Source organism: Megascapheus bottae, chromosome 14, assembly GCF_031878675.1.
Source record: "Megascapheus bottae isolate mThoBot1 chromosome 14, mThoBot2.hap1, whole genome shotgun sequence".
Classification (NCBI taxonomy): domain Eukaryota; kingdom Metazoa; phylum Chordata; class Mammalia; order Rodentia; family Geomyidae; genus Megascapheus; species Megascapheus bottae.
In genome coordinates, this window is record NC_143522.1 from 34,596,386 (window position 1) to 34,668,474 (window position 72,089).

General features: G+C 41.8%; 1 protein-coding gene across 1 annotated transcript; it reads left to right on the forward strand.

Annotated features, from left to right (window-relative positions):
* Positions 1–10,571: 10,571 nt before the first annotated feature.
* On the forward strand, positions 10,572–46,349 carry Gch1 (GTP cyclohydrolase 1). The gene is made up of 6 exons (XM_090345009.1): positions 10,572–10,930; positions 28,751–28,860; positions 33,351–33,406; positions 43,604–43,635; positions 44,093–44,177; positions 46,031–46,349. Exons 1-6 carry the CDS (start codon positions 10,585–10,587, stop codon positions 46,155–46,157), a joined length of 756 nt encoding a protein of 251 aa, XP_090201135.1. The 5' UTR covers positions 10,572–10,584; the 3' UTR covers positions 46,158–46,349.
* Positions 46,350–72,089: the final 25,740 nt, after the last annotated feature.

Genomic DNA, 72,089 nt, shown 5'->3' on the forward strand with positions numbered 1-72,089 from the left:
AATAAAAATTTTTAAAGATTAGTTTGACTTGAGACAAAAAGTTTGATGGGAGACAATTAGTATGTGAAGATCAGCGTGCAGACTTCCGGCTATCGATGCTCGGCCTTCCAGAGCCAGTCAGTAGTCAGAGGGAGCTCCACATTCTTGTCTTTGTATCAGTGAAGGTAAATCGCAAATACGAGGACTCTATTTTCCTTCAGGAATAGCAGGCTGGATTGCTCTGGCTTAAATTTTGGAGTCCAAACTAATGGCCGACGTTCTGCAAGTGAAAATCAATTTCTACACCTCTGCTCTAGGAAGCTTTAGGTAGCTTCTACTGTTCTAAGGAAGACCACCAGAGAAGACCACAGAGAATACAGCCACTAGACTGTATTAGTGACCAAGACTTCACCGGACAATTGGTGTGTCCAAAAAGTGCAGTGTCCAGTCTGGTCTCCTGGCCCCTTTTAAGGCAGAACCCCCGCCTCCACCACCTTATTTGCTCAGGGGAGGGAAGTAACTCATGGTTCTTTCCTACAGGTGCAAGCCAAGCATGAAGTTACAGAAGCTAAAACAATATTGGTTTTTTTTTTTTTGTTTTTTTTTTTTGCCAGTCCTGGGCTTGAGCTCAGGGCCTGAGCACTGTCCTTGGACTTTCTCAAGGCTAGAGCTCTACCACTTGAGCATCAGCACCACTTCCGGCTTTTTTCTAGGTATGTGGTACCAAGGAATCGAACCCGGGTGTTCGTGCATGGTAGGCAAGCACTTTAACCACTAGGCCAACCTCCCGGCCCCTAAAACAATATTGTAAGCAAGCATGAGTGAGGCAAGCCGACAGCTCCCATGGCATTTCTATAACTACTATGATGCACATTTCTGTAACTCATTACTATGATTGTTTTCACAACCTGTTGCTTTGGTTGTTCTCTAGAAACAGAAAGACATAAAGGCTGGGGGTACAGCCCTCTAAAATGAAATCACAAAAACAAAATGAAGTTATAGAAGCTAAGAAAGTGAAAATTTACAAGGCCTATTACAGTATGACACCACAAATGTGGTGTCATATTTCCTGCTATTTCCTGCTACCTTTCTCTTGTTCATCGCCCCACCAGTCATCCAACTTATTTTTTAAAGCTCAGCAATTTATGCTGATCTGTTCTTTTCAGCTGATAACTGAGACTAGCTCTTATTTTTCCCTCAGATCCTGTTTAAAGTTGTTTTGCTTCTCTGTAAATGATAGTCTTCATTATTATTATTTTGTTAGTCAGGGGGCTTGAACTTAGGGCCTATGCACTGTCTCTGATCTTGTTTGCTTGAGGCTAGCACTCTACCCCTGTGAGCCACAGTGCCACTTCTAGTTTCTGAGTGGTTAATTGGAGATAAGAGCCTCATGGAGACTTTTCTGCCAGTGCTGGCTTCAAACTGCTATCCTCAAATCTCAGCCTTCTGAGCAGTTAGGATTACCGGCTCATGCCTGCAATCTCAGTTTAAAATAATTATTAACTTTATTGATTTTATTAGTGTTCATTGAGTTCCGGGGGTTTCACTGTGCTCATTCCACAGTGGTGTACAGCATGTTTCTGAACACACATATTATCTGTGTGTGTGTGTGTGTGTGTAACTGCCAGTTCTGGGGCTTGAACTCAGGGTCAGCGCCATGGTCCTTAGATTTTGGCCTTTACCACTTGAGCTCTACTTCCACCTTTTTTTTTCTGCTTAATTAGAGATAAGAATCTCTTTTTTTGAACTTCTCTGGCTGGGCTGGCTTTGAGTTGCACTTTAGATCTCAGCCTCCAGAGTAAGAAGCTAGGATTATAGATACTAGCGACTGGTGTCAAGCTTATGCTATCTTAAAAAAATATTTTCAGCAACTTTGCCAAGAGAAATCAGTCCCATTTTCTAGAGATGGAAATGAAGGTCAGAGCAATTAAAGGATGTGCCAAGAATGTATAGCTTCCTAAAAATGGCCGGAAGTTTGGCCTAGTGGTAGAGTGCTTCCCTAAGCAGGCACCAAGACCTGGATTCAATTTCTCAGTACCACCTACATAGAAAAAGCCAGAAGTGGTGCTGTGGCTCAAGTGGTAGAGCACTAGCCTTGAGGAAAGCCCAAGGACAGTGCTCAGCCCTGAGTTCAAGCCCCAGGGCTGGCAAAAAAATTAAAAATTAAAAAAATTCACTAAACCAGACAGATACTACCTAGGTGTATGAGAGCACCATATTCTTTGTACCACTGCTAAATTCTGAGTCAGAACCTATCAAAGACTGTTTACAAAAGACCCTGTTCCCTTGACTCTCTGTTCCTACAGATTCCCATGTAAAGATGAGGTGAGTCTGGCACTTTGCTTGGCTTTCTTCAGAGGCTTGAGAAGTACAGGTAGAGGACTCTAAAGGGAAGATGGTTGAATTTCTCTATCTTCTGGTCAATTTCTTGATTTCCATGTGGTAGCATGTACCATAATCAGACTTACAAAAGGGCCTGTTCTCTTTGGAATTTACTCAAGGTTGGTGATTATAACATATTAAAGGTTGGTTTGTACTTCCCTCCTAGTTTTCAACTGTATGAGGGAGATCCTGGAGCTTCAGAAATACCCTCAGAACAATGGGGGGAGGGGGGAGGAGGCGGGCACTTGTGTGAAGCACATGGTATGCAAGTGACTGGAGTTGGGACTAAACTATCTAAACCCACTCTTACATTAGCATTCTAGAAAAATCTTATCTTACAGTTAGACTATTTCTCCAGTCATGGATTTTGACAACTGCCTTTTCCTATGTAATGCTATGTAGATGTCAATATGATTTGCAATACAACCACAGCATGCATACACATGCGTGCATACACACATACATGCATGCATAAATACATAATACACTCATACATAAATGGACCCTAGAACTTACTACTGTTGCTGAGATTATCCCTTTCCTCAATCTCTGTGGCCTCCCTTATCCTCCAGTACCTCATTTTTGCATGGAAGTCAAAGCCATCTCTCCTCAGAGGCTCTTTATGTTGGAAACTGAGGAACTCTGAGGCTTTTCTCCTCAAAAATATTCCTTACGAGGCTAAAATTCCAAACATTTTTTTTGCCAGTCTTGGGGTTTGGACTCAGGGCCTGCACACTGTCCTTGAGCTTTCTGAAGGCTAGACCTCTACCACTTGAGCCACAGCATCACTTCTGGCTTTTTTCCTGTGTATGTGGTATCAAGGAAGACCTGGGTCTTTGTGCATGCTAGGCAAGGTCTCTTCTCAATTTGATAATTGGTAGGACTCCATATTGATTCAGAGTTTATTCTAGAAGCAAGAATATAAATGAATGAATAAATATAAGTAAATATATAGACAAATTAATATAAACAAAAGGAATATAAACAAATACATAAGTAGTATTATAAATTAGCATATTCTTGAAACTTAGCAAAGCCATGTATATTTTGTAGATGGATATGGAGAATATGTTAGGACTTTGGGTAAACTCAATCCATACATTTTTTGCATTTATGGGTTTTTCCACAGATACTAAATGATAGAACTTCAACAGAAAATAAAAGCTAGTTAGAGAAACTTCAAGATTGTTATTGTTATTATTTTTTGGCCAGCCCTGAGGGTTGAACTGAGGGCCTGGCCACCGTCTCTGAGCTTCTTAAGCTCAAGGCTAATAATCTACCACTTGAGCCACAGCACCACTTCTGGCCTTTTCTGTTTCTCTGGTACTGAGGAATCGAACACAGGGCTTCATGCATGTTAGGCCAGCGCTCTACTGCTAAGCCATATTTTGAGGCATCACAGGTAGCAGAGGAAAAATGTTAGTGTGAGTTAGTATAGCATTCTTCTTAGAAGTCTGTATTTGATAAGTAAAATACTTTCTTGATAATAGAAGCTACATGGTTATAAAGGGGAAGCAGAATGGGGTTTGAGGATTAGCTAATTTACCTAATAAATGGACAGGAATGTGGTGGCTGCCGTGTAGGAAGGACTAGGTAAATAGAGACTTGTGAGAAAACGAATTTGGCCAAGAATAACCCACTATCTTGTGGGAGATGAGTGCCCAGCCCTCCTAAGCCTGTGCCTAGGGCCCCGGCACAAGATGGCTAATGGTAAGCCTCTGAAATCCTAGAAAGAAAAAGGTTGTGAAGGGTATATAGGACTTTTCAGATGAGCAGTATCTGCCCCCTTTAAAGGCGTTTCACAGAAATGCAATCCAGCAACACTGAATATTCTTTGGATAGGAAGAGCTATGTGCGTACATGGCCATTATAGCTGTGCAAATTGAAAAATGTTTTGTCCTTAGCCAACTCCAGGTATATTGCCCCTCTAAATAAATTTTAAGATTTTTTAACAAAGGAAGAAGAGGTTTAAAAAAAGTATTTGAGTAGGCATTTAGCAAGACCTGCCAGAGATCAGCAGTGTATCTAGCACGCAGCCTCATCTCCGTATGGGATGAGATGTCATGGCTGACCACTAAGATGTTACTCTGTAAAGAACTAGTCACGGTCTTAGAAGCATCGGAAACGTTAATACAGAGTCACGTGGATCTTTCTAGAAACTTCTGGTAACACAGGCATTTTCCATTTCTATAAGATTTGTTGTCTGCTTATTTAACAAGTTTGTGGGATTTAAAAAAATACTAAAATTGCTTCAGATCATTCAGTGTCCTGAGTGACGTTGGGAGAAGCCAAACATTTGAACAGTGTTAACCAAGGCATCAGCTAAACTACAATGACATTCAGGAAAGAATGGCTTGATGTGTGACATTAAAATGCAGTTCCCTCGGCAACTGAGAGGGCGATACATTCAATAACGAAAGAGTTTCCATGAATTGCTGAAATCTTCCAGAATCTGCAGCACCTTTTATTTATTTTTCATTGACAGTTAAATTACCGCTTGAAAGCATCTGTTGACTAGAAAACAAATCCTCTATTTTGAGTAAACTAGACATCCTCCTCAAATAGCAACCACCTAATTGAGAGAGCTCAGGGGAAGGGATGTGCAATGGAAATGTGCCAGTGTACATCCCTGCCATCAGACATGGGTGGGTTGGAGATGACTTTGTGGATAGGTATTGATCGATGTCCAGATTGCCTGCCCCGGGTGACAGAGTGCCGTCCAGTGTCCTTAGCAAACATACAGAAGTTAGACCATCTTTCTCAGTGCTTTGTGACATTGAACAATTCTAGCCAGGAATGCAGCATATGGACTTTCAATAATAAATGCTACTAGTGAAGTGCATTTGTACCTTCTGAGAAATAATTCCCTATTTCAACACTTTCACAAAGTGCCTTCAAATCAGCTCATACGGCTTGCAAAACTGTCTTAGCTCACTTCTTATCATCAATTACTGAAGTTCTTGAAGCAAATGTACACTGACTTATGCTGTAACATCAGAACAATTTTAACTTCTGATCTTTAGTTCATGAGACGGAGCATGTTAAACCTCTCTGCCTCATTTTTTTCTAAGAGATTTTTTAAGAATTAAAACCTGGTAGCTGTGAGGGCTTGCTGCCAAGCAGAGCTGAGATTTGGCATGCAGAACCAGAGCCTCAGCCTTCCCACAAGGTGAAAAGATGCTGGACAGGGTCTGAAAGAACTGGGACGTGCAGGTGAGGCACCTGACTCTCTCAAATCTCCACCATGCGTGAGAAACCCAGGGACATTAGGAAAACACCACAAAAGACTTTACGCATGAGTATCAAAGGCGAGGAAGCTAAAATCTCATGTTCATTTTTGATGAAGACGAGGTTTAGGAGTATGTTGGGATAAGTGAGCAAGGTGGTCTGAGGTGAGGGAGACAGTGTTTGGAGATGAGGAAAAGTGAATCCTCCTGTATGGAATCAAACGTGTTAGCACTTTATAAAATGTGTATTTGGCAAATGGTGAACAAGTGCTGTGGTGGTGGAGGTGTGAGTCCTTTGATATCAAATGTCAGACTCATATGGGCTCAGAGGAGGCTGGTTGTTTTTCCAATTCCAGTTACCTCTAAGTACTAACTTTAGGCAACTATTATCATTGTAACTCACACCTTAGAGGATGCATTAGTGCATTGCAGACTTTCCACTGCTGTATACAAAATACCCGAGAGAACAACTTAAAGGAGGAATAGTTTATTTTGCTCATGGTTGCTTGACCCCATGGTCTAGTTAGAATGTTGTGGAGCTTGTGGTAGAGCTTCATCATCTCATGGTGGACAGGAAATAAAAGGCTAGGAAAGGCCTATCACCTTCAATCTGTTTTCCCCAGGTAGGGCCCACCTCCTCAAGTTTCCACCAGCTTTCTGAATAGCTGGGGACCAAATATTCCATACATGAGCCTGTGGAGATGTTGAAATAATAACAGATAGAGATGCTAATGGAAGTATTTTGCTTAGGTACAGCATCTCTAAAATCCATGATAAGAACAAATGACTACTATCTCACTTTGTTATCTGATATATTGAATTTATTTGTATTTGGATATTTGAAATTTGATAGGGAAGGGGGAAAAACCAAGATGGGTGGGGGGGTGTGGGGGGGGGAGGGAAATGGGTACCAAGACATGTGAAAGGGTATCAATGTATGTGAATTAATGCACCTTCTATCTGGCAAATATCATGTAACCCTTTTACTAATTACAATAAAAAAAATTTTTAAAAAAAGAACAAATGACTAAAAAAAGTGAAGCAAAGCATTTATTTAGGTTTCCCTTGGTTTCATTGCCTTCATTTTACAAGTAAATATATATCAAGAACTGGTATTAAAAGTAGTGATGTCTCAGTATTTGAAAAGGAAAGTCCCTTTTCAGAGAAAAAGTTTTATTATGGGGCCAGGAGTTTGGCCTGGTGGTAGAGTGCTTGCCTAGCATGCACAAAGGCCCGGGTTCAATTCCTTGGTATCACATACGTATAAAAAAGCTGGAAGTGGTGCTGAGGCTGAAGTGGTAGAGCTTTAGCCTTGAGAAAGTCCAAGGACAGTGCTCAGGCCCTGAGTTCAAGGCCAGGACTGGCAAAAAAAAAGTTTTATTAGAAACTCTCTTTGGGAAATACATATGTGTGTGTGTATATTAATGAAAACAAAGGATTTCTTTTTGTTGTGGTGGTGGTGGTGGTCATGAAGCTTGAACTCAGGGTCTGAGTGCTGTCCCTGAGCTTTTTCACCCAAGGCTTATGCTCTACCACTTTGAGCCATAACACTACTTCTGGTTTTCTGGTAGTTCACTGGAGACAAGAATCTCTTGGGCTTTCCTACCTGGGGTGACGTTGAACCAGATCCTCAGTTCTCCCTATCCTGAGTAGCTGTGTAGCTGAGTAGCACCTTCCTGTGTGCTGGTCCTGGGGCTTGAACTCAAGGCATGGGCACTGTCCATGAGCTTTTTCATTCGAAGCTAGCACTCTAATTAGAGATAAGAGTCTCACAGATTTTCTTGCCTGGGCTGGCTTTGAATCCTGATCCTTAGATCTCAGCCTCTTGAGTAGCTAGGATTACAGGCATACATTTTTATTTTCAGGGTTTTGTTTTGGTAGTGCTATAGTTGAAACACAAGGCCTCACAGGCACTTTACTGCTGGAGCCACATTTTCAGCTCTTTTTGCTTCCGTTGTTTTCCTGAGAGGGTTATCTGTTTTGCCTGTGTCCAAACCTTGATCCTGATCCTACTAGCTGTACCTTCTATGTAGCTGGGATTATAGGCATGAACCTTCATATCCGGCTTGTTAGCTGAGAGGCCTTAGCGGGTGTCTACCTGAAGTCCTACTGATCTGTTTCCCAAATACCATTATTTACCCCTTGATTTCTTCATTTCTTGGGGCTGGTAGTTTGGCCTAGTGGTAGAGTGCTTGCCTAATATGCATGAAGACCCGGGTTCGATTCCTTGGTACCACATATATAGAAAAAAAAGCTGGAAGTGGTGCTGAGGCTCAAGTGGTAGAGCTGTAACCTTGAGAAAGCCCAAGGACAGTGCTCAGGCAAAAAAAAAAAAAGTATTTCTCTTGGTATCTTTATTTTCACATGTTAAGTGTACAAGGACATCCCTTGAATGTTGTCTCCAAGTATGCTTGTAATCGTTTGAAACCAATGGTTAAATATCATCCGTGAACTAACAGTTCAGAACAATTAGATGCAAGAGTATTGTAGGATCTTGCCAATGAAGAAAAACATCAACTATTAGGAAAGTGGCAAAAAACATTTACAAAGGATATTTATATTAATTTATATAATTTTGTATCTGACAATTAACTTAAAACCCCATTGACATGAGTATACTTCATATACATCGATGTTGAGAATCAGCACCCGGGCTTGGGTTGGGCTCAGGTGGAAGAATGTCAGCCAGTGAGTGAAAGTAAGATCAGATAGCAAGCTGGAGTCCTGGCTTGAGATTTAAAATAAAGAAATGAAAATAAAGAACCCAGGACTGTTAGCATAGGCAGGTACTCTATACTTCTTCTTCTTCTTCTTTTTTTCTTACAAATAATTTGTTTCAGCTGTACTCAGCATTGAACCCAAGGTTCTGCACACAAAACCAAGTGCTGTACCACTCAAGCCATCCCCTGAACTCACCTATACTTCTTTTGTTTTAGACTGACAGGAACTCTGCTGCCAGATAATGTGCATATTTATTTTCTGAATGTTTTAAACAGGGTTTTGTATGAAGCAGATAGCCAATAAATATGAATTGCGAATTGCAATGACAGAGCTGCTTTATTAGTTTAGAATAATTCCAGAAGCTTCTATCCTGGCTTGTTTGATTCTAAGGCTATTAATACTTGTTTCTATGTCAGAACTCTCTGAAATTAATAATATAATATTAGTTTGTATACATTTTAAAACACATTTGGAATTATGGCATGATTGGTCAAGTAAGCAAAAATGCCTATTTGTTTTTAATCTCAGAGAAAACAGAACAGTATCACTAGTTGAGCCTAGTTGATCAATAGCATTTCACAATTTGTACTAACCCCTGGAGAGAGGAATGTCACGTCACTTTAAATTGATTAAATCCTGAATTTCCACAAAACCAAAGCTGGTTCCTTGTGAATCAGCTTTTTCTAGGGTCAAAGTTCCAGCCAGCACAAACATTAGTATGTAAAAGACTCTGCTTGCTTAAGTAGAGAAGCAAGGCAAGGAGTAGCAGAGAAAGGGCTCTGTATTATAATAAACTGGCCCATATAAGGTGTAAAGGGTTATCTCCTTAAAGAGCAAGCTTTCCTGGAAACTGGTTTAAGGGGGGCTTATGTAGTAGCTGAGTGATGGACGTCTGGTGGACTCTTTTGTGCTTTCCTGTGGAGGTTTGTAGCTCAAAGACACACATCTAATCCTAATCCCTCAATCCCTCATCAGGAGACAAGGGATTAGTTTCTCACTTCTCCAAATTTGATGAGCAAAGATCGTTATTTCCTTGACTATTCTTGTCATATTCATTTTCTTGTGTGCAGCTCCTTATGTGAAGGGCATAGCTGTCCTGAGGCCTTCTTGCTGACCACCAATAATGAAATGACACATTCTTTATCCGCTGATTGTTAAAGACAAAGATCACAAGACATTACTAACCAGGGAGGGAGGCCCACGTGTGGAGTCAGGCCTACACGTATTCACAAATACTATTCTCCTCCTACACATTAGGCTGCTTAATGTGACACAGGGAAGACAACGGCCAGATGACTCTCTACTGTATCTGGTTTGTTGGGCACATTTTTTCTTTTTCTTTTTCTTTTGCCAGTCCTGGCTTGAACTCAGGGCCTGAGCACTGTCTCCTCAGGTTTTCTCAAGGCTAGCTCTCTACCACTTGAGCCACAGCACCACTTCTGGCCTTTTCTGTGTATGTAGTACCGAGAAATTGAACCCAGGGCTTCATGCATGCTAGTCAAGCACGCTAGCACTAGGCCATGCTGCCGGCCCTGATTGGACACATTTTAAACTATTCAGCAGTTAAGTCACAGTATTCCCTGGCGTGTGTGTGTGTGCGCGCCTGGGACTTGAACTCGGGGCCTGGGGCTGTCTCTGTTCAAGACTAGAGCCCTACCCCTTTAGTCACAGCTCCACTTCCACCTTTTTGTGGGGGTAGTTTAGTGGTAGTCACGCTGTGGTCTCAGCCTCCTGAGTAGCCAGGATTACAGAAGTGAGCCATTGGCAGCCCCCCTCCTTCTCTTGCTTTTAAACCCCGAATTCAGCTGTAATCCCAGCTCTTCACGGGGCTGAAGTGTGAGACTTGGGGTTCAAAGCCAGCCTGGCTTTGACCGATTATCTTATCATGGGCTTTTCAGGGTTCTCTTCTCCAGCAGCCGAGGCCACAGGACCGGGGTACTTCTCATTTCCCTTGGGAAAAGTGGGGCTCCGGATCCCAGTTGCCTGCCTCTCCATAGCCAAGGCAGAGTTTAGGGGCCACCGCTCAGGGCGGGGCCGGGGGCGGAGCGAGCGCCAGTGACGCACAAGCCTCTGGCCAATAGGAGCACCCGCGGCGCCGGCCGCCCCGCGCCCCTATAAAGAGGCGGCGCCCGGGCTCGCCAGCTGGCGGCTGCTCGGCGCGTCCCGGCGGGCTGGGCTGTCCCCGGGGACTCGGGCCACAGGTCGCTGTCGCTCGCGGTCGCCAGCCAAGTTCAGCCGCAGGCCTTGAAAGTCCCTGGGTGGGAGGTCGGAGTCCATGGAGCAGGGCCCGGTACCGCCGGAGAAGCCGCGGGGCACCAGGTGCACCAATGGGTTCCGGGAGCGGGCGCCGTCACTGCCCGGGTCCAACCGGTCCCCGGCCGAGAGGTCCCCGCGGATCTCCGCTGCCACCAAGACTTCGCAGCCGGCCGACGACTGGAAGAGCGCGCGGCCCCGCAGCGAGGAGGATAACGAGCTGAACCTCCCCACCCTGGCGGCCGCCTACTCGTCCATCCTGCGCTCGCTGGGCGAGGACCCCCAGCGGCAGGGGCTGCTCAAGACGCCCTGGAGGGCGGCCACCGCCATGCAGTTCTTCACCAAGGGCTACCAGGAGACCATCTCAGGTGGGCGCGCGCCCCCGGGGAGGGGCGGCTGAGCCAGCGCGGGGGCGCCGGACCTTTCCCGAGTTGCTTCGTTCTTGACCCAAGGCTGTCACCCTACGAACCTCCGCCCGGGGCGCGCCGACCGCGCTCGCGCCCCGTGGGCTCCCCGGGCCGGGGGCCGCCTCCACCACCGGGACGTCAGCCGTAGCTGATTTGTTTGGTTTTGGTGTGTGTGAGAGGGGGAGGAGGGGCACGTGTGTCTCCTCCAGAGCATGGGGTCGCCTGGTGGAATCGCTGTCCACCCCTCCTGAGCTCCCAGCAGGCCGACACCTGGAGTCCCCCTCGCCTGAGCGCACAGAGCGTGTCCGGGACCCACCTCGGGCACCCAACCCCAGCACCTGCTGCAGTGACAGTTTCTGGGTCTGTCACTTTTTTCCCCTGAGATGCCCCGATTGTTTCCTGGGATGTGATTCCCCCCCCAGGGGATCCTAAGTCACCTTTATACCCTGATTTGCCCTGCCGCCTGGGATCCTGGGGCGAGGTGGGATTCTTTTCTATCCTCCTCGTTAAGTTAACCCTGGTGAAGAACGTTCCTAACATTTGGCACTTTGGGGGCCAGGGCTTTCCTGGAGTTTGAGGTGCAGGACTTCTTGGGCTACTTGGCCTCCTGACAGTCTTCTTCCTCTTCCTTTCTCCAAAGAAATAAAAGCAACTCCCTGCCGCTGCTCCAGGAGTGGAGTCTAGGAGGCATGTTGAGTAGCCCTGGGATTGCTGTCCTTGACCTCTCTCCCCATCCCCTAATCGGCAGGGTGGACCCAGGGCTGGTGGGCTGGCAGTGTGGGTGGTGGCGCCTAGGCCGGGTGAAGGGGAAGTGGGAAAATGCCTGTTTGTCCCTGAGCAGTATAGGTTTTTGTTACTGTTTATTATTCTTGTCATTGGGCTTGAAGTCAGAGTCTAAGTGCTGTCCCTGAGCTTTTATGCTCAAGGCTAGTGCTCTACTACTTTGAGCCACAGTTCTACCTCCAGTTTTCTGGTGACTAATTGGACTTTTCTTGCCTGGGCTGGCTAATCCTCAGATTAGAGGCGTGTGCCATCAGCTCCCATCATCATCATCATCATCATCATCATCATCATCATCATCACCACCACTATTATTATTCTTCTGGCTTCTTATGCTGGGTCCAGAAACATTTCGTTTCACATAATTTGTGTACCTGGGTGACATTTCTTTGTTTAGCTGAAGAAGCCTATGGCTTTCTCCTAGAAAAACAGTGCTACTTTGAAAGGTACCTCCCCCAGCCTGTCCCTGTCATTTCCCTGAAAGAGTGTGGAACAACTCAGAACACATCCTGAAGAGAACAGTCATTTCTTTCCAGTTTCCCCACCCCCAAGGAAGGGGGGGAAAGTAGAGGGAGGGAAGGGCGGAGCCTCCAAAGGAAATACTGCCACACCTAAAGCCAAGATACGGACCTCTTATTTTGTATTGGGTTCTGTTGTTTTTTACTCCTGGATGGCAGAGTTTGGGGAGGGTGGTCTCAAAAAGCAGCTTCAAGATGCAAAGATGAAGAACAAGCATTCAGTTTTCTGGGAGTTCAGCTTTGGGAAAGATAGGTTGCTGTGCAGTTTAAGATGTACTGATGTACTGAAGAAGGACTTCTTTTTTTTACCCCCCTCTTTAGTACAGGTATTGGGGCTTGAATTCAGGGTCAGGGCATTGTCTTTTAGGGTTTTTTTTTTTTCTCAAAGCTCGTGCTCTTCCATTTGAGCCGCAGCTCCATTTCTGGCCTTTTTATAGTTAATTGGAGATAAGAATCTCAGACTTTTCCTGGTTTTGAACCTTGATCCTCAGATCTTAGCTTCCTGAGTAGCTAGGATCCCAGGTGTGAGCCACTAGCACCCAGCATGAAGGCTCTTATTGGGGCCTTGCTCATTCTGCCTCTTGCAGACATAGAAGGTAGCATTGCTCAAGAAAGTGGTCATCTTTCTACAACTTAGCAGGGATCTCACTGGGAGAGATTGGTCTCAGAATTATCTACTGAAGTACCTGTTTACTTGAGAAATGGTGAACAGAAGCTTGTCTCATGAGCCAAGATTCAACTAAAGAGGGCTAGGAATTCAAAGGGACCTCATTCCACCTTAGAAAACATTTTTAATTAATTGTTAATTTATTGTGAATTATGTCCATGGGCACAGAAGATAGAAGATTAGTGACTGCCCACTGGGAAAGAGGGAGGAATGGGGAATGGATAGGAGGTTTCCTTTAGGGTGATATAAATTATCACTAGTGTAAAGATGTTTGTGAATGCTACAGAGTCGCACATTTTAGAATGGTAAAAGTGAAGTCTTTTTATGGATATTTTACCATAGCAAAAAGTTTGCAGATCCTTTAAGATTAAGATTGATAGCAATTAATTGAATTGTTTAATAGACTAAGTGCTTTATGTGAATCATCTTGCTTAATCCTCAACTTTTAGGTATACACAGTTTTCTTATCTCCAGAAAAGGAAATGGAGGCAGCTGGGTGAACAGTTTCAATATCATAGGCAACATACCTGTTCAGCTCTCAGGTACTTCCTTCCTTAGCATGAAACACAGTGAGATGAATCCATGCACCCTGTCTACCAAGTATTCCTGTGAGCCAAATCACTAGAATTAAAAACAAAAAGTGAGGCAGAATGGATTAGATCACTCTATCATAAGGGAAGATATTGTGAGACTGTTTTAAGAAACTTCTATGTAGGAGTGTGTGTGTGTGTGTTCTTGAGTATGTGTGCATTTCTTGTTACGAGTTGTTGTCAAAACTTTAAAAGCCTCCAGAGGAGGGTCATGTTTAAAGATTTATGTTGGTTTTTATTTTTTAGACATATAATTAAAAAGAGAACAATGAGAGGACAGGAAGAATGATGTGAAACCTGAAGAAATGGATCAGAAATGGTGGTGGTCCTTGTGTTAGATGGGAGAGAGAGAGAAGGAAGTCTCCTGGTGGATATGAGAGTCAGTTACACATCTTTAAATCTGTAAAAAATACAGAAGAGTGCTAGAGAAAACAATCCTGAACAATCCCAACTTTCAGTTTGAGACATTAAGTCAATGACTACAATAGCTTATTTCTAAATAGGAATAAACTTTGTGACTTACTGTTTTTTGGCAGTACTAAGACTGAACTCAGGGACTTCAAGCTTGCAACCTCTTTTGCCTTGGTTATTTTCAAGGCAGAGTCTTGATTTACATTTGATCTTCTACTTGTGAGGACCACTGTGCCCAGCCAGCCATTGGTTGAAATGAATCTCATGAACCTTTATGTCCAGGCTGGCCACGAACCATGATCCTCTAATCTCCTCCTCAGTAGCTCACTTTCTTAGGGATAGGGAATATATGGCTTGATGACGGTATAAATCATTTGGTTTGGCCCTGCCAGAGGCGACCACAGGCAGGAGCTTTTTTTTGTTCCCACAGCAATTTCCATACCAGCTAACATCACATACCAAATGGACTTTGCTTGTACTGGGCAGTATTTCTTACTGAGTTACTGCTCCAGTCCCAGTACTCCTTTTTTTTTTAAACAAGTACTGGGGCTTGAACTCAGTGCTTGTGCGATAACATTAGCTTTTCTGCTTAAGGCTGATACTTTACCACTTGAGCCATAGTTCCACTTCTAGCTTTTTGGTGTTTAATTGAAGATAAAAGTCTCATGGACATTTCTACCCAGGCTGACTTTGAACCACTATTCTCTGACAGCCTCCTGAATAGCTACAGGTCTGAGGCGCTAGTCCCCAGTCCACCATTTATTAATTTAATTACATTCACAATATTTTCTAGTAAGATCAAGCTATAACGTACTTGAGTTATAGTAAGTTAATGTAATTGTTTTTGGAGGAGGGATCAATTCAACTCATACAAGTCCTACATACTAAATAAGATAGTGGGAATTAATATATATATATTAAAGTATTGAGTGCTGGGCACTAAATGCTGAGAACAGAATGAACAAAGCTGAATATAGTTTCTGCCTTCAAATGGAATTCTAAGTCTCTTGGAGGAAAGAGTCATTAGAGAATCACAGGAAAGAGAAATATGACAGAAACAAAATTCAGAGCATTTAGCAAAGGAACTTGATCTACTAGGGAGCATGGCTGGGACGGGTGACACTTGAGCTGACTGGGGTTTGAACAACAGCTATGTTGATTATTCACTAGTTATTAGGTCCTGTTTTGATCTTGCTTGATCTTCACAGATGCCTTATAGAGCCTCTCATATTGCAATTGTATAAACAGGAAACTGAGGCACAGAAGCACTTCTTCCTGCAGATAGTTTCCTAAAAATAATGGAGGTGGGATGATAATGAGAATCACGATGATCTCTGACTTCATATTTCATTTGGCCATAATGTTTTACTAAGCCATTAGAATCTCTTCTTTCTCTTTTGCATACTTGTTTTCTCAGTCCAGATTTACAAAGTTCATGTTCTGGCACCTTTCCTCTCCCCAGGACTCATTTGCAGTTGATACGTTGTCATCTGAATTCAACCTTGGGATGAAGCAGTCTGCATGCAGTGTTAAAGTTCACCAGGAGAGGGCCCCTGACGAGGCACCGGATCCTACATTAGAAATCTGGGATTTATATGAGCAGCACTTCATCTAGTGATGCAAATAAACGTTTTCTAGTCAGCTAAAAGTCTCTATTAAGTGGTTGGTAATCACATTAGGGGATTACCTAGATTGAGTTAATGAGGAGGATTATTTGAGGGACATCTCTTATAGTCTAGACTGTATTTTTTTTTAATTTTTCTTGTCAGGGGTGATGTATAGAGGGGTTAGAGTTATATACATAATGTAGTGACAATGTTCTTGTCAAACACTCTCACCCCCTCCCATGTTTTCCACTCACTTTCCCTCCCCCTGCCTTGCTATATTCTTCAAAGCTAGGTTTTAGACCCTTTAGAACACAGGGTTTGTCCATCTCATCTTCATATCTTTAGCAAATTGGCCAGTACATGTAGTGGGCTTGATGAATAGCAGAGTGAATTTCTTCTTCTTTTTTTTTTGCCAGTCCTGGGCTTGAGCTCAGGGCCTGAGCACTGTCCATGGGCTTTCCCCAGGCTAGAGCTCTACCACTTGAGCCTCAGCACCACTTCCGGCTTTTTTCTATGTATGTGGTACTGAGGAATCGAACCTGGGTCTTCATGCATGCTAGGCAAGCACTTTAACCACTAGGCCAAACTCCCGGCCCTAGGGACTCCTTCTTAACTTAGAATCATGTTAGGATTGCAAGTTTTCACTGTGTTCAAATGTATACAAAACATTTTTTTTTTTTTTTGCCAGTCCTGGGCTTGAGCTCAGGGCCTGAGCACTGCCCTTGGACTTTCTCAAGGCTAGAGCTCTACCACTTGAGCCTCAGCACCACTTCCAGCTTTTTTCTATGTATGTGGTACTGAGGAATCGAACCTGGGTCTTTGTGCATACTAGCAAGCACTTTAACCACTAGGCCAAACTCCTGGCCCTACACAAAACATTTGTAAGGAGCTTTTGGGTCCCGGTGGTGCAGCCTCAGCAATAATCCCTCCCCTTCCTCCACCCTATCTGTCTGCTTTATCCCTCCTGCCCATAATCCTCCTCATAGAAATAGATCAGTAGGATTTCTGTAAATCACAGAAATCAAAGAAAGTCATTTCATGGATAAATACTTCACTATTTCTCTGAAATGCACTTAAAATTAACAGTAACTCTTTGATATCATATACCTGACAAGTGTTCTTATTTCTCTAAATTTCTCTGAGCCTGGGTGTTATCCCTGAGCTCTTTGCTCAAGGCTGCTCCACCACCTTGAGCCACCATTCCACTTCCAGTTTTCTGGAGATTAATTAGAGATAAGAAGGCACCAGAGCCGAGAGATCCAAGAGTATAAATGTTGGGGGGGGGGTGGAGCAATTTTACAAAGAAGCTGTCTTCAACTAGAGTTGTTCGGTTCTAAAAATCTCTGAGAAAATCCATCTTTTCAGTTTTGCATCCTTGGGATAACCCTCGGTGGTTGCAGAGTCCTGATGGAGACAGGGTTGTCCTGTGCAGGGCCTGTGGAGGGCAGGGTCTGTAGAGGGAGTGTACAGGGAACAACCAGGTTAAACAGCATGTACTCTGCTGCTTACCCTGCTGGAACTCCCTTCTCCTCCATTCAGTTCCAGAGATGCCTCTTCCATTGAGCAACTCCTCTCCAGAGGAAAACTACTAGAGACCAGTCCATTATGCTGCATCCAGAGGCAATGGAATGGAGTCCTTTGATTACTCTATAGTCTATTCATTCTTCTCTAGCTTTATTGTTAGCTGTGGATCTCTTTCACCTGGATGTAAGACATCTGGTGTTCAAGAATAGGAGAAAAAAACCTAGGTAGCTATTATGTATTTTAAACCATTTTTAATACATTGAGTTTTAACAATTATTATGGAATGAAAAGTTGTAGTGACATATTGAGCACATGGTAGTATTAGCATGTACATATTATGTGGAATGACTGTTCAAGCTATCTGACACGAAGGGTTGAGACATTGTAGACTTGAGCCAAATAACCTGGTATTTGAAATCTTCAAAAATATCAACTGTGTGGCTTACCTACTGTGCCTCAGTTGTCTCATCTGAGAAGCAGGTTCACTAGTCCTGTACTCCATCCACAGGGCTACTGTGAGGGCTGATGTGTCTATTGAACGCTAAGGAAGCTGGCATGACTTCACTGAACACCGTGTCTTCAAGGTTCACCTGTAGTAACATCATTTCACAGGACAAAACCTGTGCCATTCTCGTTTTACTAGTAACTTATTCCGTATTCTTTTATGTGTGTGTGTGGGGGGGGGCTGCTCTTGGGACTTGAACTCAGGGCCTGACCTGGGCTCTTTTGCTCAAGAATAGCAATCTGCCACTGTAACCATGGCTCTACTTCTAGCTTTGGGGTGGTTAATTGGAGACAGGAGTCTCATGGACTTTCATGCCCAGGCTGACTTCGAACCATAATCCTCAGATCTCAGCTTCTTGAGTTGCTAGAATTACAGGCATGAGCCTTTACCATTGGCATTCTTATATATTCTTCAATTCATAAGTGTTGTGCTGTGTTTCCTTATTTGAAAATTTTTTTAGGTCTGATATATGCTGTGTGAGTGTGTGTGTGTATTTATCAAACACCAACTCTGTGCAGGACCTTGAGTTTGAGTTTAAGGGGAAGCAAGGATGATTGATCAGGTTTTGCCAGGGAACCCATGGTACATTCTTTCAGGGACTAGACACCAACTTCCTGGAGGGAGAAACAAAAGGAGTTCCATGTGGTCAGAAAGAAAGTAGGTACTACTGGCAGAGAGACTAGAAAGCACACATTAGCATCAAGTAAATTTGAACTGAACCTGGAAAAAATTAGTTTAATAAAAAATAACAAAGGCTCATGCCTATAATCCTAGCTACTCAAGAGGCTGAGATCTGATGACTGATTTTCAAAGGCAGTTCAGGAGAGTCTCATCTCCAGTTAACCAGCACAACGCTGTAAGTGTGAATGTGGCTCAAGTGGCAAGGTGGTAAGGTTTTGAGTGATAAGTCAAGTGAAAGCATAAGGTTCCAAGTTCCACCCATAGTACTGGTACACATACTCAGAAAAGTTAGGGAGATCCCAATTCAACCAATAAGTCAGATATGGTGGTGTGTAATGGAAAATGACATTTGTCTGATGAGTTCGAATTCTGCTGGGTTTTTTTTTGTTTTGTTTTGTTTTGTTTTGCCAGTCCTGGGCTTGAGCTCAGGGCCTGAGCACTGTCCTTGGACTTTCTCAAGGCTAGAGCTCTACCACTTGAGCCTCAGCACCACTTCTGGCTTTTTACTATGTGTGTGGTACCAAGGAATCGAACCCGGGTCTTCATGCATGCTAGGCAAGCACTCTACCACTAGGCCAAACTCCCTGCCCCTCTGCTGTTTCTTTATCTTGCTCTCCTCATGACTCAGTTTTCTTACAGTGTATGCCTGTGAGCACAGCTATGAAAAGAGGCTCTTGTTAGGAGAACTGAGGTCTGACACCAGCCAGAACATGAAGCCTTATCTGAAAAAAAAAAATACTAAAGTGAAAAGGAATGGGGTCATAGCTCAAGTGGTAGAGTGCCTGCCTAGCAAGCACAAGACCTTGAGCCCAATTCCAAAAAGAGTTCATTCTGGTGTGGTCAACCCTTTTGATGAATTTTACCTGTGCACATGTTGCTACCTGATCTAGTCTTTATAATCTACTCATTCATTTTTTATCTGCATATATTCTTTCTTATTCATCCCCTGGTTATTCATGCTCCCATGTCCTGATCCTCCTTCAGCCTGAAATCTTCAGACTCTGACTTCCCTTCCGTCACCACTGTTACAGTAAGTAGCCACCTTAACTTGGTTTGTCCTGCTAACTAGCACATCCTCCTCCGGTGTGTGGACACCCAAGGTTTCTTCCTTGGGGGAAACATTTCACTGATACTCTGTTTTTCCTTGCCATGACTATGAGGTTGTATTTATGCTATAACCTAGTAGCTACAAATTTTCTTTGTCAGCCTTGGTGCTTGAACTCAGGGCCTGTCCTTGGGCTTTCTTCAAGGCTAAACACTCTACCACTTGAGTCACAGCACCACTTCCACTTTTCTATGTATGTGCTACCAGAGGAATCGAACCCAGGTCTTCATGCATGCTAGGCAAGCACTCTTACCACTAGGCCAAACTCCTGCCCCCCCCCCCTTTTTATTTTTTTAGGGATGAAATTGCTTATGAGAGGGGCAAATCCTGAGCTGCTTCTTTGGTGTGCTGGAAATTTCAGATGACTGATTCTAAGCTCTATTTGGTGTTTAGTATGCCAAGAAAATTCCCATTCATAAAATGGGAAGAACACTGAGGCTGAGCTAGCCACAGCATCCTTGCTGACTGGAGTGTGAGCCCGGACAACTCACTCTGGTTCTGTCTGCAGGGAGCACAGCTGGCCTTGCGAGGGTTTGCAGTGCTGTTGGGCTGGTTGACTTCTAGCAGATGAGGGCACAGCAAACACCTCGGTTTCTTTCGCCAGTGGTGCTGTTTTCCCTGGAAATGGTAACAGAGTGGGAACTGTTTCTATAGTAACAGGAATCTTTTCTTGAGATGCAGATGTTCTGAAAAGGTTCTTCACCTTTAGGGTCTGTGGACTTGAAACCTGTAGGCCTTTGATTAGAAGAAGCCTTTATTTAGACTCCCCTCTCTGCTCCTTGCTGGAGTGCTGCAGTCACTCCTACCAGACAATAACCAAGTGTTACATTTACTAGCACTTGCGATTTCAGTCTATTAATGAGGGCTTTCTAGCAACTGGAAAAGCAGTCACTAAATTTTTTGTGGTATAAAATTTCCAGACAAAAAATAGACAAAATTGTGTAATGGACACATATATATCCACCACCTACACAAAACTATATAATGGCACATTGCACACAACCTAAATACAAATGAACATTTTGCCATTTTGGCATAGTCTGTTCTTTTACAGGTAGTAAAGCAGTGACATGTATTTAGAGGTAAAATGTCACCCTAAAGAAAGAAAGTTTGTTTTTGGGGGGGCTCAGAGGATGGCAGGGTCTCACTGTGTAGCTCAGGCTGAACCTGGTACCCACCTGGTTTGTTTTTCCTCTTAACAACTTACTCCAAACATTAAAATGAATTGTTAATCACTTATCCTATCCAATGCCTAATCTATGTGTGCATTTCTCCAGTTGTCCCAAATGGCTTTCAGTAATGGTTTTTAACTGTACCTACTCTCCTCACCCATAACCACTCCCCATCCAAGCTAGAAAGTTATTTCCCCTTGGTGATGGTCTAATTTTGTTTCTTGTTTCCTTTATCTTACTTCTCTTCTCTCACAGGAAATGGAAGTTAAGTCTAAAGATTTGTTTAACAAGTACAAATGCTATAAACCTCAAATGGTGTCATACCAGGAGACACATTTGAGCTTGAAGATGTAAAGACTTATGGTTGGTATTAAGAGTAATTTTCTCTCTTTTCCTCTTCTTCCCTCTCCCCTCCCTCTCCTTTTTCCTCTGTCCTCCCTCCCTCTTTCCTGGTGCTAGGGTTCAGACTCAGGGCTCCATGCTCTTGCTTATCTTTTTCACTCAAGGTTGGTGCTCTACCACTTGAGCTACAGCTTTTTAGTGGTTAATTGGACATTAAAATCTCACTGACTTGTCCCTAGGCTGGTTTCAAACCTCAATCCTCAGATCTCAGCCTTCTGAGAGGCTAGGATTACAAGTGTGTACCACTAATGCCTGTCTGTCTGTCGTCTGTCTGCAATCTGTCTGTCATCTGTCTGCAATCTGTCTGTCTTCTTCTTCTTCTTCTTCTTCTTCTTCTTCTTCTTCTTCTTCTTCCTCTTCTTCCTCTTCTTCTTCCTCTTCCTCCTCCTCCTCCTCCTCCTCCTCCTCCTCCTCCTCTCCTCCTCCTCCTCCTCCTCCTCCTCCTCCTCCTCCTCCTCCTCCTCCTCCTCCTTCTCCTCCTCCTCCTCCTCCTCCTCCTTTTATTTGTTGGTCATGGGGCTTGAACTCTGGGCCTGGGCGCTGTCCCTGAGCTCATCAGCTCAAGGCTACCACCCTGCCCCTTGAGCTACAGTGCCCTTCCTCCAGTGCTTCTTGATCAGAATAACCATCCATCTTTCCATTCCATCTCTTCCCTCCCCTAGACTTCATGTTTTCCACTTCCTTTACTAGATATGTACATTGAGGGTTGTGATTGTTATTCTCGTTCCTTTGGCATTCATCTTCCCCTTGCACTAATCCCCTCTTCAGTCCCCTTTCAGCTTTCTTGATATTCATTTTGTTAAACTGTTACATATTCTCCTGTGTATGTTTACACAGGAGGTTATATTTTTAGGTCTAATTTTATTTTATGAATGTGTAGCATTGTTCTACTTGATTTAGGGGGATCATGTTCCACCTACATGCTTTTCCAAGGATTTATTTATAAATGAGGCTTTCGTTGCTGGATCTTATTGTAGGGTGTAGCTCTGTCGTCAAACTGAGTCATTCATAGTTAGTGCTCAGCTTTTGCATTTACCTTCACGGCTGTACCTGGAGGCTTCTTATGTTCTCTTTGCCTCATGAGTTCCTTTATCTTAAAATCTATTTTAAGGAAGTGAATTGCAGGGTCAAAATGGACGTATCAATTGGATAAACATATGTGATCTATGTTTAACTCCAGCTTCATGCATGGGATTCCAGGACTTTCTGGAAACTCCGAAAGCCTTATATAAACGACTACCCCCAGCAGCTAATATAACCCAAATGGGTTGGGAAATAAGCTCACATAACCATAGTACTAAAAGCTATACTTAAATAAGTGCTATGTGCCAATAGAGGCAGCTCTGATGTTAGCTGGTACTAGGATGGCTTGGCCAGTGACGTATTGCTTTCTCCATCAGTCAGGCTTAGCTGTTTCTTCTTGTGAGTTACTTGAGTTAGTTCAATTCCAGAAGTATATAGAGACTTCTTGCCCTCGGCAGCATTCTCACTCTCCCCTTTTCCTTCTCTTGTTAGTTGTAAAACCAGTAGGGGTTTAAGACCAGGGAGGGGTTCTAACTAACAGGCTACTATGCAATATTGGATGCTGTCTTTGTTTAGTCCTTGCTGGCTCAAGAAATTTATACATTTAAACTGACATTGCATGACGGTGGTATAGACAAAACTTTCACTTTGGGTTATGACTAACAGTAAGAAATAGAGTGCCACAAAACCTCGTTTCCAGGGTTACCTTCTTGCTGCTGATAACAAGCAGGAAATTAAAACAATCTGTGATAGTGTTTTGTTCTTATTATCCCAAGATGGTAGCTTTCAGATATGTTAGAGCATAAGTAAATATAGCTGGGGACTTTATTACTGAAGAAAAAATAATTTAGCCAGGCCAACTTTATAGAGTGGGTTCAATTTAATGAAATAGGATATAGGCAACACATCAATGTTTTATTACCACACAAAGATTGAATTACATGAAGGTTCCAGGTTTATTCTTTTGATTTTGAGTATGTAAATATTTGCATGAGTTCAAACTCAAAACTGTTTGATAAATTATATTCAGTGATGGCTCATTTCCATCTCTGTTCAGAATGGCATGTGACATTAAAACCTCTTCTGTTCTGTAGTCAGACAGGTAAAGAAGCCACCATGAAGTACAATGCCAACTTACTTTTATAAAATAGATAGGTGCCAGGTGTCGATTGCTCACACCCATAATCTTAGCTACTCAGGAGGCTGAAATCTGAGGACTGCAATTCAAAGCTAGCTCCGCTGGGAAAGTCTGTAAGACTGTTATCTCCAATTAGCCATCAAAAAAGCTGAAAGTAGCTGGGAACCAGTGGCTCATGACTGTAATTCTAGCTGCTCAGGAGGCTGAGATATGAGGATACCTGTTCAAAGCCAGCTTGGGCAGGAAAGTCTGTGAGACTCCTATCTCCAATTAACTACCAGAAAATCAGAAGTGGAGCTGTAGCTTAAAGTGGTAGAGTGTTAGTCTTGAGCAGAAGAGCTCAGAGATAGTGCCACCCAGGTCCTGACTTCAAGACCCATGACCACCACCAACAAACAAAAAGGCTTAAAGTAGAGTGACTCAAGAGAGAGTGCACCAGCTATGAGTGCTTAGTACCCGAGCCCCAGTACCAGCACCAAAAAAAAAAAAACATAGAAAAAAAGTTCTTTAGAGATAACCATTACTACTTTCTCTTTGATTAATCTTTGCATCCTTACGCTTTGCAGCTGAGTGTGTGTGTGTGTGTGTGTGTGTGTGTGTGTGTGTGTGTGTGTGTGTGTGTTCCTCTCCCTCTTCCACTTTCGGTACATGAAAGATCACTTTCTGAACTAGGACTTAAAGTTGTTTTTTTTGTTTTCTGTTGTTTTTGTCAATTGTGGGCCTAGGTGCTGTTCCTGAGCTCTTTTGCTCAGGGCTAGCACTCTACCGCTTTGAGCCACAGCTCCACTACTGGTTTTCAGGTGGTTAATTGGAGATAAGCGTCTCACAGCTAGGTGCAAATGGTTCTCACCTGTAAACCTAGATACTTCAGAGGCTGAGATAGGAGGATCCCTGTTAAGAAAGCTTGGGCTGGAAAGTTCTAGAGGCTTTTATTTCCATTTAACTGCCAGAGCATTAAAAGTTGCATCATGGCTCAAGTGATAGAGTGCTAACCTTAAACACAAAGAGGCTCAAGGACAGTTTCCAGGCCCAGAGTTCAAGCCCCACAACTGACAAAAACAAAAACACAAAAGCAAACAAAACAAAACAAAAAAACCCAAAACAGACTTTTCCTACCTTGACTAGCTTCAAACCAGGTTATTCAGATCGCAGTCTCCTGAGTAGCTAGGATTACAGGCTTGAGCCACCAGCGTGTGGTTTAAAGATTATTATTATTATTATTATTATTATTATTATTAATTACTATTTTGCCTGCCATGGTGCTGGAACTCAGGGCCTGGGCACTGTCCTTGGACACCTTTTGCTCAAGGCTAGAGCTCTACCACTTGAGACAACACCACTTCCAGCCTTTTCTACATATGTGGCATCAAGGAATTGAACCCAGGGCTTTGTGCATGCTGGGTGAGTACTCTACAACTAGGTTATGAGCCAGCCCCTAAAAATTATTTTTAAAAGTTCATTTTGTATCTTCAGAAGGGTTGGGAGGAAGGTCCAGAACTTGAGGGTGATAAAGTGCAGCAATGGCGCTTACTGGACATTGATGAATGTGCACTATACACCTTGTGGGTGGAGACAGAGATTGAGGGGACAGAAGACATTGTATGAAAGGAAATATGCTCATTACGTGGCTCATGTAATTGTAATCCCTCTGTGTATCACCTCTATAATAACAGTAAAATACATTAATACAAAATTAAAAGTTCATTTTATTAAGGCATAATTAACATTTAATAGTGCTCACCAACTTTCCATGGACAATATACATATTTAGTGACATAGCGCTCCCAGTAGAATGAAGACATGGACCTTCTCCTTTACCTTTCATCCTCTGTCCTCTCTCCCACTTCTTTGGTTCACAGTGAAGGACCTGTGTACTTTCTACCATTATACGTTTTACCTTTTACATACAAAGTTACAATTGTGTATCACTAGACAATCTTAACGTGCAAATGTCATAAATAGTACTCACATGAACTAAAATTACTGTGACATTTTTAGGAGATATTATCTTACAGGCCCACTGTTTTATATGGCACCCAGGGTTGACTGAAATGCCATCAACTTTTTCTGTGTGTCTATATGTGTTTTGGTTTTACTGTTGCATTTAGTTATCTTATTTCCCAGCCTCCTCTCCATTGGGATAGTTCCTCCATCCTTCCATGTCTTTTATGACCTCACAACATTAAAAAAGTACTTATTGAGACAGGCATGGTGGCTTATGTCTTAATCTCAGCTAGTTAAGAGGCTGAGGCAGGAGGATTATTAGTCTGAGACCTGACTAGCAAACTTAATGAGACATTTTCTCAAAACAAAATAAACACTTGTTGAGTTATCTTATAGAATATGCTTCAGTTTTTCCTGATGATTATAGCTTAATTGTTATTTAGGGGAAGAATACTACAGAGGTGATTAGGCCCTTCTCATCATCTCAGGAGCTAAATGACATCATTTGTTTTATTACTAGCAAATTTACCCTTGATCATTTGGTTACGGTAATGTCTGCTAGGATTCTCTGCTGAAAAGTTGCTATTATTTCTTTCTTGTACTGTTACAAGTCAGTTGTTGCTTCTTATATTCTGATGTGTATCCATGTGCAATGAGACACAATGCTTAGCAATTCTGTTGGTCTTAATTATACAAGTAGCAGCTACCACTTTGCCTGTTTAGTGATGAACACACTAAATCAGTGTGGCACCATTTTGAAGTTGGCACTTTACTCATACTCAATCTATAGCCAGGAAGTCTAAGGCTCAGATCTTAGCCTTATATCAGGATGAGTTAGTATACACCATATGGTTGTTGTCAAAGCTTTGAAGGGGTATTTTTCTTTGCCAAAGGGGATACATGTGCCTGGCATTTGATGATCCTTTTCTGTTCTTCAAGGAATATGAATATATATGTGTGTGTGTGTGTGTGTGTGTGTGTGTGTGTGTGTGTGTGTGTGTGTATGTGTGTGGAGTATTTCTTGTGTTTCTAAAGCTTTTAGTAAGATGACATATGCAGTGACATTATATTAAACTCTTGGAGAAATCAGACATACTTCTGAGAACACTAAGGAGCTATTTTTGGACTTCTTTTAGAAATATGACTGAAGGTTAGGTCAGAACATTCAGAACGGAAAACTGCTGTTGGAGAAAGAGTATTTATTTAAAATATGACAGTGAGCCTTTTCCTCCCCAGGTTTTACCAGCCACTCATACCCGGGATATCTGTGTTTATCTGAGTGTGGCACAATCCCACATGTCCACGTTTGTGGGCCACACTTGTGACTTTCCTATCTCACAGTCGCCTGCCTCTCAGAATAGCCTGAGTCAGGGGAGAAGAACTGTGGCTGAACTGATGACTCAGTATCGGCTGAGTCCCTGTTTGAGGAGCCTCGGGGCCGCTGGAGGTCAGGCAGTGTGGGTGGACATTTGTATATCTTCTTGGTGACTCACCAAGCAGCCTTCCTTTCAGAGGGCAAAATAGCTGTGCGTGGCTGCAAAGCTGGATTCATCCCTTCCCTCCTGTGGAGTCCTACTGGGTGGATTGGGTATCCCCCCAATCCTTGAACTCATAGCTAGGTGTCTTGCTTTATATGATCTGTCATGCTGTGTGGGCATCAATGCAGGGGTTTTTCTTTTCTTTTCCTTTCCCTTTCTTTCTTTCTTTCTTTCTTTCTTTCTTTCTTTCTTTCTCTCTCTCTCTCTTTCTTTCTTTCTTTCTTTCTCCCTCTCTCTCTTTCTTTCTTTCTCTCTTTCTTTCTTTTTTCCTCTTTTTCTTTCTTTCGTTGTCTTCCTCCTTCCTCCCTTCCCTTTCCTTCCCTTCCCTTCCTTTCCTCCCTCCCTTCCTTCTTTTCCTTCCTTCCCTTCTCCTTCCTCCCTCCCTCCTTCTCTCCTTCCTTTCCTTCCTTCTTTCCGTGCTGGTACTGGGGTTTGAAGTTAGACCCTGGGTGCTGTCCCTTAGCTTTTTTTACTCAAGGCTAGTTCCCTATCACCTGAATCACAGTTCCACTTCTGGATTTTTTGGGCAGTTAAGTGGAGATCAGAGTCTCACAGACTTTTCTGACTGGGCTGGCTTTGAACTACAACCCCCAGATTTTAGCCTCCTGCGCAGTGAAGATTACAGGCATGACACTGGCACTTGCATATCTCTATTTTATAAAAGTAAGATGATAACTATATTTCTTTAAAAAAATTTTTTTGTGCCAGTCTTGGGCTTGGGCTCAGGGCCTGAGCACTGTCCTTGAGCTTTCTCAAGGCTAGAGCTCTACCACTTGAGCCTCAGCACCACTTCCGGCTTTTTTCTATGTATGTGGTACTGAAGAATTGAACCTGGATCCTGGTGCATGGTAGGCAAGCACTCTACCACTAGGCCAAACTCCTGGCCCAGATAACTGTATTTCTTTTCCCTATGACAACAGAGCGAATGAGGTTTTAATGTCACTTGCCACTCATGGACAACACTGGGGAGTCGGCTGCAGTCAGTGCCATGCTATATGACGGTAGTGGAGGTGGTGACTTTTTCCTGCTGTTCACAGGCAGCATTCAGGACAGGGCCCTCTTCTAGTTGTAGAAGTTAGGGAACCTAAATGTCTCTCCTTCTTCCCCACTATCTAATTAACCTTCTGTTTTGCAGATGAGTTTATGACATTCAGTTAGCACCATTTTTAAATGTAAAGTTTATTTTTAAGTGTCTGCTGTAAGCTGGCCGTATGTGCTAGATTCATAGCTTACATATTTCCCCAGAGAAGCAAACATATATGCAACCTATAGGGTTTATCTCCTTTTCTACATAACTGAAGAAGCTCACAGGGTAGGAAGCTATCTGGGGAGTGATAATAGAGGTCAGAGGGGTTGAAGGTATGGCTCAGTTAGTAGAACAATAGCCAAGGAATGAAAGCAGCCACAGGTACTGGGTTTGAGTTTCAGTTTTGGACCTAAAAAAAAAAAACACAAAGAAAAGATAATAGAGATCAGGTTTACAGGTGTCTGCTTCCAGACTGTGAAGGCAGACCAAGGATAACTTTTTTTTCCTCATACATGGTATTCCGCAGAGCCATTATAGAGGAACATAAAGTATGAGAAAATGTAAAAACTATGAGTCACCCATTTCTACCACCAGAAATAGCACTTTTGTTTTCCCTCTTTCTCCTTCCCTCCTTCTCTCTCTCAGCTTCCATTTTACCTCTCTTCTTTCTCATTGTATAACCATATTTGTAACTCTACACTGTGTCACATTGTTATAGCAAGGATTTTTAAAAATATCATTTAGAGAAAAGAAAGGCTTTTTTTAACATCATAGGGAAAATTCAGTAGCGTTCATTTGTATGTCTTTAATATTTTAGTGAGGATTAACCTTTTTTTTTTCTTTTTTTGCCAGTCCTGAGCTTGAGCTCAGGGCCTGAGCACTGTCCTTGGACTTTTCTCAAGGCTAGAGCTCTACCACTTGAGCCTCAGCACCACTTCTGGATGTTTTCTATGTATGTGGTACCAAGGAATCGAACCCGGGTCTTCATGCATGCTAGGCAAGCACTCTACCACTAGGCCAAACTCCTGGCCCCGGATCAACCTTTTTTAAAAATATTTATTATCTTTTCCTATCCAATCATAGTATCTTTGACTTTGTGTTTTGAATAAAATTGGCAACGTGATGACTAAAGTAGGCCTCTGATTTCAGATGTCCTGAATGATGCCATATTTGATGAAGACCACGATGAGATGGTGATTGTGAAGGACATTGATATGTTTTCCATGTGTGAGCATCATCTGGTTCCATTTGTTGGAAGGGTAAGATGTTCCTTGTTGTTTCCTAACCATTTAAAAAGGCATCAGTGAAAGCTTTTAAGTTAGTATATGTCAGCTACACATTTTAGCATTATATTAAATAATATTTACTTTGTCAGCCCGACTAATCTGATAACTAGATGTTAAGAAGCTGTAACAAAAATAAAACAACAGGTGGCCCCCAGGGCACTTTTTCCCTGTTAAATGCCATGCTAACAGATAAAGAGACTGTGAGATTGAAGTAGCATCTTTGAGGATGAGATTCTGAAATGTCATGGTTTTTAGTCCTCGGTCCTTTCTGACCTGCAGGAGGGATAGAGAGAACACATCCCGATGAGCTGAGAAAGGCCGACTGATCCCCCCTCCCCCCACCCAGCCCTCCCTCGCTGGAGGACAATCAGACCATCAGGGAGACCCGTTAAGGCAGGAACTCATTTATTGAGGAAGTCCATTCAGCTAACATAGGGTGCAGGAGCCTATCAGCACAAAGGTGGGCAGGGCGGGGGAAGTCCACGTGTTTACTCTCACCATGGTCTCAGCAGAGAGTGATAAAGCAATAACACATTGGTACCCAGTGGTAATGAAGTCTCAGCAGAAAGTGATTCACAATACCAACGATATAGCTCAAGGTTAGGCATGGCGTTCATACATGACAGCTCATTTCTTTGTGTGGTTATCTTACTCAGTGATACAGATTCATGAGCCAGCCTGACACTACACTCGGCTCCCAACACTGAAAAACTTTGCCCTTTATTTTGAGTGAAAAAAGGACAATCCAAGTCATATGTATGACATGAGCCGTAGTGATTACAGAATTTCTTGGGTCAGAGGTTATGGTATTACTAGATTGAATTTGAATCCATTGCTTTCTTTCCTTTTCTTTTTTTCTTTTTTTGCCAGGGCTTGACCTCAGGGCACGGGTAGTGTCCTTGGGCTTTCTCAAGGCTACCATTCTACCACTTGAGCCACAACACAGCTTCCAACTTTTTCTGTGTATCTGGTACTGAGGAATTGAACCCAGGGCTTTGTGCATGATAGGCAAGCACTCTACCACTAGGCTACACTCCCAGCCCTCCATTGCTTTCTATATTAGGAAAAATGAATTGAATGCAAGCTAGACAATACATTATTTACTTTGTTGTAGTGAAATGTACCTTTGAAAACGTGTGGGTTTAGGACAAAGAGTTGTTCTATTCTTCTCCACCATTATATAAATTTTATTTTGTCTATTTATTAATAGATTTCAACCAGAAGACTTGCAGAAAATAGTATTGTGAGTATATACTCACATATACTCATTAGCTTAATTGAATAAATATTCATATTTGCTTCTATTTTTTCACTTAAAAAGTGGAAGTCAAACAGGAAAAACCTCAAGCACACGAAGGCGTGTTTATTTTCACAGTTCTATGTTGTTGCATTACACAGTGTGTCACTATTTACCTGTTCTACTCCTGGTGGTCATTGATGCTGTCCTGTTTTGGGTATTACAAACATCACTGGTGTTAGTTGTCTTGTGGTACACATGTGCATGCATTGCTGTGAAGAACGTCTCTAAGCATGGGATTAAAGATGGCTGGGCACTGGTGGCTCATGCCTGTAATCCTACCTCAAATGAGGCCAAGATCTGAGGATTGAGGTGTGAAGATAGGAGGACAGGAAAGTCTGTATTTCCAATTAACCACTAGAAAACTGGATGTAGAGGTGTGATTCAAAGTGGTAAAGTGCTACCCTTGAGCAAAAGAGCCCAGGGACAGTGGCTAGGCCCTGAGTTCAAGCCCTATGACTGAAAAAAAAAAGAAAGAAAGAAAGAAGAAAAAGAAGGAAGAATAAAGAAATCCTAAGGCTTGCCATATTCACCTATTTATACTCGCAGCCATGTACAGAGGTCTGTCTCTTTCAACTCCTTCTGATACATTTCCAATCTAAACTTTAATATTCCGCTGTAAATGTAGTCGTATCTCTTTTTAAAGAAAACTTTTATCATGGAAAAGTTGGAACATACGTAACAATAAACTGGCTAATATAATAACTTCCCATATTCATGTCAGCCAGGTTAAAGAGTTATCATTAGTACAGGTCCAGGCATATTATATCTCTTTCCCTATTGTATGAGGCTGAAGTACATCCAGACATTATATTACTTTGTCCATCATTTCTCTTTACTTAAAAGATAGATTCTTTTCAAGAAAATTCAATTTGAGGGCCGGGAGTTTGGGCTAGTGGTTAAAGTGCTTGCCTAGCATGCATGAAGACCCGGGTTCGATTCCTCGGTACCACATACATAGAAAAAAGCCAGAAGTGGTGTTGAGGCTCAAGTGGTAGAGCTCTAGCCTTGAGAAAGTCCAAGGGCAGTGCTCAGGCCCTGAGCTCAAGCCCAGGACTGGCAAAAAAAAAAAAAAAAAAAAAAAGAAAATTCAATTTGAAAATAAATTAGTTAAAAGCCATTTAACACATTATTATAAAGTATTATATTTCAGACAAGACTATTTTTAATCATTAATTATTGACATCCCTGAAATATTAACTGATCAATGATAACCATTAATATTAATAGCATCATCAGTTAATTGGTAATCAAAACAAGTGAATTAATACTGGCTAAAATATTTTTATCTACAGTAGCATGACCATAAAGAAAATTAATCGCAAGTCCTAAGTAGCTTCTAATGACATCTGTTTTGATTTCTCCAGTTACTGCAAACATTTTCCATGACTTTCTAAAGAAGCTAGTTACGAGTCACTTTGTGTTTCCATTGGCATTGTGTGATGTCTCTTGAATCACTGTTCTCTTCTAAAATAGCCTCTCCTCTCCCTCTGGAAGAGACTGGCCTGTTACTCTAAGGAGTGTCCAACCTTCTGGAGTTTTTCATTCAATCTCTAGCCTTCCTAAAAAGTAGATTGGATTTAAACCTTCACTATTTTAAGAATGAAGATGACAGAAATAGCACACAGGGTACTGAGGACTTAATAGTATATCATAGAAGAGACATCCCAGTGAATGATGAAGGAACTCTTGAGCTCATCTCTGCCTTTTATTTATTGTAGGTGAAAAAAATTACTCTTTTTCCAAAAGGATACGGAGTATTAGTACCCTGGCCTGGCATGGGCTGGATGCAAAACATTTGATCCTGTACTTAGCCTCTGACCATTTCATCCTGTTTATGTACTGTGATTATGTACTCTGCATTCATGTTCTTACTACCTTTGTCTTTTTTTTTTTTTTGTCAGTGGTGGGGCTTGAACTCTGGGCCTGGGCACTGTCCCTGAGCTCTTCAACTCAAGGCTACTGCCTTACTCCTGCAGCCACAGTGCCACTTCTGGTTTTCTAGAGGTTAATTGGAGATAAGAGTCTCAGGGTCTTTAGTGCCCAGTCTGGCTTTGAACCTTGATCCTCAGATCTCAGCCTCCTGAGTAGCTAGGATTACAGGCTGAGCCACCGTGCCCAGTGGCTTTTGGATATATTATCTAGTGGTGACTTTCTAAAATGGATATTTAAATGTCCTATATAAAGACCAGAAATACTATAAACATGTTCTTTTTCTTTTTCTTTTGCCAGTCGTCCTAGGCTTGAGCTCAGGGCCTGAGCACTGTCATTGGGCTTTTTTCAAGGTGAGTGCTCTACCACTTGAGCCACAACACCACTTCCGGCTTTTTCTGTGCATGTGGTACTGAGCACTCTAGCACTAGGCCAAACTCCCAGCCCAACATCTTCTATTTCTGCTTAAAGAAGTATGACAATTTCATGTTTACAGAAGAGTTACTTGTCTTTGTAACACCCAGTGTTCAGGTTCTATTTTATTTTCTTCTTCTGCCTTCCAGGAATGTAATGAGGTAGAATACTCAAACATAGGAGTAATGAAAAACAAAGCATTCTGTGGGTGGGGACAGGAGGGACAAACTAGGGGATAGCAAGGGAAGGGGAGACATGGTTCAAAAAGAATTGTACTCATTATTTGATTCAAGTAACTAATAGCTCTGTATAGCCACTCTACAATGACAATAAATGAAAAATTCACTAAATTCAGTATTATTATCAGTAAAGATTAGCTAAATAAATGAAAACGGTTTCATGTTGGCAATGGTGATGCAGATGCATCTGCAAGTTTACATCTGGTTAACTGATTGCCTATAAATGAGTCTTTACTGGCCTCTTCTAGAGAGCTTATGTTTTCTTACTCTTCATACTTGGCTTAAAAGAGAGGTGACATTTCCATATTACTCCAGAATGCCTTTGAGATCTGTAGAAATGGATTTTCTTTACTGTAGGTGGATTGTGTAAAAACTTGGCTCTTAGGTTGCATATTCTGACAGGCACAGTGATAGCTTGTGTTCACTGTCTTCCATTGTGATGATGGAGCTCTCTGGTGTGGGGGGCCCTGTAGAATGTATTTATGTGGAAGAATAGCTTAGTCTTCTTGTATTTCCTTATTTTGTCATGCAAGATGTGCTGTGCCTTCACTGAGCTTATGGTTTCTATCTCTTCTTTGAAGGTCCATATCGGTTATCTTCCCAACAAGCAAGTCCTTGGTCTCAGCAAACTTGCCAGGTAAGTATAACTGTGTGGTGTGTAAAGAAACAGCTGTATACAATTGCCCTCTGTACAAAGAGTTGCCTTACCAAGATATCACTCTCCCTACAAGTATGGTGGTAACTGAAAGTCATATTGCAGATGAATATGCAGATTATAGGTTACAAAGGCAATCAGACTTAGAAGGCCTCACATACAAACGCTTCTCTCTTCCCATTTGCCACTGCTCTGTCCCCTTGCTCTCCCCTCTCATTCTGGATGGCTCAGCTTGTAGAGCCTTCCTAGACTAGAGAAGACACAAGTGCTACCTCTAATTAAGGCAGTGGTAGGGGGTGGATTTAGATGACGGAATAGCTGGGAGATAAAACACTAAATGCAATACACAGTTTTCAGAAGTTGGAAAGGCATCTGTGTTTATGGAGAACACTTTCAAATGCACTACTGGAAATCCTTTAGTATTTGCGGAGTATGTCACAACGATAAAAACAAGACCAGAAGACTAGAATCGACCTCACACACAGAGCAGGGCTGAGTCTTAGGAAGACATGGCCCTTGTATCCTTGGTGAACATACACCACCTGAGTACTTCTGCACATCTTTTCTATTCAAGGCTTCTCTCCACAGTGTGTCCTTAACATGTCTGTGAACTGAACTGAGATTAGAAGCTTTCCTCATGCACTGAGAGTTGTATTCTCACTAGTTCTAGAAAGGATGCCTACTCCTGCTCTGTATGTGTGGGGATTCTCTGCAGTGTGAATCCTTTCATCTCTATTGAGGGAATCTGAAACAACAGAAAAGCCTTGAAAACTTCAGCTTTTGGCCCAGTAATGTTGCCTTTTTCATATTTATGGGTTTTGTTGTGGTTGTTGTTTGTTTTTTTGTATGTCAGTTCTAGAGTTGAACTTAGGGCCTGGATGGGATCCCTGAGCCTTTTTGCTCAAAGCTACCGTTTGAACGGTAAGTCCAGCTTCCGTCTGTTTGTTGGGTGGCTGGAACTAAGCATCTCACAGACTTCCCTGCGTGGGCTGGATTTGAAGCTTGATCCCAGGTCTCAGCCTTAAGCAGCGAGAGTTGCAGCTCTCCACGTGTGTACTACTGGTACCCAGCCATAACTACATATTTTAAGTTATGGTGTATGCATCTGTTGGAACCATGAGCCAGTGGCTTATTCCTGTAATCCCAGTTTCTTAGGAGGCTGAGACCTGAAGATCGTGAAAGTCCTTGAGACTCATCTGTAATTAATTATGCAGAAAAAACCAGAAGTACTGCAGTGGCTCAAACAATAGAACTAGCCTTGAGCACAAATAGCAGTCAGGCTCTGAGTTCAAGTTTAAGGACTGGTGTGCACACACATAAAGCATAGTAAAAAATTGAGAAAAATTGAGCAAACATATTTGTGTAGCATTATGATCTACTCTGTGTGTGTGTGTGTGTGTGTGTGTGTGAGTGAGTCATACCTGGAGTCTGTCTGAGTTCCTACTCTGAAGGCCGATGCTGTCTGTATACAGACTGAGGCCTGGTCCAGTCCAGGCTGACCAAGGGCCACATTCATTTTATATTTCCCTCCTCTGTATGCCCAGAGCCACTGCTGGCCTTGACAAACTTTATGGCCTATAGGTAGGCTCCTGCTTTCTCTAGAGACTCCCCAGTTTGTATGCCCCATGCAGGTTGACATGGTCTATAGTGAAAGGCAGGGCGTGAGGGAGCCCAGAGAGCCTCCTGCTGGCTGCCATGCTTTCTGGTTTCACCAAGCCATTGTGTGGCAGGGAGGCGGCTGGAGAATCTAGTGATCCCCCAGACCTGGGCAAGAGCTCTCGGTTGTGCCTGGCAGCAAGCCACAGGCTGCAGGGAGGCAGCACCAGAGGCCAAGCGACCTCCTGTAGCTCAGGCCAGGAGCCAGTGCCGTCAGTCCCTGCAGGTGACCGGGCTTGGTCCAGGGATGGAGCCACTGGCTGCCATACGTTCGTAGCTTGAGGTCCCGGTCACCGAAATTTATCAAGTCTGTGTCCGACGTGCCCTCTCCCTGGCTGCCTCTCTGGCTGTCTTCCGTTTAGACACTGATGGAGTGTTTCTAGGCTCCTTACCTTATGATTGTTCTTTATTGCCAGATCCCCAAAGTAGCTCAATCTCAAAACAGTAGGCCTCCTTTCAAGATGGCAACTGGTGACAGCACTCCTTCAAGATGTGGAGGGGTATGGAATAAATTTCTTCTTCAGAATTGGCCTTGGCCTGTCATGTAGGAGCTGTTAAGAGTCACTGTCACACCGCTGGAATTTTTCGTTTGTTTTTTAGTTGGCAGTGGGGTTTGAACTAGGACCTATCACTTGATTGGCAGACTACTGCCGAGGAATGCCTCCAACCCTTTCTTGCACTAGTTATTTTGAGATAGGGTCTTGTTTTTTGTTTTTTGTTTTAATTTTTGCTTGAGCCCATGATTGGACCAGAATTTGCCTATTTTATGTGTCCTAGCATAGCTTGCATGACAACTATGAGCCACAATGCCCTGATTTTCTGTTGAGATAGAGTCTTAGGAGTTTTCTTCCCCCAGGTTGGTCTGGTTAGTCTGCAACTATGACCCTCCTCATGTCATCCTCCTTCGAAGCTGGGATGGTGGCATGCGTCATTGTGCCTGGGTGTAGGCTCATGAATGGCCTCAAATTGTGTTGCTTCTTATCTTAGTTAGAATTACAAGCATGGGCCATTAGCACCTGACCTTGAATGGAGATAAGATTTGCAAGAACTGTGAGTGTATTACTGCCAGTGTGTTGTGACGTGACTTACTTGTGGGTTTCCTCAAACTGTGAGGTTGGAGTTACTTTTCTCAGTGTTACCTTTCTGTTCCTTAATGCTTTTCAGCTGTCCTGCCAACTTTTTTTGCAATTCCTGGTGTGTTCCCCTCTCTCTTTCTTCAGAATGTAGTGTCTCCTTTGTTACTCCAACTCTTCTTATTTGTGGTTGCAAATTAGAAAGTTTCTAGTCTTCCATCTTTTTTTTCTTTTCTTTTTTTTTTTGGTGAATCATGGGGCTTGAACTTGGCTTGGGTGTTGTCCCTGAGCTCTTCAGCTCAAGGCTAGCACCCTACCCCTGGGCCTGGGCCTTGTCCCTGAGCTCTTCAGCTCAAAGCTACCACCCTACCCTTGAGCCAAGCCCCATTTCCATTTCAAGTGGTTAATTGGAGATAAGAGTCTCAGGTCCTTTTGTACCTGGGCTGGCTTTGAACCTTGATCCTGAGATCTCAGTCTCCTGAGTAGCTAGGATTACAGGTGTGAGCCACCCTACTTGGCGCTAGTCTTCCATCTTACTCTGGAGCTGCTGGTGTCTGCTCTGGGCCTTGTTCTTAGGTGGACCTCCCTCTCTAGAAGTTGTACTGTGTTGGCCGTGACAGGTACTTCATGGCACATGGACTCTAGAAAGATCCAGGGAGATTGCAGAATAAACAATAGCTTAAGCATAGAAGGGAGCTATCTTGGTATTTCTTTTCGCAATGAAAAGATCTCAGATAATTATACTTTCGTGAAACCTTACAAAGGAGTTGACTATTAGCACCAAAATTTGTCCTTACACTAATAGAATTAAGGCTTGAGTATAAATGGAATGTCAGACATTATCCAAGTACTTATACCTTTTAAGAAGTAACAATATTTAGAGGATAGAGAAGAATAAGAAAGCTGTATATTTTAGCAAAATTTCACTGCTTTCTTTAATCCTGTATATGAAGTTTGTTATATGCTTGCTTTTAAACGAATGACCTTTCAGTTACAGCAAAGTCAAATATCAAACAGTAAAACCTTAAGTAGCAAGAAAATGCCAAAAGTGAGTTGATCTGTTTCAACTCAAGGAGAATTCCAGAGTAAACTCAGTTTCAATGGAAATTCCTTTTGTCACTGCAAAGCTATCAAACACATGTATGTTTTCTTGCCTTAAAATAGTTGGGACAAAGTTATTACTATTAATTATTATTATTCATTATATCATTATTTGACAATACTTGTCGTGGTACTTAAGACCTCGTGCTCAGTAGGCAGGCACTGTACGGCCTCACCCCCATTCCCAGTGGAACCAACCTTGAATTCAGAGTTGTATTCTGGGGTGCCAGTGGCTCAGCTGAGCACTGAACGCCAGCTGTGGAAGCATTCTTGGTAGGCCAGTTACTGTGGTGGCTAGAGAAAGCACAGTAGCACCTTTGAGGATACACACTAAGCGGTAGCAGATACCACAGAAGTTCCCACTATTAGGTGCAAGGCCCTCTTTTCATCCCTTAGCATGAGAATACAAAAATAAAAAGTTGGCTTTTGTGCTCCATTGTGGAACAGCCATGCTGTCAATGGCCTGACAGAGGTGAAGGGATAAGTAGAGCTGTAAAAAATATATATAGTTCACATCTATGCACAGGCGATTAAGAGAACAAAAGAAAGGCTATTGCATTGGGTGAGGACCAGATTCACTGATGGGTATAACAGATTTAGGTAAAGGTACCTAGGAGATGGTTTAAAAAAATAGATTGTATTGCGAAGGACACATTTTTTTTTCTTTTTAATTTTTAAATTATTTTTAGGTAGATGTACAAAGGAGTTGTCATTTGACAGAACAGTTCATAAATACAATACATCTTGATCAGTGTCCCTCTTTTCAACATTTTCACCCGTCTCTCAGCTATCTACCCCTTCCCTCACTCTTCTTAATTAAAATTTTTTCTTCCCATCACCAGTCTTCTTGGAGATTAGATGTTGGATTCTTGGCTGAGTTCTCCCTTCCCCTCCTTATCCTCATCCTTGTCTTTGTCTTCCCCCCCTGTCCCTCATCCTCCTCCTTCTGCTGGTCCTGAGTTCAAGCTCAGGCCTGAGTGCTGTCCCTGAGATTTTTAAAGGACACATTTTTTTTTTCCAAAAAATTTCATGATTTTGATATTGTCAAAATATACATTAGGAAGTGGTGCAGTGGCTCAAAGTGATAGGGCATTGGACTTGAGCTGAAGAGTTCAAGGACAGCACCCAGACCCAGAGTTCAAGGCCCATGACCAACAAAGAAGAAAAAAATACATTAACCGTATATGTCATACTACTCTGTATATAAAGTATAAGGTATTCTTGGATAATATGTAGCACTTCTTTAAGACTGGTCTTCACCATACTTTTAAATCTTGGCAAACAGGTAAGTGAAATTGTTAGCTATTGTTTTTATTTAAATTTCTTTGATTTCCTTTTATCCTGTTCTGGGATTAAACCTTATACATGCAAGGGAATCACTTACTCTGAGCTATTCTTCCAGCCAAACCTGAATTTCTGTAATAGACTGAAGGTCAAGTTGTTAAAATTGTTCTTAATTTTCTGTTGGGTTTTTTGATTATTTTATTATTATTATTATTATTACTTTTGCCAGTCCTGGGCTTAAGCTCAGCACCTGAGCATTGTCCTTGGGCTTTCTCAACGCTAGAACTCTACCACTTGAGCCACAGCACCACTTCTGGCTTTTTTTTATGTATGTGGTACCGAGGAATCGAACCTGGGTCTTTGGGCATGCTAGGCAAGCACTCTACCACTAGGCAAAACTACTGATCCTATTTTTTTAAATTGACATATGTTTTTATAGAGCTGGAGAGACAGAAAGTACCACCAGAGGCTGCCCTCTCTCCTCTGCCTTCCATGGGTTGGTTCCCCTCTGGAGATACATTTTGATTTTGATGTCATTTTTTGAATTATAATTATTATACATATTATGTAAATTAATGGGCTACACTGTGACATTGCTTATATGCTTACATCTTGCATTGATTGCAACTCTTCAACCCTTTACTCTCTCTATCCTTTCTAGGCCCCTAATAGTTGTTCTTTTACATCACAGTCTTTTTTTGTTTTTGGCTGATTCTAGGGCTTGGGGCTTGAACTCCAAGTCTGGTCTCTGTTCCTGAGCCTCTCTATGTTCAGGGCTAGAGTGCTACCATTTGAGCCACAACACCACTTCTGATTTTTTCTAAGTAGTTTGCTGAAGATAAGACTCTCACAGACTTTCCCGGGCTTGCTTTGATCCCCGATTCTCAGATCTCTGCTCCTGAGTAGCTAGGATTACAATCATGAGCCACTGATGCCCAGCCATTCCAGTCTTTGTTATTATCTTAAAGTAGCTGCACAGAAGAGTTGTCATTTAGCAGTGCAGTTTATGAATACAGTGCACCTTGACTTGGGTCACCCTTTCGACATTCTCACCCAGCCTGCCACCCCTTCCCTTTCTTAACCTTAGTTTTTAGGTTATATATTGAAATTTTTGCTAACATTCCAGTCTTTTGTTTTTAGTTTCCACATATAAGACAATGTATAATTCTTATCTGGCTTCTTTTATTTAACATATTGTTTTCCAATTCCATCCATTTTCCTGAAAATGACAAGCTTTCATTTTTTAATGGCTGAATAATATTTCCTTGTGTATATATGATGGCAATGCCTCATCTTAGGGTTCAGGCTCCAGTCCCAGGCCCCAGCACAAGATCAAACAAACAAGCAAACAACTACACAAACAAAAACTGAAAGTTTGACAAAGGAATAAGAAACTTCCAGGGTTAGCTAGGCAGATTGGAAATGGGAGCAAATATAGCTTCTAGAAATAAAAGGTATGATGACTGAATCCCAAGCCTTGTATGCTCACTAAGTAGCAGATTAGCTGCAGATGAAAACACAGTGAACTGGAGGAAAGGTCAAAGGAAACTGTACAAAATGCAACATGGAGACAAGCATAAAATATGAATGAGAATTTAAAAGACCGAGAGGGTCCGCTGTACCCTTAATTAGAATTCTGAGAGCTATGAGAGGTAATGGAGCAGATACAGTATTAGAGAACATAATGCCTAGAAAAGCCTCCAAAATATAGGCAAAATATCAGTCTGCAGATTCCAGAAGCCTCATAAATCCCAAATAAGCAGAGTAAACTGCAAAGTACACAGACTTAAATGTCATAAAAGCAGCCATGGAGAAAAAATATTGATTACCTACGTGTTAACAGTGGCTAGACTTAAAATTAGGTTGCCAACAGCAATATTGAAAGACAGATAACTATCAGTGTTAAACTAGAATTCTATTCCCAATATATACCTCTCAACAAATTATCTTTCAAGAATGAGAGCAATGGACAAGAAAGAAAGTGAGCCCTCATCTCAGCAAGCAAGCCAGGAATACGGTAATTCCACCTGTGTAGTAAGCTATACATAGGAAAAGAGAATTTGGGGACTGTTGGGCAAAAGCAAGATTTTCTCTGGAAAAAAATGCAAAAAGGGCTGGAAAGGGTGGCTCAAAACAGATTGGGCAAATAAGTATTTTAACTCAAAAGGCCATATAAATAATGAAAAATGATAAAATAATAATTCAACGATATATTTTATTCCAGTGATTGCTAATACTTTTGCTATTCAGCAACAATGGAATCAATCTTTCTCTCTCTCCCTTCACACCCCGCCCCTCCATTGCTTGGGGTCTTGAATGCAGGGTCTGGGTACTGTTTCTATACACAAGGATAGAGCTCTACTACTTTGAGCCACAGCTTCATTTCTGTTTTTCTGGTGTCAGTTGGAGATAAAAGGCTAAGGAAGTCAGATGTGGTGGCTCATGTCTGTAATCCTAGCTACTCAGGAGGCTGAAATCTGAGGATCAAGGTTTGAAGCCAGCCTGAGTATTACAGAACATGACTCTTATCTCGTAACCTCTAGTAAACACTCAAGGGGTAGGGCAGTAACCTTGAGCTGAAGAGCTCAGTGACAGTGCCCAGTCCCAGAGTTTAAGCCCCACGACCGATCGAAAAAACAAAAAGTCTTACAAGACTTTCCTTCCTCAGGCTGGTTTCAAACCATGATCCTCAGATCTCAGTCTTCTGAGTAACTAGGATTACAGGTGTGAGCCATTGGTGCCCCGCTGGACTATTTAATATAATATAATATAATGTCAATATCGCAAATTTATTTCATAAGAAAATTGATTCTGAATCCCTAACTTGTGCAAAATATAGTGGTAATAACAGAGATCTCGAAATTGATGAGGAATGTTGTATCTGTTTCAAGAGTTGTGTGATCTTTATAAAATGGCAAGCTCTAACCAGATAAATAAAGGAGGAACTTTTGAAAAGTGCACTTTAATACTGTTTTGTGGATTGTGGCTTCATTTAGGTTAGAAAACAATTACCAGTGCTTAGTTACTTCCCTCCATATTGTAGAAGAGGGACTGATTATGTTGTCAATGGTGGTGGTGGTTGGGGGGCTTGAATGTGGGGCCTGAGGGCTGTCCCTGAGTTCTTTTTGCTCAAGGATTTCACTCTACATTTTGTGCCACAGCTCACTTCTTGTTTTGAGTAACTAATTGGAGATAAAAGTCTCATGGGGACTTTTCTGCCCCGGCTGACTATGAGCTGCAGTCCTTAGATCTCAGCCTCCTGAGTAGCTAGGATTACAGGCGTGAGCCATTGCGGCCTGGCAAGGGACCGGTTTTTAAATCACTATTTATATTTATGAATTATTCGGTTCTCTGCTACATCTAATAAACATTTATATTGTAAATACAATTTAATGATAAATAGAAAATTTTTTTGTCAGTCCTGGGGCTTGAACTCAGAGCCTGAGTGCTGTCTTTGGGTTTTTCTCAAGGCTAGAGCTCTACCACTTGAGCCACAGCACCACTTCTATGTATTTGGTACCAAGGAAGGGAAACCTGGTGTTTGTGCATGCTAGGAAAGCACTATACCAACGACTCCTGGCCCAAAAGTGATTTATTCTTTAGAAACAAATCAAGTCAGATACAAGAAATCCTAACTAAGCTCTTGAACCAGGTAACATGTTTACACATAGGCAAGTGCTCTACTATTAAACTGTGTCCCAAGGAATGATCTTAACATGAAAGCAGCTCTCTTATTACAAGTGGGCATACTTGTCCTGTTTTGTTTTCTTTGTTGTTGTTTTTCTTAATTTCTGGGGTAATGTATAGAGGGTTAGAGTTACATTTGCCAGGTAGTAGGTGCATTACTTCTCACACATTGATTGATACCCCTTCTCATGTTTTTGTCCCCATTTCCCTCCTCCTACTTGTCCTGTTAATAAAATATTAGAGAAATTCGTATTGTAGAATGGACCCACACATGGATGCTCGGTGCTATAATTGTTACCTAATTTACTGTGTGGATTCTACTTTAGAAAAACTGAACATCAGAAGGAAGTCCTTTTAAAATCAACCACATTTCCTCCTGCTATAACAAGTTAATCACCTGGAAAGACATCAAAAGGAACACGTACACAAGCCTGACCCAGTAAGAATTGGACATAGCTCCTATCTAGAAACTTGAAAGCCACCTTGTCTTAGAATCTGTTCAAAATAAAATACAGTTATCTCTGTCTGATGCTATTTACCTACTGCAGACATGAAGAATCAGAATGGTTCCTGTCCCTAGAGTTCCCTAGGTTGGAAAATGGATAGTGTACATGCTACTGAGTTGGTTGACTCTAATGGCTATAATGTAGTCGGTTCAGTCTGAGGGTTATACTAGAGAAAGAGCCATAAAATGTGTCATCAGGGAAGTGATTTCAAACTGAGTCCAAATTCACGACTGTCACGTCAGCGTTTAGAGCAAAGGTCCCTGGCATAAATTACCTTCTCAATGTGGGCCACCCACACCACTGTCTTTATATCTTATCACTAGAAGAAAAGAATTCATTCCCTGACCGGTTGTGTCATAAGATCAGGGGGTTTTTATTTAGGAAGGGCACTCCTAGCAAGCAAGCTCTTAATAAATGAATCTTGTGAGGAGAGGCCTGAGGAAAGCTAATCCATTCTAATTGGATTACCTTAATAGATTTACTTGGTATAATAGATGACTTGATATTAATTAACAAATAGTCTTTTCTTATTTTTAGTTTGAACTTTAAGCTGTGATAAAACAATATGATTAATTAGAACACTTGGGACTTAGCCTAAAATTGATGACTTGCAAGCTTTAAATTCTTTGCTCATTTCTGGTTGTGTTTTTGCTACATGTGGCAACCTGTGAGTGCTGTCCTTAGGGACACAGGGAAACACCGTTGTGCTGCGACTGACAGTCTCCTTAGACTGTGCATCTCTTTGGGGTTGTATCTTCCTCTCTCTCCTCACCAGCACCACCGCGGCTTGCATCCCTTTTGTCTTATGAGGACGCATTCCAATTTCACTTCAAACAATGCATGACTAATACGACAAATACTTTCTTTTCTAGGATTGTAGAAATCTACAGTAGAAGACTACAAGGTAAACCTTTGCAATCTTTATTTACAGTATTTTTCTTACCAAAAAGTATTTTGTAAACAAGTATAATAGAACTAGCTAGTTTTATGGTGGCAGTGCTTCAGTGAAGACCCTTGTATACCTTCCAAGATAAGTTGTTTAGGTTAACACAAGGAACTTCATTGTTCTTATGAAATCATTGCTTCTCAGTAATTTTTAAAAATCATCCCTTTCATTAAGCTTCTTGCAATCCCTTCCTTGTAGAAATTCTGGAGGGTCAGAAATGTCTGGGGGCTCTTGAGTAACTCTAGGGCCAGTCAGAGAATTGAGCAGGGGCTCCATGTGGCTCAGTAAGCAGACAACGCAGACTGACAGAGGGTAGTGTGTCTTGGTGCTTAAGCCTTATGGAGGTCTAGAGGTAAAAAAAGCTTTCAGCTGTTTGTATCAGACTCCTAAACTTCAATCTGTGTTGCATCTGCAGTGCAAGAGCGCCTTACAAAACAAATTGCAGTTGCCATCACAGAAGCCTTGCAGCCTGCTGGAGTTGGAGTGGTGGTAGAAGCAACGTAAGTTGAAATCCTCCTTTGCTAGTGCTGGCGCTGGCACAACCCTGACTTTAGCACTCCTCTTTTCTCTAGGACCATGCTGCCTCATGAGTTTTACTCATGTTTTTCATCTCTGAGCCTGAAAGAGACTTTTTTTTTCCTCTTGCATCCACTGTAATGCCGAAAGAGGAATCCAGGCATGAAGACAGGTTTTAGTGAGCACTGTTGGAGGGGTAAGAAGTCATAAGCTTAGCTGCAGAGATTTGTACATGTAGCACTTTATGCCTTCTCTTGCTTTTGTCATTAGTTTTTTTGTTAGTTCAAGCAGTTTTTCTAATTCTTTCTTTCCTCCTTTTCTCTCTCTCCTTGCTCTTCTTCCTTTCCTTTCTCCCTCCCTTTCGTCCTTCCTTCCTTTCTACTTGCTTCCTTGCTCTCTTTCATTTCCTTCTGCCGTCCCTCCCTCCCACTCTCTCCCCCTTCCTTCTTCCCTGATTCCTTCTTCTAGTTTTTTTAAATCTCTTATTTTCAAAAATAGAGAAAACTAAGAATTTATACAAAGAGCGACTGAAAACATTTCTTTTTAAAGAGAAAAAGAAATCTTTATTTTTTGTTGGGTGTGGAGCTCGAACTCTGGGCCTGGGCGTTGTCCCTGCGTTCTTCAGCTTGAGCCACAGAGCCACTTGTAGTTTTCTGGTGGTTAATTGGAGGTAAGAGTCTGGTGGACTTGAGGGCCCGGCTGGCTTTGGGTCACGAGTCTCAGATCTCGGCCTCCCGAGTGGTTAGGTGGATTATAGGCGTGAGCCACCGCGCCTGGCCGGCTTTTTAAGGTTTTGATTTTTGATGGACACGTAAACACGTAAACGTCATACACATGTATTGGGCATCCTGCGGTAGTCTGATTTATGTATGTTGTGCAGCGTCCACAGACATAATTTTTATGGGAGAAAATTCCAACTCCTTTCTTCTAGCTTATTGAAATATGCAGTATATCACCTTTCTCTAGATTCACCCTACCCTGCAATAGCATACCCAAACTTGTTCTCTCCCATTGTAACTCAGTGCCCATTGACCAAATTTCCCATCCCTCCATGTCTTACACTCCCCAGAACCACCACTGGAAACACCAATTTACTCTCAACTTACATGAGGTCAGTGGTTTTGGGGGATTCACATGTGTGAGATTATGGGTTGCTTATCTCATTCCTTGTAAAGACCCCCAGCTGCTGATTCTTCTTTGGGTTCCAATGAATTATGGGAGTTGCACGCACCACATGGGGGCAGCTCCCTTCCACTCTGTGTGTGGAGTCCCATGAACTCTGTTCTGGGTAGGATGTTTGGTATCACTGGGTTGTTGAGACCCACTGGTCCCTTTACCTGGATTAGGCCTGGAATAACCAGAATACTTGTTTCTCTGAGTGCCGAAGCTTGCACGATTTCCATCTTGAATTTGAAAGTGGATCAAGTGAGAAGTCTGAATTTCCTGTGATCTATAAGTTATATATTTGTATTAATCTACATTTTTTTCCTTCTTTGGTTGGATATATCAAGGCCTTACCTGCTCATAATTAGAAAAGCTGACTTTTTTTTTTGCCAGTCGTGGGGTTTGAACTCAGGGCCTGAGCACTGTCCTTGGACTTTTTCTTGGTATCTGGTACCAAGGAATCGAACCTGGGTCTTTGTGCATGCTAGGCAAGCACTCTACCACTAGGCCAAACTCCCATCCCAAGCTGAAAGACTTTTAAAGAGTTTCCTAAAAAGTTTCAGGTAACATTTGTCTGACGGGGTGTTTTAACCCACTTGGTTCTGTGAACTGACATTATGAATCTTTTGGCCTTGCTTCACCTTAGGAAATCCAAGCTTGTCTTGTCTTGTAGGCACATGTGTATGGTGATGCGAGGGGTGCAGAAGATGAACAGCAAAACTGTGACCAGCACGATGCTGGGTGTGTTCCGGGAAGACCCAAAGACTCGGGAGGAGTTTCTAACCCTGATCAGGACCTGAGCATCTCTAGGCAGCGGGGAGTGTGGATCCCGCTGCTGGCTGCTCTGTCTTTGTTGTCTACATTCCATTTTCAACTGCTGTCAATGTGAACTTTGTCACTGATTGTATTTTAAAAATTATTTATAGGTAGTCAAATAAATAAAAAATAATTAACAAAGGGATGAGCCCTCTGCTTTCCTCTTGCCACCTTTTAGTGGCATGTTAAACTGCCAATAGTACATTCTGGGCACAAATGGTTGTCATTCAGATAACCCTAAAGGTGCAGGCAAAGAGGAGAATCCTTGCTTTTGGTTGATAGGCCTGGGAACACTGGGTATGGGAACCATGGGCTACCACGAAGGGTCTTCGTCTTCCCACAGGAAGAGTACCATGCCAGAAGAGCTTAAGTAATGTTTGTGCAGGTGGTGTGTTGCTCCATGAATACAAAGTCCTACAAGCTCCACTTTCACCGTGTTGATGAACCCTCCAGAAGCATTTATTATTTTTATTAATTGTTCCTTTGTAATATTAGTCTTTGAGGGAAGGTGATGGGATATCCATGTGTGTGTGTGTGGTTTTTTTCAAACTTTATTGTAAGTTAAAAAGGCACATTCCTACCTTCTAGCCTTTAAGAACTTGATTAGAAAGAGTCCCTGAAGTTGTTTACGAGTTTATCCTCATGTCATTCTACAGGGATTGAGACCTTTAACTCTCTGTGCCTTGATGAGAATATCACATCATTCACTGTGTATTTTTTTTCTCTTCTTAAAGAAAGCCATTAGTTTATAAGGATTGGTATTGAATTGCAAGTAACCAGTTCTCATTGTTTCCCCTTTAGAAGTCCCTTGGGAATTTGCTCTGTGTGATCCATGTAGATGCCTTAAAACATGTTTTATTTTAATCCTATGAAATAGATTTTTTTTGTGGGTCATAGGGCTTGAACTCTGGGTCTGGGTGCTGTCCCTGAGCTCTTTAGCTCAAGGCTACTGTCCTACCCCTGGGCCTGGGTGTGTCCTTGAGCTCTTCAGCTCAAGGCTGCCACCCTACCTTGAGCCACAGTCCTACTTCCTATTTTCTAATGGTTAATTGGAGATAGGAGTCTCATGTTCTTTAGTGCCCTGGCTCGCTTTGAATGTGATCCTCAGGTCTTAGCCTCCTGAGTAGCTAGGATTACAGAGCCACCAGGCCCAGCCTTGAAATAGTTTTAAAAAAATCTTTGTTTCCAGAGGTTATTGTGAGTATCCACCCTTCCAGAGTCTGCACAACTCTAGCTTACATGGATCTGAAATGCTCAGAGTGAGCTGACAGTAGCTAGGATTGGAGCTGTGCAAACTCATCTGTGTCCAGAGGCTCTGGCCTTGTTACCCTTTTGCTTCTTGGGAGTGTTGGTCACTGTAAGTTTGTTTGGGTGGTCTAGGTATTGCAGTCCAGTAACTTTTGCCTTATTACTCTTTATCTTAAAATTTCCTCCACTGAGGCAGTGTGGGCCACATTAAAACAAAATACTCTTAAACTCCCTTATAAAAACAGAAAGAAGATGGTTGAATAACGAAGTCTCTCATTTGACTGACACAGTGCTCTTCAAATTTATCTCTGCCACTTAGACACCATTAAGCTTAGGATGGAGCAAGATGGCAGAGGTATTTAGTTTTGTTTCATCTCTACTACTTTTCTGGCCTTTCCTATATTTGGAGTTGCTACCACTACAGTGCTAGTGGATTTTCAGTTTTTATTTAAATTTAACCTGGTAAAAATATTAGCTTGCTTAATATTTAGACATTCATAGGTAGACTTCTATTTACTCATGTTTGCTTTTTTTTGACAATCTTGGGACTTGAACTCAGGGCCTGAGCACTGTCCTTGGGCTTTCTTGAGGCTAGAGCTCTGCCACTTGAGCCACAGCACCACTTTCGGCTTTTTTCTATGTATTTGGTACCCAGGAATTGAACCCAGGTCTTCACGCATGCTAGGCAAGCACTCTACCACTAGGCCACACTCCCAGTCTTGCTTTTATTTATTTATTTTTTAATAAAATAAGTAGGAGACTTGAAGGACCAAAGAAATCATTAGCTATAAATTAATCCTCCTGAGATCATTTACATTTCTCTGTTCATCCATTTCCCAGAAGTGTTCTTCTGTCTGATAAATGTCTTACTGATAAATGCAAAGTAATGATTGTGTCTGTTTTTCTCTGGTGTGTAGTATTTCCAGTTTTCCTTTCTACATCTAGGATACTGAGTCCATTTGGGGCATCTTAAAGACTTCGATGCATCTAAATATATTGTTCAATTATGTTGCTTGTTTGTATTTTATGTATCTGTATGGGTGTTCCTGAAGTTGGTTCTATTTAAATTATTAAACTGGTATAACTTTGTTCTTGTGAAGGTTTCTTTTTTTGGCCACTCATATAAATAGGTATCTATTCATTCAATAATTTCTACTGTGTTTTGTGTAGATGAAATACCCATCCTAAGGGCTTCTTGAATCAATTAGGCTGTTAGAGGATACATCACAGTAGCAACACAATATGACCTCTTGGGTGTTTGGTTAGGGAGTTACTGACTTCAGCTTCTTGTTGAGAGGAAGTCTGGAATAAAAGTCTGAATCTACATGTCCCGTGTGTTCTTCTGTTCCTTATTCTAGGTTTACAGGTACCTTCAGCCTCTGGGTATGGCACCTCCTCCTTCGTGGGAGCTGTTGAAGAAGGAAGATTCAGGGTATGAGGAAGAGCAGCTGGAGGAAGGAGACAGGAGTGGAAAGGAATTTCCATTGCTGTTCTTGGAAGAATGCACCCTGGGGGAAAAAACCTCAGGCAGGGGCAAAGGGTTCTTACTGTCTTCTTTCTGCACTTGACTCAGCACCCTCACTGGCACCCTCATGCTTTCTTGCAGGTGGTCGGTTCCAGTATTCTCCACCAAGACAGCAGCTGTGGCTCTACTGAGGGCTCAGGCGTCACTGAGCCAGTGCAGTGGCCTCATGCTCTTTGTAGTACCCTGTAGCTGTGGGTAGTCAATCTGTTCACTCCAACTACAAATTCTTATTCATAAGCTGCTTTGTTAAATGGCAACTAGTTTGCACAACTACTTAGAGAAAATGATTTAAAAAGGACAGCCCCAAGATTAAAAAAAAAAAAAGTCCTAAAAGTTCAATTCACAGGTGTCCAAAGGTGAGCTACTCTGCTTAGCCTAAGCTGATACTATGATTTTTTTTCCCTCTGAAGATTGCTTTTTTATTTTTATTTATTTATTATTATTATTTTTTTTTTTTGCCAGTCCTGGGCTTGAGCTCAGGGCCTGAGCACTGTCCTTGGACTTTCTCAAGGCTAGAGCTCTACCACTTGAGCCTCAGCACCACTTCCGGCTTTTTTCTATGTATGTGGTACCGAGGAATCGAACCCGGGTCTTCATGCATGCTAGGCAAACACTTTAACCACTAGGCCAAACTCCCGGCCTGAAGATTGCTTTTTTAAATAAGAATTTGTATCAGCACACCGGTCTTCTAAAAAGTGTAACAAGAAGAGGCCGTGTTAATGAAAAGTCCAAGGTAAAATCTGAAGATGTAGAAGTGGAGCTGTGGCTCAAGTGATGCGTGCCAGCCTTATAGTGAACTAACCAAAGGTCACTGACAGGCCTCGAGTTTAATTCCAGATACTCCCACACATGCATGCTCACATGCACACACACCACCCCAGGCCTCCTAAACATACCATGTATTTTTATTTTTTGTTGATCCTGGGGTTTGGACTCAGGACCTGGGTGATGTCCCTGAGCTTCTTTGTTCTTGAGGCTAGTGCCTAACCACCTGAGCCACAGCACCACTTCCAGTTTATTCTGAGTTAGGCTGTTGGCATCTCATGGAATTTCCTACCCATCATCCTCAGATCAGCCTCCTAAATTGCTAGGATTACTTGTGTGGGCCAGCAGTGCCCAACTTATTTTAAATTATACTATGCAAAATAAAACAGAGCAAGATAACTAACATGTGTGAAGATTTGAATTCAGGTCTTAATGTTGCCTCCACCACCACCACCACCAAAAAAAGAAAAAAAAGAAATTTCTAGATTCTTTTTTCCTTCCTACCTTATCCTTACAGTTTATTTGGCCATTACTTTTGGGGAAGCCTTGTGTTTACCCCTACAACATGTCCACTGTGGAATGTCAGGGGCTACCTAAAAACAACAGTTCAGCCCAATTGGCCTAGATCTGTCTGACTTTTAGCTTGAACAGAACTTGGCTATGGGACTTTAGAGCTTGAAATCCTCAGGTTTGCAAAAGAGTTTTTTCATTGTTCTTTTTTTCTTCTCTTTTTCTCTTTCTTTTCTTTCTTTCTTTCCTTTCCCCAGTCTGTCCTTTTGGGGCAGGCTTCAGTTTAAAAACACCTGCCACCTGGTTTCTTTGGCATCATTGTGCAGGATCACTTGGTTGCCAAAATTTTGGTTAAGGTGGGGGAGGGGTTATTATAGCCCTGGAAGAGATGATGCCTCCTATGACGTTGCTTCACCTTCCCTGGGAAACTGCAAGGTTTGGTTAAGTGGCGGGAGTGCTTGAGCTTCCCCAACCCTGGCTTCCTCAGCTGCTTTTCCATGACCTCTGAGTGACATTCAGGCTTGGTGTGGCCTGGGTGGGCAGGCCTCACATTGAAGCAGCTCCTTTTATTCCCTTCCTAGCGGCGCAGTTCAGCTTGGAAGACCCGGTAGACTAGCTCCTATTAAATCCATCTACCTTCCCTTTCATTTCTACATTCCACTGTTTGTTTTGAGCAATGCGCCCACAACCTTGACCTTCTGAGAAATCCTTTAGCTCCTAGAGCTGATGTACAGTCCAAAGAAATGTGGTTTGACTGCTGGCAAGTGCTGAGAAGTGCTGAAGGAGTCCTGTGATGAAATGTGTGTGTGAGTGTGTGTGTGTGTGTGTGAGTGTGTGTGAGTGTGAGTGTGTGTGTGAGTGTGTGTGTGTGTGAGTGTGTGTGAGTGTGTGTGTCAGTGTGTGAGTGTGTGTGTGTGAGTGTGTGAGTGTGTGTGTGAGTGTGTGTGTGTGTGAGTGTGTGAGTGTGTGTGTGAGTGTGTGTGAGTGTGTGGGTGTGTGTGAGAGTGTGTGTGTGAGTGTGTGTGTGAGTGTGTGTGTGAGTGTGTGTGTGTGAGTGTGTGTGTGTGTGAGTGTGTGTGTGAGTGTGTGTGAGTGTGTGTGTGTGTAAATTCCCCAAGGCTATTAGTTTTCTTTTAGTTTGGAGAATTTACAAAAGGCTTATTAAATTAAGTGTTATAAGGGGACTCTGTTGTGAGAAACAGAGACGCCACCACTTAAAAAGCTGACTTGGGAGTCTTTACTGGAGAGCTAGAGGACTGATGGTCGACCTATGCCTTAAAAACCAGCTGCCCCCAACGCAGCCAGCACAAAGCTTACATAGACCAAAACCACAAAGGTGTGAGGAACTCATCCTAAGTGTTATGCAGAAACAAAACCAGACGAGGACACTGCAGATGTTAAATATGAGCAAACGATCAGGAACAAATCAAGGCCAATTGTCTAAGGGAAATAAGACTTTCCTGGAGCATAACAACTCTGGACACATTTGTAATCCAAAGAATTTCTTCTCTTACCTCTAGAATTTTTCAGAGCTATGTGGAAAGCCCCTTCCACCCAGCAAGATGGCTGTAAGGACAAGGCACATTTTTTCAAGGCATATTGCTTTGACCCAATCTCCTTACTTCAAAAGCAGGAAGCAATCAGAAGTGGGGAAAGGACCCTGTCTCTTCCCCCCTAGGACATGGAATCAAGAAGCTTAAGTGTTGGTCCTTATCTAGGATGGTTTTTGTACCTTGTAGACTAGGCTGGGCAAAATGGCTTAAACTTTCATAGCCATGTGGTCACCTGGCAATCATACTCAAGGCTAGCTCCACTTATTACTTTCTGGTGGTTAATTGGCAATAAGAGTCTCACTGACTTTCCTGCCTACTCTGGCTTTTGAACTTTGATTCTCCAATCTAAGCCTTCTGAGGAGCTAAGATTGCAATTGTGAGCCACCAGTGCTGGGCTCACCAGGCAACCTTTAAGCCAAACAGGAAACTGAGTTTGTGTTGGCTCTATAATCCTGTTTTGGTGTTCTTATTCAATAATGGAGACAATAGAATAATCTTTTTGGACATTCCATTCTAGTCAAGAAATTTCTTTTTATTCCCAAGACTAAATTGCCTTTCCAGGGCTGTTGCAATTCACTTCACTTTTCCAAGAAAGGGGTATGATAGACACTGTATTTTATTTGAAGGATTAATATATCTTTTGCTGGTCTAAAAGAAAGATTATTTAATAGTCCACCCCTAAATCATTTAGGTGTGGCTTCTCTTAAGAATGTGGGCAAAGATATAACAAATGATTGTTGTACTTAATGTACTATGTTATCTCTCATCTCCTTTGCTGTCCCTTGGGTATCTCATATTATTACAGTATCTCACTTTGTTATCTGATATATTGAATTTATTTGTATTTGGTTATTTGAAATTTGATAGGGAAGGGGGGAAAACCAAGACGGGTGGGGGGGGGTGGGGGGAGGGAAATGGGTACCAAGACATGTGAAAGGGTAACAATGTATGTGAATTAATGCACCTTCTATCTGGCAAATATCATGTAACCCCTTTTATTAATTACAATAAAAAAGAATAATAAAAAAAAAGAATGTGGGCAAAGGAGGGGAGACCAAAAGTTACTAATCCAAGAACAACCTCCAAAGGAGAGGCCACTGTTGTAGTATAACCTTTTATTCATATTTAAAATGCTTATTTAAATCTCTTAGTGGTTTCTTTTAGTCCTGTTTCTTAACTCTGGTTTATTTTTATTTTTCTAGTCTTTTTCCCCCTTTGTCATCTTGTCCTAACGATCGTGCTTTATTTCCTTCTTGAAAGACTTTAAGTCCCTTTTAATCTTAGAAGTGATTTTAGAGGGTTACCGACTCATGACTGCTTCCTGCTAAGAAGAGAGATCAAAGAGCTACTCCTCTACTTTATGTAACAGATAGCTTGCAAGTTCAGTGACAGGAAATTCAGAGGCAGGCTGCCAGGATCAAGACAAAAAGACATCAAGAAGAACACTGTGACTAGTTACTGTAAAAAAATATAATGTAGGGGGCCGGGAGTGTGGCCTAGTGGTAGAGTGCTTGCCTAGCATGCACAAAGACCCGGGCTCGATTCCTCGGTACCACATACATAGAAAAAAAGATACTGTTATTGTTATTGTTAAGGTGTTGTACAGTGATTACCATTTGATAAGTCAGGTAATGAGTACGTTTCTTCTTGGATACCATCCCTTCCTTTGCTTTCCTACAATTTCCCCACCACATCCCTGCCCACAAGTTGCACAGTTCATTTTCCACATAGCATATAACGAGTACCGTGACTGTATCTGTTCACCCTTCCTCCCTCCATTTCAGTGCTATCCCTCCCCCCGCAATAAAAAGGCAAAAAAAAACCAACCCCAAGGCAAAAATAAACAACAAAAGCCCGAGCATTTTCATTTCTTGGAATTCATTTCAATAAATAGTATTTCAAATGTCCAGAGTGCCTTTGGGTTCAGCCTCTAGTGATGGGAAAACTGGGGGAAAGCAAAGGAAGGGATGACATCCAAGAAGAAATGTACTCCTTACCTAGAGGGTTCTATAAGTTATATAAGTTATCATGTCCAGTTGTATTTTAGATCTAGCTTCTAAATATGAGAGAAAAATGCAACATTTGTCTTTCTGAGCTTGGCTTTCCTTGCTTACAGGATGTGTTCTAGGTCCATTTATTTCCCTACAAATGACATAATATTCTTTCTAGTGGATGAGTAAAATTTCACTGTATGTATGTACTGCATTTTTTAAATCTACTTATCGACTGTAGGCATCTGGGCTATTTCCATAACTTGGCTGTTTTGAGTAGTGCTGCAATAAATATGGACGTGCAGTGTCTTTACCGTACACTGATTTGTGGTGATCTAGGTAAATGCCTAGGAGTGGTAAGGCTGGGTCATAGGGAAGTTCTACGCTTAGTATTTTGAGGAGTCTCCACAGTGTTTGTACTAGTTTACATTCCCACCAACCAAGTAATAGGGTTCCTACCCAACTTTGTTGTTGTTCGAAATATTGATGATGGCCAATCTAACAGGGGTAAGATGGAATCTCAAAGTTGTTTTTTTCATTTTTGTTTTTGCCAGTCCTGGGGCTTAAACTCAGGGCCCTAGCACTGTCCTTGGGCTTTTTCAAGGTTAGAGCTCTACCACTTGAGCCACAGCACCACTTCCGGCTTTTTCTATGGATGTCATACTAAGGAATGGAACCCGGGTCTTCATGCATGCTAGGCAATCACTCTACCGCTAGGCCAAACTCCCAGCCCTCAAAGTTGTTTTTTTTTTTTTATATATATATCCTTTATAGCCATGTATGATAAGAATTTTCTCATGTGTTTATTTGCCATTCTTACCTCTTCTTCTGAGAAGTTTCTCTTTAACTCTCCTGACCATTTTAACAACTAGTTTATTAGTAAATAGATGGTTCTATTTCTGGGTCTTCTAGTCTGTTCTATTGATCTTTAGGCCTGTTTTTGTGTCAGTACCAACCTTTTTGTTATTATAGCTCTGTAGTAGAAGTTGAGGTCTGGGATTGTGATAATACCAGCATTGCTTTTTTTCCCCCTCCTAAATTTGTGGAAGGAATATTCTTTACTGATGACTACAAATCCTACCCCAGTGCATGCCAATTTGCAATCAAGAACTCTTAGAGTTCTGAGAGTTCTCACAATATTGACTTCAAATCTGTCATGGCTTTTTGGAGCTGAGGTCTCAGTATGATAAATTAATTTACCAAGGCAGGAGGATAGAAGAAACGAAGCTTTATCAGGCTGCTAGTGAGTGCCTGAGGGGGCGGTAGCACTAACACAGCGTTTGCCATGGGGTTTTATGGGAGCTTTGGTCAAGCCTTTTTTTTTTTCTGGCCGTGGGGCTTGAACTCGGGGCCTGAGAACTTTCCCTGAGCTCTTTAGCTCAAGGCTAGCACTCTACCACTTTGAGCCACAGTGCCACTTCCAGTTTTTGAGTGGTTAATTGGAGATAACAGTCTCACAGGGACTTTTCTGCCCAGGCTGGCTTTGAACCTTGATCCTCAGATCTCAGCCTCCTGAGTAGCTAGGATTACAGGCATGAGTCATCAGTGCCCAGCATGGTCAGGCTACTTTAAAAAAAATTGTTTGTTATGAAATAGGCTTCCTTTGATTGTTCTGTTTCATAGAACTTATTGATTAGCTGTCTCTTTCTTCTACCATGGCTTAAATTTCTGTTACCTGGAATGGCTATCTAATTCAGCTGTCCCTATCCTGGCCTTGATTCACTTCCTCATTCCACCTGGACTTTGGTATTTCTCTGTCCACTATGTCAGCTTTAAGGGGGCTGCCTCCACACCCATGTCTGACAGAACAATGAAACTAATAAAACCTGATTTTGGTGGACAAAGGTTTCATCTTCTTGTAACTGCTTTGAACTGAGTTAGGGTCATAGAGACCCTTGTTCATGAATTTGTTGTCTGGAAAAAGATTACAAGTAGTCCTTGGGGACTCAGCAGGATCAAATAGAATATCTGAGTGAGTGTACAAATGCCATGTCTAGGGGGTCATGAGGTACAAGAGGGCCACTAGGTGAAGCTGCATTGTGACACCATTTATAACTTCCAACACCAATGGAGATGTCCTGCAGGCTTACAGTGGGAGCTGGAAATCTGTGAGTGTCTGGGTGGAGGTACCTGTCTTAATACTAGAGATGTAGCCAGGCGAAGTGGTGAGCTCACACCTGTGATCCTAGCTACTCTGGAGGCTGTGACCTGAGGATGGAGGTTCAAAGCCAGCACAGGCACAAAAGGACCTGAGACTCTTATCTCCAATTAAAGTCTAGAAAATGGGACGTGTGTGGGACTTGGCTCAAGGTAGGGTGGCAGCCTTGAGATGAAGAGCTCAGGGACAACATCCAGGACAAGTTCAAGCTCCATGACTTCCCCCCTCCCCACAAAAACACTAGAGATATAAATTCAGGGGGAGAAAAATACCTGGAAGTTTTACTGCTGTAAGGGTAGTTGAAAGTTGGACCCTGGGCCCCGGAGTTTGGCCTAGGGGTAGAGTGCTTGCCTAGCATGCACGAAGACCTGGGTTCAATTTCTTGGTACCACATACACAGAAAAAATCCGGAAGTGGTGCTGAGGCTCAAGTGGTAGAGCTCTAGTCTTGAGAAAGTCCAAGGACAGTGCTCAGGCCCTGAGCTCAAGCACAGGACTGGCAAAAAAAAAAAAAAAAAAAAAAAAATTGGATCCCGTGCTATCCATGTCCTGGACCCTAAGTCTGCCTCCTACCTTGCATAAAACAGCTTCACTCAGGAGTGGGAAGGGGCAATAAGGCAGTACCAGCAAATAAAGACAATGGCCCTAGTGAACAGAAAAATGGGGACAGAAAAGCAATCCCTCCCGTCCCCCCCGGGGGGGTGTCCATCTATTCTCGTGAGGAAAATCTGGGTCTGAAAAGTGGGTCCAGAAAAGGGAATTGGGACAGAATATGAAGCCCCAGAATCTATCAAGGAGGTGATTTTATCTTCTGCCAATTTATGTTTGCCTGGCGTTCTTCCATACGGTAAGAACGTAAGAGTCTGTAGAGTCCCTGGGTTCTGTCAGCTGTGGGTTGCCTCCCCAATATGTTGGTTTATTACAGTCCAAAACTGGGTTAAGGGCATCTATCTGCTATCAGATGGGGCCAGACCATCTGTGGGGTCCTGGACTTCAGATGGCCTCTCCTGGTAGGCAGTGTCCTCCTGCCTGCAGTCTGTACAGTAGGGGGATGCAGAGCGGCAGTTGTGCCCAAAATGTTCCAGCTGCCACAATTATAGTGGGCCAAGGAGCATTGCTAGACAGTCTGTGGTGGTGGCAGCCTATAATCAACCCAACTAGGGCGACAGTCCTAAGGGCTCCCCAGGAGGGGATGGGGTTGTGCCTAAGTGCAGAACCCTTTTTCATTCAGTTGACAACTACTGGCTTAAGACACAGCTTTTTAGACCAGTGAGGGACAATCCTCAGAAAGCCATTGGTCACATTCCAAGCAATTCAAGCAAGGGAGCAGCTACCTAGAGCACTCTGAAGGATTGGTCCATGGTGGAGGGCATCTGTAAAGGTAAATGTCCCTTCAGATTAATATAATCGGTGCTGCACATTACCTGTGTATAAGTAACTTATTTCTCTGGTCTGATTTTTCTAAACATATGCTACTTTCTCCCCAGTATTTGGGGTTGTTTGCTATAGAAAACACAGAAATATTGTAAGTACAAAAAGTAATATAAATGCCTCACTTGGAACGGTCCAGAAATATGTTGATATTTGTTATTTTTTGTTTTACTTTTGTTATATATATCTATCTATATAGATAGATATAGATATATAGATATTTATATATAGATAGATAGATATTTTGGGAGTATATAAAGCAAATCCACTCAGGCAATATTTCATTTGTATTTCCTAATACATAAGGAGTAAGACTTAAATAGACTGACAATTACCTCATGGTTCACAAAGGTTATCATTCTGCATTGACCTTTTTTTCAGATGGTCTCAAATTTCTCTGGAGTTGGTTACTAACATTTGGAAAGCAACTTCTCCACTCCCTGTCCCTCTTCCTGCAGGCTAACTGTCCACCAGACTGTACACCCTACAGGATGCACAACTTTCCTTTCAATACCTTGTTATCTCATACTGATATCTCTTACCTTATAGCCATGCTTAAATGGTTACATGGGATTCTTATAATGATAGACGTTAAATGTTTGATTTTTTTTGTAGTACTTTAGGTTTGAACTCAGGTTTTCACACTTGTTAGACATATTGCCTGAGCCATACCTCCAGCCTTAGACTATTTATTATACTATTTCCAGTGATAAATACTGCTACAGTTGACATTATTTCCCAAGAATGGGATTCTGAGTGTGAAATTCTTGGAACTAAAAAAGTTAACCTCTTTCATTCTTCTTGCCTTTCTTCCTTCCTCCCTGACTTCCTTCTTTATTCTCTTCTTTCTTTGCTTACTTGCAGTACAGAGGACTTAAGTATAGTACTCAAGTTCTCTACCATTTGAGCTAGGCTCGGTTTTCTTAACTGTCTTACAGCTAATTTTTCTCTTTTTTATTGCAATTATTTTTTTTTTGCCAGTCCTGGGTTTGAGCTCAGGGCATGAACCCTGCCCTTGGACTTTCTCAAGGCCAGAGCTCTACCACTTGAGCCTCAGCACCACTTCCAGCTTTTTTCTATGTATGTGGTACCAAGGAATTGAACCCGGGTCTTGGTGCATGCTAGGCAAGCACTCTACCCCTAGGCCAAACTCCCGGCCCCTTTTATTGCAATTATAAAGGTGACATGCAGAGGGATAACAATGTCATAAGTCAGATAATGAGCTCATTTCTTTTTAGACAATGTCATCTTATTCTTCACCCTCTCCCTATTTTTCTCTCTCGTCTCCACCTACAAATTGTTTAGTTCATTTTCAACATAGTGTCTAGTGAACACAACTGCATTTTCAGCCTTTGTCTTTCCATTTCTGTGTCCCCTTACCCTCCCAAAGACAAATAAATGAGCAAACAAGACAAAAGAGAAAACAAGAATAGCAACAAAGAAAAAAGCCTCATTTCTATTCCCTTAATATTCATCTTAATATATATATATATAATTGTATATGATAAACTGCACATAGTCATTGGGCCTTTGTATTCATCTCCTAAGAATATTCTCCTTTGGGGCCAGGAGTTTGGCCTAGTGGTTAAAGTGCTTGCCTAGCATGCATGAAGACCCAGGTTCGATTCCTCTGTACCCCATACATAGAAAAAGGCCGGAAGCGGTGCTGAGGCTCAAGTGGTAGAGCTCTAGCCTTGAGAAAGTCCAAGGACAGTGCTCAGGCCCTGAGCCCAAGCCCAGGACTTGCCAAAAAAAAAAAAAAAAGAATATTCTCCTTTGGTCTCACTGTGTGAATGTCTATAGTCCTGTATAATTTACCATATTCTGCTGTATATTAGATCTAGCTTCTTCATATGAGCGAAAACATGTGCCATTTGTTGCTATGAGCTTGGTTTAATATGCTTCATTCTAGGTCCATCCATTTCCCTGCAAGTGACATAATATTATTCCTTCTCATGGCTGTGTAAAATTCTACTGTGTATAGGTACCACATTCTTTGGATTCACTCATCTACTGTAGGGTATCTGAGCTGTTTCCCCAGCTTGACTATTGTGAATAGTGCAGCAATAAACATGGATATACAAATGTCTTTACTGTATCCTGGCTTGTGAGGTTTTGGGTAGATGCCAGGAGTGGTAGGGTTGTAGGTAAGATCTATATTCAGTTTTTTTGTTGTTGTTGTTGCCAGTCCTGGGCTTGGGCTCAGGGCCTGAGCACTGTCCTTGGACTTTCTCAAGGCTAGAGCTCTACCACTTGAGCCTCAGCACCACTTCCAGCTTTTTTCTATGTATGTGGTACCGAGGAATCGAACTGGGTATTCGTGCGTGCTAGGCAAGCACTTTACCACTAGGCCAAACTCCTGGCCCCTATATTCAGTTTTTTGAGGAACCTCCAGACTGCTGTTCAGAGTGATTGTACTAGTTTACATTCCTACCAACCATGCAGTAGTGTTCCTTTTTCCCACTTCCCCACTGTCATTTGTTGTTTCTGGAATCCATGATGGAAGCCAACCTAAGTGGGATGAGGTGGAGTCTCAGAGTTGTTTTGATTTGCATTTCCTTTATGGTGATGGACAATGAGCATGTCCTCGTGTGTTACTTTGCCATTCTTATCTCTTCTTCTGAGAGGTCTCTCCTCTCAGGTTAAGTAGCTTTGGGGGGGATTAATTTTTTGTATTTTTTGGACATTAGGCCTTTGTGGAATGTATTGCTGGTAAAGATATTCCTCCGATCTGTTGACTGTCCTTCTAGTTTAGTAACTATGTCCTTTGCTGTGCAGAAACTTTTTATTTCGATGTAATCCCCTTTGTCAAGTCTCTCTCCAATCTTCTTATAGTTAAATTTTAATAGCACACAAATTAACTCTTTTTTTCTGCCAGCTTTCAGATATAAAGAGGGCATCTTCATGATTCCATTTATCATTGCAGGTTCACATTTTCATGCTAAAATTCTCACTGGGTCAACTGTAGCTTCACATAAGTTGTAAGAAAGACCCCACTGTGACCACTGGTAACCTCTGCCAGGTTTCTTCCAATCCTAACTTTAGCAAAACTAAGGTGCAGTATTACAATCCGTATATCCCCATTGGTGCGGTATACTTGTATTCAGATCTACCCATTTTACCTGTGCTCACTTGTGTGTGTTAAGTTCTGTACACTTGCAGCCCCTGTGATTTGTAGTTTTGCTGTATCAGCCAAAATGGAGTATTTCCAACATCCCAGGAGCCACCACGCTGCCTCAGCTCCCACTCACCTTCATCTCTTCAGTTTTAAAGTCTCTTGATACATATTTCAAATTGTGTCCTGGTAAAGCATCATTAATTCACACTACATTATCAATGTTAGGTATGATTCTTCTAAAAATATATATTGTAATACATAAAATAAATTAGTAGGTAGATTATATTACCACTCTCTGGTGTTATGTTAAAATCCCCCTTTCTATATCTATTATCACATTTGGTTTCAAAGCATGTTGAATATATTTTCCTATAAAAAAACTTTTTGCCAGGCAACTAGTGGCTTACATTTGTAATCCTAGCGACTCAGAAGGCTGAGATCTGAGGACTACAATTTGAAGCCAGTCCAGGCAGAAAAGTCTTTGAGACTCATCTCCAGTAAACTACACAGAGAAAGCTAGAAGTGGTTCTGTGGTTCAAGTGGCAGAGTGCTAGCCTTGAGCACTGCTAGGCTCAGGGACAGCACCCAGGTTCTGAGTTCAAGCCTCAGGTTTGCTCCCCTCCACATCCCCCATGCCCCCCCCCAAAAAAAAAGAGAAAAAGAAAGAAAAGAAACTTGGCAAAAACCTCCACATTTTTTTTATGTCTCTGCTTTTCCAATATTTGAAAACATTGTTTTCAGCAAAAATCAAATCACTAAAACTGCCAAATGCAATAGCATACAGATTTCTGTCCTTAAACAAGCTGGCATAGTTTGTGGAAACAGCATTTGTGGGGCTGAACAACAAATGAATCAGGCTTCCTACATGCTAAACATCATAGTCTCTTCTACTGATGGTCTCTTCCACCCCCCTCCAACCCAATATGATTTCCTTAATGGGGTTTTCTTCCTACAGGCTGGCTGGGAGACTTTGGCTAAAGTGAACAGGGATGTTTATCTGAAGCTAAGGCTATTTCTTCTCCAAATACTTTAATGAAAAGGTAATGTAATTTTCTTCATGTGGTGATCAGCTCTGGGAGGAGGGGCCCCTCCGTTTCTGTCTCTGGAAAGGGGGTCTATACTTTCTGCTTCCTGAGAGAAGATGAGCTCCTTGGTGGGGTGTGGAGCAAAAGCAGTATGGCTCCATCAGTGTTGAGAGCCATTGATTCTGTTGGAGACAGAGTGTGGCTCATGTTAGAGATGAAGAGGTCGTGACTTTCAGTGTAGAGGATGAAGTTAGATCAAGGAGATGTAAACTGCAGTGTGAGGTATGTGGTAGCTGGCATCGTGGGTTGGGAGGAAGGGTGTTTAGACAAATACAGCACAAGCATGTGAGGCCTTAGGGTTAAGCCTCAGTACTGGCACATAAAAAGTGTAATTTAGGATAAATAGGTTCCTAGTTAGCCTGAATGAATTAATACACGTGATGAATGAATGTAGTAGAATTTATTTATTTATTTATTTATTTATTTATTTATTTATTTTTGCCAGTTCTGGGTTTAAGCTCAAGGCCTGAGCACTGTCCTTGGATTTTTCTCAAGGCTAGAGCTCTACCACTTGAGCCTCAGCACCACTTCTGGATTTTTCTAAGTATGTGGTACCAAGGAATCGAACCCGGGTCTTCGTGCATGCTAGGCAAACACACTACCACTAGGCCAAACTCCCAGCCCCTGTAGTAGAATTTATATCATATAGTAATGCACACTTTGGATCTAGAAATCCAAATATGGAGAAAGCCCCATATATGGAGAATAGACAAAGACCAGATTCTATAGGTTTATGTATATATATATATATATATATATATATATATATATATATACCATTAAAAACCATAATGTTGGCTGGGGGCACTGGTGGCTCATGTCTGTAATCCTAGCTATTCAGGCTAAGATCTGAAGATCATGGTTCAAAGCCAGAGTGGGTAGGAAGGTCAGTGAGACTCATCTCCAATTAGCCACCAGAAAACCAGAAGTGGTGCTATGGATCAAAGTGAGTGCTAGCTTTGAGAGAAAAAGCTTAAGGGCAGTACCCAGAACCTGAGTTCAAGCTTCACAACCCAAATGAAAAGGTAGGAAAGGAACAAGCAAACTAGAGCTAAACCCAAAGCATGTGCAATGATCATAAGGTGTTTGGGTTGTGATTTCTGGGGTCCTTCACTTAGAGGTAGATGTGGCTCCACTGTCTCTCTTGGGGACTGAAAGCTATGGAGTTCTTGGCTTCTCTTTTGCTTCAGAGTCTGGAGTGGAAATACTAGGAGGAATCTGCTCAGTGATAAAGGGTTCTAGAAGCAGTCAGAATGAGCAGTGCAGAGCTGTCTGCCTCACCCTTTTCTTCTGATTTTTCTTCCTTGGGATCAGAAGCAAATGATCCACACTGTACCTGCTATAAGCCACCCTGAAGAATTATGTCCCAGAGAGAGGTCAGACCCGTTCCTGTGATTCTGAGCAGAATCTCATCTCTAGAGAAACATCTTGCCGCGCAACGCGCCTTGTAGGTGTGAAATTGCCTTGGTAATTAGCAGTATTCTATGTTTAGGGAAGATCATTATTGGATACCTAGAAATTCTGATTGTTTTGTTACACGGAGTTCCTCGAATAAAGCTTTCAAATGTACAGAAAAGACAAAGGAGGAGGAGGAGGAGGAGGAGGAGGAAAGACACCCACAGACACCACTTCTATCTGTGGCAAGGGATATTTACATAATCATCATGTAAATTCTGATTCCTAGATTAGCTGAAACTGAGGGGGAGATGTCATGAGGGGCATTTTCATCTGCCATAACATTTAACACTGATTCAACTAAGATAGAGCCATTGAAGCACATTTTTAACGAAGTAACTATCAGAAAAACTTAAAAGATTTAGGAGCTGGGAGCGTGACCTAGTGGTAGAGTGCTTGCCTAGCATGCACAAAGACCTGGGTTCAAGTCCTTGGTACCATATACATAGAAAAAGCCGGAAATGGTGCTGTGGCTCAAGTGGTAGAGCTCTAGCCTTGAGAAGCTCAAGGACAGTGGCTCTGAGTTCAAGCCCCAGGACTAGCAAAAAAAGTTATATGTGATAGTCTCTTTCAGGGAGAAGATGAGTGAAGTAAGACAAAGGACTTGATTAAATTAGAAGTTCTCTGAGCCAGCACTAATCTCACCCCTGCAATCCTAGCCACCCAGGATGAGGCTGAGATGTGAGGATTGCAGTTTAAAGCCAGCCTAGGAAGAAAAGTCAGTGAGACTGTTATTTCCAATGAGCCAATACAAAGCTAGAAGAAAAAGAGTGGCTCAAGTGGTAGGGTGCCAGCCTTGCGTGGAAAAGCCAAGGCAGAGTATCAAGCTCCACTCCTGTTATAAAAAAATTAGAAACAAGGGCCAGGAGTTTGGCCTAGTGGTAGAGTGCTTGCCTCGCATGCACAAAGACCCGAGTTTGATTCCTTGGTACCACATACATAGCAAAAAGCCAGAAGTGGTGCTGTGGCTCAAGTGGTAGAGCTCTAGCCCTGAAAAAGACCAAGGTCAGTGCTTATGCCCTGCGGTCAAGACCCAGGACTGGCAAAAAAAAAAAATTAGAAACCCTCAGTCTGCTGATATTTGGTATCTTAAAAAGTGAGGTGACTGCACTAATTTTGTCAGAATTTTAAAAGCCTATGTATACTTTTATCTGCGGATGTGGATGAGCGGTGGCATGAAGGGAAGTCTGGCCTGCGCCGGCTGCTGGTAGCATTGTTGAGTGTTCCAGGGAGCCTGGCGACTGGGGAAAGGGTCCAATGAGTTCCTAAATGCAGGAAAGGAATTATCGCTCTCATCCCATCTGGCCTAACAGTTTGCATCTTTATTTCTCTGTAACTCACAGGCCTTGGATATGCTAGCTCAGGATTAGAAAACTTTTCCTGGAAAGTGGCAGTAGTAAATATTTTAGGCTTTGCAGATGACACATTCCCTGCCATCACCATTCGTCTCTGCCATTATAGAGTTGTGAAATCAACCAAAGCAGAGTATGCAAATGAATGAGTCTAAGCGGATTCCAGGATAGTTTTATTTCTGGACACTGTGACATTTGAATTTCATCTAATGTTTATGTGACATGAAGTATTGTTTTCTCGTTTATTAAAAATGTAAACAAAGCCTTTATTTGTTCATAGGCCACATAGAAGCAGATGGTGAGGAGGATTTGGCCAGCAGGCCGCCAGGACTGGTGGATGCTTGTTCTGGATCTAACCCATTTGTGTGGTTCCCTCTCATGCATTGCAAAGAACTTCAGCCATCTGGGCCGCTAGATAATTTATACAGAGTAGGTATACATCATTTCCTCCGGCATTCACAGTTGTGGCAATTGCATCTTAGAGGGTTTTGAGTTCCTAATGACTATAAAGAATTCCATTTCTTGTTCCTCCCTGTTTCCTTCCTCTGCTCTGTTCTCACATCCAGGAAGTCATATCCCAATGTATACTTCATTGCTAGAAGTTTACTATAGAAACTTCTGTATTTCTGAGAAATAGTACAGGCAGTCTTAGATGTAGAGACTTGATCTGTCCTTGTTCCAGGAGCACAGGAATGGGTCTCTTGGCTATGAAAGCTACCTGAAGCGTTGAGCATAAAGGAAACTTGTTAGATGTCAGGATTTTTCTCTTCTCACTCAGGTGAGCAGGCCAGGTCAGTAGTGGGAATGAGGTCTCACTTAGCCCATTAAACTGCAGAGCTTTTGTATGGCAAAGGACATAGCTAGTAAACTAATTAGGAAGCCTACAGAGTGGGAGAAGATCTTCACCAACCATACAACAGACAAAGGCCTCATATCTAAAATATATCAACAGCTCAAAAAATTGAATCACTCCAAAACTAATCTCCAAAGTAACAACCATCCCATTAAAAGATGGGCCAAAGACTTAAAGAGAGTCTTCTCTGAAGAAGAAACAAAAATGGCCTATAGACACAGGAAGAAATGCTCAACATCTCTGTCATAAAAGAAATGCAAATCAAAACAACTCTAAGATTCCACCTCACTCCAGTTAGAATGGCCAGGATCAGGAAAATGAATAATAACAGATGCTGGAGGGGATGTGGCCAGGAGGGATCACTACTACACTGTTGGTGGGAGTGCAAACTCGTTCAACCACTATGGAAAGCAGTATGGCAGTGCCTCAAAACGCTAAACATAGAGCTACTCTATGACCCAGCAATTCCACTACTTGGCATTTACCCAACCATCCAGAAACTAGGGCATACTAAATCCACTAGCACAACAATGTTCATCGCAGCATTATTCACCATAGCAAAGATATGGAACCAACCTAGATGTCCCTCAGTTGATGAGTGGATCAACAAGATGTGGTATTTGTACACAATGGAATTCTATGCTACTGTCAGAAAGAATGACATCGCCCCATTTGTTAGGAAATGGAAAGACTTAGAAAAAATCATATTAAGTGAAGTAAGCCAGACTCAAAGGAACTTAGGTTCAATGGTTTCCCTCATTTGTCATAATCAGTAGAAACCTTGGGCTCTACTAGCAGAGATTTGCAATAGAGCAAAACCTTGATACATAAGGCCATATAGTATGAAGCTAATTGAAAGGACCTCTAGGATATAGAAACAAAAGCCATATAATGAATGATTGTTGTCCTTAAGGTACTATGTTATCTCTCATTTCTTTTGCTGTCCCTTGGTTATCTCATTTTGTTACAGTATCTCACTTTGTTATCTGATCTATCGGATATATTTGTATTTGGGGGGGTTGGAGGGGAGGTTAATGGGGACCAAGACATGTGAAAGGGTATCAATGTATGTGAATTAATGCACATTCTATCTGGCGAATATAATGTAACCCTTTTATTAATTACAATAAAAAATATCAAAAAAAAAAAGAAAACTGTCACTAGTTTTCTTCCCTAACATGGCTTTGTGAACCCTTTAGCTGTGTTGCCTGTGGAAAAATAAAGATTAGTGAGATCACTTTCTCCTTAAGTTCAGGAAGGATGCATGTAATTTAAGTAAACATTTAAAGCACATTAGATAAGGGGTTCTAATAAATATATGAATCCCACAATGAAGAGAGGAATTGAGAAGATAAGCAGCAGTCAGTTCACAAAGAACTTGAGCTGGGCACAGTGGCTCACACTTGTAATCCTAGCTACTCAGGAAGCCGAGATCTGAGGATCATGGTTCAAAGCCAGCCCAGGCACTAAAAAGTCCGTGACACTCTTATCTCCAATTAACCACCAGAAAAACCAAAAGTGGTGCTGTGGCTCAAGGGGTAGAGTGGTAGCCTTGAGCTGAAGAGCTCCAGGACAGCGCCCAGGCCCAAAGTTTAAGTCCCATAGCCAACAACAACAACAAAAAAAGAACTTGTAAACACCATGCCCAGGAATGGACTTGGCCCTGTGGAAAGCCAGTGGCAGGATTTTAAATAGATGCATATGGTTTGTACTTGGAGTTGGAGAATGGACAGCTTAGGGACTATTAATTACATTAATTCAGGTAGGATAATGAAGCTCAGATTAGGTGCTTGGCAGTGGAGCTTGGGAAGAGAGGACAGCAGGGAGATTTAAAAGCTGAAAACTGAAGAGCTTGTCCACATCTGGTGAGGACTAGTCAGGAACAGTCTGGGTTTGGGGAGCCGGGGTTCAGTGTCTAGTAACCACAGAAGCCCTGATGACTGAGGTAATGGTAGAAAGCAGTGGGTGTCTGGGAGGAGCTGGGAACTGTAGGTAGTGGAGCTTCAGCTTGCTGGGGAACACGGATGCTTAGGAGAGGGATGGGCTAGAAGCAGAGATCTGAATGTCAACAGCAAAGCAGTGGCTGCTTAATGTGTGGTCAGCTGGGAAGAAGATGAAAATGAGGAGACTCTTGGAAAGATGGCTCTCTGCAAGCAGGCATAAGCAATCAGTGAGAGACAGACATGCCCAGTGTCAAAGGTAGGCTCTCAGAAAAAGAAGATCTGAGAGAGTGCACATGGGATGGGTGAATATATGTGCATTTATTTTAGTAATATTGAGAGTTGACTTAAATAGCCAAATGTCCAGGCAGTTTACAAGACACTCAGACTACTTATTATAGTAGCTCGAACTGAGACATTCTCCGTTTTTGGTTTTGGTTTTGCCACCAGTGACATGTTCGGGGTCACCTAGCTGTCACGGGGAGGGCCTGAGACTGTTTACAACACTTACAAAGCCTTGGTCCGAAGGGAGGGTGACCTGGTAAAGGACACACTGGATCAGAACAAGTTCAAGGAGCTTGTGTTCATTGCTTAAACTTCATCAGGTTTACCTTATTTAACTTGCTTGAGACTTGCTTAGTAACTCCCCATTGTTCTTCCTCTACCTCTAGCAACTGCCATCGCATTTAAATTCAATATATTTGACTGGTTTAGTGTCTTATATAAGCAAACCATTATTAGAATGTCCTCAAGGTTCATGTTTTGTTACATGCTACGAAATTTCCTTACTTTTTTTCTTTTAAGCTTTTCTTATTCATAAGGAAATGGAAAGACTTGGAAGAAAATCATATTAAGTGAAGTAAGCCAGACCCAAAGGAACACAGGCCCCATGATTTCCCTCATTTGGAATAATTAGTATGCATCTGGGATTTTCCTAGTAGAGGAGCTCAGTAGCTCAAAAACCATGTGCATATGGCCATATAGGATGAGGCTAAGCAAAACGAACGCTAGGATATGGAAACAAGACATTTATCTTTGTGGCTGTTGTTTTTAATATGTAAAGTTGTTTCTTTACTCTTTTTTTTCCTTTGTTTTATCCCCTGTTGTTGCTGTATCTTAATCCCTGGTGCATTGTATATACATTTGTTTATTTGAATCAGGGAAGGGAGGGGGAAAAACAAGATGAGGAGACAAAGAACAAAGGGTGAACCAATGTAACAGCGACATTTACAGACAATATGTTAGAAACCAACTTTATAACTTGGGAGGGGGTTGGGGAGAGAAGGTGGGAGAAAACCATGGAAAAAGGTAACAATGTCCAAGAAGTAATGTTCTCACTATCTTACAAATGTAACCGTAACCCCTCTATACATCACCCTGATAATCAAGTTTTAAAAATAAAGCTGGGATTATTTGTCAGTGAACATTTAGATTTGTTGCTTTGTCTTCGTTATTGTGAAGTGTTACCGTGGACGTGGGAGCGTAGCCCTCTCATACCACTCTGAATGTACGTTGATTTCGGTACTCAGTAGGATTGCTGCATCCTATGGTAGTTATACTGTTAATTTTTTTGAGGAGCCTCCATGCTACTTCCCATAATGGCTGCCCCGTTTTGCATCCCTATAAACATTGTGCAAGGGCCCCACTTTTTCTAAATCCGCTAAATTCTTACTTTCCTTCTCTCCTTTTGTTTTTTTTCCCCCTCTTTTAGTAATAACCTTCTGATTGATGTTAGGAAATATATCCTGTTGCTTTGACTTTCATTGAACTGATTGACATCGACTGTTTATTCATGTCATATCTTACAGATCAAATCTATTCCTTTCTTTTTACTTTATTATTGTCTTATTTGCTTTAATATTATTGTCTTATTTGTTACTGGGTTTTGAACTTAGCACCTTGCCCTGCCACTTGAGCAAGGTCTCAAGCCCTTATTTACTGCTTTACTTATTTCTGGTGGCATTTGGCTTTGAGCTCAGAGCCTCACACATGTATAGCAGAAGAGATACTTCTCTCCACGGTTATTCCTGAGGTTTTTTTTTTAAATAGTTTCAATCTCTATATAGTTTCAACTTTAATTTGGGTGTGTGTGTGTGCGTGTGCGTGTGTGTTATAAGATAATAGGTTTTGTTTCATCCTGGCTATCTAGTTTTCTTCAGAACCATTTGTTGAATGGTATAGACTCAAGAATCATGTTGAAGATCAATGTACTCTATGTGCGTAGATCTGTCCAGACTCAATTTTTTATTTCAGCAGATATGTCATACACTTTGCAGTCAGGAAATGTGACATCTTCAGTTTTATTATTCTTCACAAATTAATTTGCATTTTGGTCATTTGCATTTTTGTTATTCCATATGATGTATAGGGATTTTTTTTCTTCTATTTTTATTTTAAAAATGCCATTGGGTCATTGGTAAAGGTAGATTTCCTTGAGTAGTGTGGGCATATTAACAATATTAAATCTTTTCTTTTTGTTAGTCCTGGCCTTGAACTCAGGGTCTGAGCACTGCCCTTGGGCTTTAACAAAGCTCCAGCTCTACCACTTGAGCCACAGCACCACTTCTGGCTTTTTCTATGTGTATGGTACTGAGGAATTGAACCTGGGTCAATGTTAGGCAAGCACTCAACTGCTAGGCCAAACTTCTAGTCCCTATTAAATCTTTTAATCTGGACACAGAATGTTTTCACACTTGTTTGTCTGCTTTAGTTTTTTTTATGATTTGTGAATTTCAGTTTATACATCTTCATCTTTTTATATAAGGGTGTACCTTAGTATTTTATTCTTTTTTGTTCTATTGGCAATGGGATTGTTTTCTTTTTTCTTTTCTTTTTTTTTTTTTTTTTTTCCTGGTTGTTGGGCTTGAACTCTGGGAGCTCTTCAGCTCAAAGCAATCACACTACTCCTTGAGCCACAACTCCACTTTTGGTTTTCTGGTGGTTAATTGGAGATAAGAGTCTCATGGTCTTTAGTGCCTGGGCTGGCTTTGAACCTTGATCCTCAGATCTCAGCCTCCTGAGTATCTAGGATTAGAGGCATGAGCCACTGTGCCCGGCTGCCTTGCATTTCTTTACTTGTCTAATTGCTCTGGCTGGGACTTAGAGTGCAATATTTGGTAGAACTGGTGAGAGTGGACATCTTTTTCTTACTCCTGATCTTATAGGATTGAAGTTTTATGATACTGAGTATAACATTAGCTATAAACTTTTAATACATTGTCTTTTTTATGTTCTTTCTGTTCCTTCTATTCCTTCTGGCTCAAGCCAGTCCTGGGACTTGAACTCAGGGCCTGAACATTGTCCTTGGGATTTCTCAAGGCCAGAGCTCTGCCACTTGAGCCACAGCACCACTTCCAGCTTTTTCTTTGAATGCGGTACTGAGGAATTGAACCTGGGGCATTGTGCATGCTAGGCAAGCACTTTACCACTAGGCCAAACTCCTGGCCTTTGTGTTCCTTCTATTTCTATAGCCTTAAGAATCCTGAATGATGAATTTTGTTAAATAATTTTCATTTATTTATTGAGATAAATCTATTGATCATATGATTTTTTTTTATTTTTCTTAATGTGAAACGTGGCATTAGCTGATTTTCAGATGATGAATTATCCTTACACCCCTAGATAACTATGTCACCTGCTTGGATTTGATGTGCTAGGTTTTCTTTTTTTGTTTGTTTAAGATGTGCCAGGGATTGAAGTAGGGTCTCGTGCTTGCTAAACAGATAGTATGCTGCCCTTCTAAAGCTTTAGTTATTTTTCAAATAGATCTCAGTTCTATGCCTGAACTAGCCTGTACTTTAATCCTACTTCTAGTACAGCTGGGATTGCAGGTGCATGACACCAAGCACCTGCATTTTTATTGGTTGAGATGGGATCGAATTTAAAGCCTTGGCTGGCCTCAAACTGCCACTTTTATGATCTCTGTCTCATGAGTACTGTAATTATAAGTATGAGTCACTGTGTTTAGGTGATTTGTCAGTATTTTAATTTAAACAAAAGATCATCAATAAGGAAAAGAGAGAAATTGAACTAGCTGTAAAAATAATTGTTATCTGTGATCAGCACGAATATTGGCCTGTAATTTTCTTTTTTTTTTTGAGATGTCTTCATCTAGTTTTGGTATCAATATAGCATTGGTTTCATAAATATTCATTCCTCGATATTTTTGAAAGAGTTTTAAAAGGATTGGAATTAATTCTTTAAGTATTGTGTAGAATCTATTAAAAGAGCTCTCTGGCCCAGAGCTTTGCTTTAGAAGTTTTTGATTAATTATTCAATCTTTACGCTTGTTATAGACCTGTTCATGCTTCTAATTTCTTCATAATTTAGGCATGATGGATAGTGTATTCCGAGGTATTTAATCATTTCTTCTGTGTCATCCAATTTGTCGGTATATATTGTCCATAATAATTTTTTATGAACATCTTATAATCATTTTAAAAATTTTATTGTTGGGATAATATATAGAGGGGTTACAGTTACATTCATCAGGTAGTAGGTGCATTACTTCTTGCACATTGATACCCCTTCTCATGTCTTATAATCATTTTTAACTTCTATGCAATCAGTTATAATATCTCTTATTTCTTACTCTAAGACTCCTCTCTTTTTTTTTTTGAAGTTAGTCTGGCTAACCATTTGTCAATGAATTTATCTTTTTAACAAATTCTTCATTTTGGTGTTTTGAAGTTTTTCTTATTTTGTTTATTTTTGCTCTAAATCTTTGTTGTTTTATCTTTTCTGCTAACTTTGTGTTTAGGTTGTTTGAGATGTAAAGTTAATCCTATTTCTTAAGTAGCATCATTTAGAAATAATTTATTGTCAGGGTGATGTATAGAGGGGTTACAGTTACATTCACGAGGTGGTGAGTACGTTACTTCTTGAACATTGTTACCCCTTCCCGTGTTTCTTTTTCATATATTTTTATTGTAAT

Excerpts from the sequence above, each read along its gene's own strand:
- Gch1 (XM_090345009.1), top strand. The coding sequence starts at position 10,585 with ATGGAGCAGGGCCCGGTACCGCCGGAGAAGCCGCGGGGCACCAGGTGC. Across the intron at positions 10,931-28,750 it reads CTACCAGGAGACCATCTCAG|ATGTCCTGAATGATGCCATA; the intron begins GTGGGCGCGCGC and ends CTCTGATTTCAG. Across the intron at positions 33,407-43,603 it reads GGTCTCAGCAAACTTGCCAG|GATTGTAGAAATCTACAGTA; the intron begins GTAAGTATAACT and ends TTTCTTTTCTAG.